At 40.0% G+C, this 72089-nt stretch overlaps 2 protein-coding genes and 1 pseudogene across 3 annotated transcripts in view; all 3 read right to left on the bottom strand.

Moving 5' to 3' along the window:
- LOC118002227 (cytochrome c oxidase assembly protein COX16 homolog, mitochondrial) overlaps positions 1 to 10877 on the bottom strand; it is an 87841-nt gene extending 76964 nt beyond the window's left edge. The window contains exons 1-2 of the mRNA XM_034992555.1: positions 10591 to 10877; positions 1348 to 1419 (exon numbers count right to left, since the gene is read on the bottom strand). Of these exons, the coding sequence (XP_034848446.1) occupies positions 1348 to 1419; positions 10591 to 10659 (141 nt within the window). The 5' untranslated portion in view covers positions 10660 to 10877. The remainder of the gene's footprint in view (positions 1 to 1347; positions 1420 to 10590) is intronic.
- An 8163-nt stretch (positions 10878 to 19040) lies between these two features.
- Positions 19041 to 57116, bottom strand: SYNJ2BP (synaptojanin 2 binding protein). Of its 2 annotated transcripts, XM_034992556.1 has the most exons (5): positions 56913 to 57116; positions 50575 to 50631; positions 35209 to 35345; positions 24843 to 24938; positions 19041 to 21673 (listed from the first exon to the last, which is right to left on the bottom strand). In XM_034992556.1, the coding sequence occupies exons 1-5, from the start codon at positions 56974 to 56976 to the stop codon at positions 21533 to 21535; spliced, it is 495 nt and encodes a 164-aa protein (XP_034848447.1). In that variant the 5' UTR covers positions 56977 to 57116; the 3' UTR covers positions 19041 to 21532. The 2 variants fall into 2 exon arrangements, with proteins under 2 accessions (XP_034848447.1, XP_034848448.1); XM_034992557.1 differs by lacking the exon at positions 50575 to 50631 and having other exon boundaries at positions 56913 to 57115.
- An 878-nt stretch (positions 57117 to 57994) lies between these two features.
- LOC118002333 lies at positions 57995 to 58936 on the bottom strand (annotated as a pseudogene).
- Between the last annotated feature and the right edge of the window lie 13153 nt (positions 58937 to 72089).

Below are 72089 nucleotides of genomic sequence, written 5' to 3'. Positions count from 1 at the left end.
CTGCTCAGCGGGAAGCCTGCTTCTCCCTCTCCCACTCCCCCTGTTTGTGTTCCTTCTCTCGCTGTTGTCTCTCTCTGTTAAATAAATAAAATCTTAAAAAAAAAAAAAAACTGAATAGGTCCCTTTAATACTCTTTACTTTCCTACCAATAATTATTAATATAATATTATACTTCATTATATATATAATATATTTATAATTATATATATTTATATAATTCGTATATTATATATATTTAATATAACATGTATTTCATTATATAGTATATATTTCATTATATAATATATATTTCATTAACAGATCTCAATAATATTGGTAGAAAATTTATATGTATAAATATTATATATATGTATATAAGAAATTATATATACGGGGGCGCCTGGGTGGCTCAGTCGTTAAGCGTCTGCCTTTGGCTCAGGTCATGATCCCGGGGTCCTGAGATGGAGCCCCGCATCGGGGTCCTGAGATGGAGCCCCGCATCAGGCTCCTTGCTCAGCGGGAAGCCTGCTTCTCCTTCTCCCACTCCCCCTGCTTGTGTTCCCTCTCTCGCTGTGTCTCTCTCTGTCAAATAAATAAATAAAAAATCTTAAAAAAAAAAAAGAAATTATATATATGTATATATGTTTTATATATAAATAAAACTTGGGAAAAAACTCAAATATCAGTGTGGCCACAAACAAAAACTACATACTTCTGAATGAATTAATCAGTTACTTAACTAGAGTTCTTATGTAACACTTGGCCTAAATTTGTTAGTAACTATAATCAAAGAGAGTGAAAATCCTAGCACTACCTCTAAATAGCCATGTAACCACAGGTTAGTTACTGAAGCTATCTGAACCTCAGTTTCCTCACTTGTAAAATAAATTTTACATATATTTAGATATAGGTATATAGCTTTATATACAATATATAAATATATATTATATACCTAAAAAGATAAGTATCATTATTTGTAATGAAAAATAATTTTCCTTTCCTTCAGTATATCAGTAGACTTTATATATCAATATAATTTATAAAATTACTGGTATTAATATGAAATAGCTAATTTATAATTGGAGTAATATAATGGGAGTGAAATTGTCCAACATTCTTCTGAGAAATGCAGTATTGCATTTCTGAGAATGCAGTATTGCAAATTTTCTAGGAATAGGATAACTAAATTCTTTACATTTCATGATTCACTTCCATATGATCATTCATGTTGTCTTAAAGAATAAGAAAATCATACAACCCCTTGAAAAATTAGACAAAACTCAGACTGCTTAGTACATCAAGTATACATACCTAAACCGGAACAATCGTATACACAGACACATGTCAAACTCCAGTTATAGTCCTTACCTTAATTTTCACAGCATCATAGCGGATTTGTGAAAATTCACGAAGACCAAAAGAGCCTCCAACAATCAGCAACTGAAACAAAGAGAGGAAACAAACAACATAGACGGGCAGAATTCTGTCTACAGATTAATGCCAATAGTGGCAGCTTATATGAAATCCAATATATTATTTTCTTGGTGAGTTACCATTCATCTGTTCAGAGTGGATGCAGTATGTACTGTCACTAGGAAACATTTTATCCTATTACCAAATACCAAAGTCAGTACCCCATTAGTTTGTTTGTTCATTTTTAAAGATTTTATTTATTTATTTGGGGGGGGAGGAGCAGAAGGGGAGGGAGAGAGACAAGCGGACTCTGCTGAGTGCTGAGCACAGAGCCCAATGTGGGGCTTGATCACATGACCCCAAGATCATGACCTGATGAAACCAAGAGTTGGACACTTAACCAATTGAGCCACCCAGCTGCACCCCCATACTTGTATTCCACCTTATGGTTTAAATAACATCATCACAAGCATTATATTAGTTGATCTTACAAAAGAACTAAAGTTAAGGAAAAAATCCATTTAACAGATGAAATAAAAGCACAGGCAACTAAATGACTTGCCTATGATTATACTGAGTAAAGCTAGGAATTAAATTCTGGCCTCATTTCCTCAAGACCAGAATTCTTTCAATTTTATGTGTTTGCAAAATAAGCTACCTAGACAGCATTTTTCTCCATTTTCTTACCAACTAGTAAAAGAATCTCATAAAATACACCACACTTATTAATATATGCCAAACCTTAAAAGATTCCTCCAACTGGCATTGCTGCTTTATCACCTCCTCCAATAATCTAATGGGCTTTCACCCCTAATCCTAAAGCTGTAAAAGTCTAGCAATTTGGATAAAAATAAAGTTTGATCCCTACCTTCCTTTTTATGTCAATATATTAATATTACCAAATAAGGAAATATAAAGATATAAAACATTGTAAAATATAAAACTTTACGATTTTGAAGTTGAAATACTAACAAAACCTTGAGGCTATAAATTTTAAAACCCAGTAAGTCTGACCACATAAAATTTTTAATGTCTATACTGACAAATAAATGAAATAAAAACAACACAAAATCAAAAGACAACAAATCAGGAAAAACATGTTATATATAAGCAGCTAATATCTGGCAATGTCAATATGTAAGAATTATTTGTATAAGTAAAATAACTTTTGTCTTTGTGTTTCAATGAAAAGACACATCCCTGGCTTTCGTAACTCTGTTTCAGTCTCCTTTTATTCATTCTTCCTCATCTTCCCAACGGGGGGGTAGTATCCCAAAGGCTCAAATCTTCACATTTCTTCTAACTATTCACAACCAACACTGAGTCCATATCATAGCTGATGTCATCCAATTTCATGGCTTTAAATAGGCTCTATAACCTAACAACTTCCAAATGCACATTTTCAATGGGAAACATCCCATTGAACTGAAACATGCTTTCCTACCTGACATTTTCACTTGAAAGCCTAAGAGATATATGGGGCACCTGGGTGGTTCAGTTGGTTATGCACCTGACTTCAGCTCAGGTTATGATCTCCAGGTCCTGGGATCCGCCCACATTGGGCTGTCACCGGGGAGTCTGCTTCTCCCTCTCTCTCTGCCTCTCCCCGCCATGCTCTCAGATAAATAAAATCTTTAAAATAAAAAAAAGTCTAACAGATATATATAAATTAACATTTTGAAAAACCCTCTTGACTTTTACCCCAACACTCTTTCTGCCCCAATCTTTCACATCCCAGTAAATGTAAACTGCTTTCATCCAACGGCTCAAGCAAACTTCTTTGTAATCATCATAAGCTCCTCTCATTCATATCTCACATCTAATCCATCCCTGAGTTCTGTCACCTCTACTTTCAAAACATTTCTTGAATCTGACAATTTCTAACTATACCTTCTTCTAATACTCTAGTCAAGGCCACCATCACCTCTTTCTGGAACTACTACAATTACAGTTCCCACGTGTTACATAATGAAGAATTTGCCTGAACTTTGTCTAGGGTTCCTGAGAGGAAGGTACTAACTTGGACTTTCCTGAGTGACAGGAGTATCTTTGTTATTGATGGTGGGCCCCTAGGACCACACCTGAATCTATGCTAATGAGGTGACTCATGGTAGGCCCCTAGATAGTTGCAGTATACCGGTGGGCCATGCTGGAATGACCTACCATGTGACTAGAGGGGTGGGGCTTTAAGCCATATGATATCAACCTGACCTCCAAGGAGATGGGGCTGGACACGGAGGTCCCTCACACAGTTAATGATTCAATTAACCATACCTAGATAATGAAACCCAATTAAAAAAAACTCTGGACACTTGGCTCAGTTGCTTAAGCATCTGCCTTTGGCTCAGGTCATGATCCCAGGGTCCTGGGATCGAGTCCCGCATTGGGCTCCTTGCTTGGCAGAGAGCCTGCTTCTCCCTCTACCTGCTCTGCCTGCCACTACCCCTGCTTGTGCTCTCTCTCTCTGACAAAAAAATAAATAAAATCTTAAAAAAAAAAAAAAAACTCTGGACACTGAAGCTTGGTTGAGCTTCCTGGTTGGTGAACACATTAATGTGCTGGGAGGGTGGGATGCCCTGATTTCACAGGAGGAAAACATGGAAACTCTGCATTTGGGACCTTCCCAGACCTTACCCTGTGGGTCTCTTTTGGCTGTTCCTAATTCGTACCCTTTATAATAAAACAATAATTGTAAGTATAGTGCTTTCCTGAGTTCTGTGAGTCATTCTAGTGAATTATTAAACTTGAGGGGATTAATAGGAACCCCCAAATTTATAGCCAGTTGATCAGAAGCACAGGTGGGCCAAGAATCCCAGAGCTTTCAGTTGGTGTCTGAAATAAGCGGAGTTTCATGAAGGACTATTCCCTTACTCTGTGAAGTCTGTGCTAATTCTGATTAGGATCAGACTTGCATTACACCACCTACCACTCATTATCACAGTATCTACACTCCTAACTAAATATCTTCATTTGTGCAATAGATCCCATATCATCTTATTTACTGAAGGACCCTGATTCATCAATTCTCGTTTCCTTATCATGAAAATCTTGCTCACGGGCGCCTGAGTGGCTCAGATGGTTAAGCGTCTGCCTTTGGCTCAGGTCATGATCCCAGGGTCCTGGGATCCAGTCCCACATCGGGCTCCCTGCTCCGCAGGAAGCCTGCTTCTCCCTCTGCCTCTGCCTCTCTCTCTCTCTGACTCTTATGAATAAATAAATAAAACTTAAAAAAAAAAAAAAAGAAAATCTTGCTCACTACCACATGATTCATCATAAAAAAATGCTATTAGTTCTCCCACTTATTAACAAACTTCTCTAGACCTCACTTCCTCACGTTACTATCCTCTTTCCTTGTTCCTATCTGCAGTAAAATTTCTCAAAGGAGTTGTTGATGCTCACTGTCCCTCCCATTCTCTCTTAGACCCATTCCAGCCACCAAACACATCCATGTTACCAAATCCAATGGTTAACTCTCTGTTCTCATCTTACTTCATGAGCAAAATTTGACACAGTTGATCACTTTCCTCCTTTTCCCTTAAACCTGGTTTTTCTTCTACCTGAGAATACTTCTTAGTGTCCTTTATTGGTTCTTCCTGTACACTCAATCCCCTAATGCTGGAGTACCCCAGGGCACAATGACTGGTCTTCTCTATCTACATTAATTTCTTTTGTGAGCTCAATCAATCTTATAACTTTAAAAATATTCACACGTTGATTACTAACACTCCACCTTTAGAAGGGATCAAGCAGGCACTAGAGGAAAAAAGCAGCACCAGGTAAACAAAGCAGACCAGAATAGCACTGCAAGGGCTCTGGAACCTAAATTATCATTGGAAAGAAAGCCCAAAATAGTATGCTACTACCTACAGCTAAGTCTAAGCATGGTGACTGCTTGCTAAAGTAGAAGACTTAAATAGGATACAGAGTTTCCTAACATAATACTCAGAATGTCCATGATACAATAAAAACTCACTTGTCAGAGCAAGAATCAGGAAAACAGCAAGCTGAATTAGAAAAGACTATCAAGAGATATTAACATGGAGATAAACCAGATGTTGGAATGATCTGACAAAGATTTTTTTTTTTTAAGATTTACTTATTATTTGAGAGAGAGAGTACCGTGCCTGTACCTGTGGGGGAAGGGCAGAGGAAGAAGCAGACTCCCTGCTGAGCAGGGAGCCCCCATGCCCATGACAGCTGGATGTGGCTGGATCTCAGGACCCTGAGATCACGACTAGAGCCGAAACCAAGAGTTGGACACTTAACCAACTGAGCCACCCAGGCGTCCCATGATCTAGCAAAGATTTTAAAGGAATCATTATAAAAATGCTTGAGAGAGCAGTAACCGATGTTCTTAAAACAAATGAAAAATTAGAAAATCTCACCAAAGACATAGAAAAAAAGAACCAAAAGGTGACATCAGTGAAATGGCAGACTAGGAATCTCCAAAAATCTTCTCCATCACAGCAATGAGAAAACTGGCAAAAGTTCTCAAATCAACTTTTTCAGAAATTTGAAAATTAGGCAAAGACTTGCAATAATGTTGGAAACATTTTCCTAAGAAGACTGCCTTTCAGTAAGGACAGAAAGCTTGGTGGCATTTTTATTCCCACCTCTCCACCCCAGCTCCATGGTAACCATGAAAACAAATAGAATGCTCCTCTCTTATTATAGTCTTTGGTTTAAAATCTAATTTGTCTGATACAAGGATTGCCACCCGAGCTTTCTTTTGATGTCCATTAGCATGGTAAATGTTTTTCCACCCCCTCACTTTAAATCTGGAGGTGTCTTTGGGTCTAAAATGAGTCTCTTGCAGATAACATATCGATGGGTCTTATGTGTGGTGTTTTTTTTTTTTTTTAAGATTTTATTTATTTGACAGAGAGAGACACAGCGAGAGAGGGAACACAAGCAGGGGGAATGGGAGAGGGAGAAGCAGGCTTCCCGCGGAGCAGGGAGCCTGATGTGGGGCTCGATCCCAGGACCCCGGGATCATGACCTGAGCCGAAGGCAGACGCTTAACAACTGAGCCACCCAGGCACCCCATGGGTCTTGTTTTTTTATCCAATCTGATACCCTGTGTCTTTTGATTGTGGCATTTAGCCCATTTACATTCAGAGTAACTATTGAAAGATATGAATTTAGTGCCATTGTATTGCCTGTAAGGTGAGAGTTATGTGTATTGTCTGTGTTCCTTTCTGGTCTATGTTACTTTTAGACTCTCTTTGCTTAGAGTACCCCTTTCAATATTTCTTGTAGGGCTGGTTTGGTGTTTGCAAATTCTTTTATTGTTTGTTTGTCCTGGAAGCTTTTTATCTCTCCTTCAATGGCCAACAGACACATGAAAAAGTGCTTAACATCACTCGGCATCAGGGAAATACAAATCAAAACCTCAATGAGATACCACCTCACGCCAGTCAGAATGGCTAAAATTAACAAGTCAGGAAATGACAGATATTGGCGAGGATGTGGAGAAAGGGGAACTCTCCTACACTGTTGGTGGGAATGCAAGCTGGTGCAGCCACTCTGGAAAACAGGATGGAGGTTCCCCAAAAAGTTGAAAATAGAGCTACCATACGACCCAGCAACTGCACTACTGGGTATTTACTCCAAAGATACAAACATAGTGATCTGAAGGGGCACGTGTACCCCAATGTTTATAGCAGAAATGTCCACAATAGCCAAACTATGGAAAGAGTGTGGATGTCCATCAACAGATGAAGGGATAAAGAAAATGTGGTATATATACACAATGGAATATTATGCAGCCATCAAAAAATGAAATCTTGCCATTTGCAACGACGTGGATGGAACTAGAGGGTATTATGCTAAGCGAAATAAGTCAATCAGAGAAAGACAATTATCATATAATCTCACTGATATGAGGAATTTGAGAAACAAGACAGGGGATCATGGGGGAAGGGAGGGAAAAATGAGACAAGATGAAACCAGAGGGGGAGACAAACCATAAGAGACTTTTAATCTCAGGAAACAAACTGAGGGTTGCTAGAGTGGAGTGGGGGGAGGGATGGGTGGCTGGGTGATGGACATTGGGGAGGGTATGTGCTATGGTGAGTGCTGTGAATTGTGTAAGACTGATGAATCATAGGCCTGTACCCCTGAAACAAATAATATATTATGTTAATAATAAATAAATAAATGAAATAGAATGCAATCATGGGGCAGAATGGGGTTGGGGCTCCTTAAAACATTATTCTCTAAGAACTGTCACTGCTTGATCAAATCTGGTGGTTCAATGGAAACCTCAGTCACAAGGCTGTCTTCAGTTTTCCTGACTTTGAGCTCAACTAGTACTAACAGACTTCTCTCAGGAAGTGTTTGTTGAAAAAATTCAGAGGCAATTGGTTAACATCGTGACTGCCTGAGGTGGTAGGCAACAGGGCAAATAACAGTCTAACCAAAAAGCTTAAAAGGAAAATATGAGAAATAAGGTGTCCACAGAGGACTCTGAAAAGTTCAAACATATTCCTGAGAATCCAGAAGGAAATGTTCATGAACAGAATTGTGCCCATGCCCAGAGTGGTGTGTAAGCTCAGGAAAGATCTGAGAAGGCCTTAAACACTTGTCTATGGCTAACCTTGAGTCTCTGAGCAAGCAGGAAGTAAAAGCTCAAGGCAGAGTTGTAACCTGCCTGGCTGAGTGTTGAAGACACACCAAAACAAGCACACAGAGCCCCTCAACAAAGAATTACTGGTTCCAGGTGTTTAAGGAAACCTCTACCCAATAAAAAGAAAAATAGCCCAATTTAAAAACGGGCAAATGATTTGAATAAACATTTCTGCAAAAAAGAGATACAGATGACCAATAACCATATGAAAGGATGTTCCATATCATTAGTCATAAAGGAAATGCAAATCAAAACCACAATAGATACCTTCACATCCACTGGGAAGGGTATAATAAAAAAGATGGACAATAACAAGTGTTGACAAGAACGTGGAGGATTCATTGCTGGTGGGAATGTAAAATGATGTAGCCACTCTGGGAAATAGCTTGACAGTTCCTCAAAATGTTAAACATGGAGTTATCATATGGCCCAGCAATTCTACTACTAGGTATATACGAAGAGAAATGAAAATATACATCCATACAAAAATTGTACATGAATGTTTGTAGCAGCATTATTCACAATGGCCAAAAAATGTTAACAATCTAAATGTTCATCAATGGATAAATAAAATGATAAATAAATAGGATAGGATTAGGATAAAAAAATTGTCTATCCAAATGATGGAATATTATTTAGCCATAAAAATGAATGAAGTTTTGACACATGTTACAACATGAATGAATCTTGAAAACACTATGCTAATTGAAAGCAGTCACAAAAGACCACATGTTGTATTATGCTACTAAATCTATAAACAGAAGTAGATTAGTGGTTGCCTAGGTGGGGGGAGAGGGAGGAGAAAATAGGAAGTGACTACTAATGAGCATGGTGTCTCCTCTGGGATGATGAAATTATTCTAAAGTTAGACAGTGGTGATAGCTGCATTAACTCTGTGAATATACTAAAAACGCTGAACCGAACACTTTAAATGGGTTAATTTTTTGGTGTGTAGGAACCAGTAGGTCACTGGTCAGATTAGAAAGGTAAATTCTCAAGACTAAATGGGCAGTGTGGAAGCTGAAACAAGTATATTCTCTTTCTTCAAGCAGTTTGGACAAGAAAGGAAGGAGAGTAGTATTTGCATATACCTGGTATTCAAAGTCCTCTTCTATATGAAGAGGACTTTGAAGCATTAATATTTATCCAAGAGAGGAAATAATTTCAGCTTGAAGATAAATGTAGTATAGTAATTGTGGCATATGCAACTGATACATGATGAAGAGGATGTATCTTTTGAGTTCTTTCCAGTAGTGCTTGGTTTCAGCGTACTGAATTCAACATTTTCCGCTTCAATTTATTTATATGTTTAGGACTTGTATTTTGAAACATGGTCCTTTAGGTGCCGTATAGAGGTATAGATGTAGAGACCAGTACAGAGTAACACATTTAGGGAAAAGGCTACTGTGGTACTTTCCATTCCCTGAAATAAAACAAAAGAGGAAACCCCTAAGTACAGAGAAGGTACTTCAACATTAGTGGTTTTAATATCCCGGCTTTGGTGATTTTGAAAAATAAGGACAAAATCAAATTGGCTTTCACTAGGACATGCAGGTGACCACAATCATAATGCTTCTGAATGGATCTCCATTTGGGGGCAGAGGAATCTATAGAGAGGATAGTTTTTACACATGCCCTGTCATCTACACAAATATAATTACTACATAATCTTTTAAGACAGTTTTCTTTAAACTTTTTTAAGGTCACTTCTCTCCTTTAGTTCTGCTTAAATGCAAAAGCTCGTAACTTCACCTATACCAATATCCATACAAAGGATTAAACTGTTAAGTATTTAAAAGAAAGTGGCTTTTGTCCACAAGCTTTATTGAAATTGTCTCATTTACTATGACATCAAGGCTTTCTGAAGCAAAATAACTTGCCAAGGTCAAACAGCAAAAGAGGGGGAATGTCTGTCTGGATTCCAAGTCTGGCTGGAGTTACGTCAACCTCAACCTGTATCTTCTATACGAATGGGATCCTCAGGGAACTCAGTGTAGGACAGGACGCAAGAATATAAACACCAGAAGTACCCTCGAGGTGCTTCAAAATGATCAATTAAAAGTCAGCGACCTTTTGAAGGCTGCTGCAATGTGGCAGGCACCGCGCTAAACCCTCGATTTTCATTTAACTCCTACCAACAATCCGGGAAGAATTAAACCAGTTCACAAACAGAAGCTGAAACGTGGAGATGCCCGAAATTGTACAGTCAAATTAAGTAAATACATCTAGTTCCAACGATTCCCAGCACCGTCCAGGGGTAGCACGGGGTTAAAAAATGTCAGTTGGGTAATCACCCAGACCTGGTGTAAAATCTGGTCTGCCCTCGATCTCTGAAGCACAGCCTGGTAACTACTAGGGAGAGTAAAAGGGGGCCTCGGGATCCTGGTACCAGCGAAGGGAGAGGACTGAGACGGCCACCTCCCGCCAGCCCCTTCCCCGCCCGGGCTGCCGCTCCCCGCCTGTCGCTCCCCGCCCCCCGCCTCCCAGATCCCGGCAGCCGGGACCCAGCCGACCTAGACGCCCCACCCCTTCCGGAATCCTGCCCCCCATGTTCTCCTCCCTGCGCTCACCAGCATGGGGACTCCGTAGCGAAGCGTCTTGTTCTTGCGCAGGGCGCGCATCACCGCATGTACAGACATGACTGAACTCTCCCGCGCGTGGACGCCTAGTCCAACAGGCCCAGCGCGGCCTCCCGAATCCAAGCTCCCTCCCCAGGAGGAAGTCCTTGACTCGCCTCCTTTCCTTGGCCTCCCGGGGCTCGGTCCTCCCCCGATAGGCCTCCGCCAGACGAAAGCAATCGATGCGTCGCAACACACTCGCGCGCCCGCGTGGAAAGTCGAGCGTCGGCTCTTTGGTTCCGGCACACTGGTTTGCAGTCGGGATGTAGGGACTGAAGCCGTTTTGTCGTTCTCATCATATGATGTGGAAACCGGTACCTCCCACGTTCTGGGTCTTGGCCAGCGTCTTCTGACGTTTCCTAACACGTAGCTGTTCTGTAAAATCAGCTAAGAAAAAAAAGTTACTTTGGAGCTAGTATTGCAGCTTCTGGTACTCTGGCTATTTGTGGGGTGGGGAGTTTACCAGCTTAATAAAGATTTAGAAATAAATAAATCACCACGAAAGGGTAGGTTGAATGGCAGTGTAGTGCCTTGATATCACTGAACCCTTAATGCTAGTTGCTTTAACTACTAGATAGCCTGTAATCTTCAGTCATTTATGAATGTCTATTTTCCACTCACTGCATCCCTCCAGCACGCATTTTTGCAGGTCATTAGAAGGTTCGAGGAAAACAGAGATGAAAAGATACAATCCCTACCTTAAAGAAGCTGGCAGTTTAATGGGCAAACAAATGAACATGTGCCTTAAGTACAACAGTTGCTTAGGAAACAGCCCCCACGTGCCATTTGCCAGGGTGAGTCCAAGAAAGCCTCACCTACCAAGTACTATTTGAGATGACATAAGAGTATAAAATACAGGTGACATGGAGTAACATTTCCCATGTTATCCCTGAGATCTTCCCATCGGTCCCTGCCTCTATTGCCGCTGAAATGTTCCTGGTTTAATCCCTTGTCATCTTTCCACATATTGAAGTCACCCCTAAGTGGTCTTCAGAAGAGAAACTCCAGCTCCACCTTTCACCTGCTCTAATCTATAGATTAGACCATATCTATAGTCCCACCGGGTCAAATATGAAAAACAAACAAACAAACAAACAGACATAACCTTAATTGTGATTCTCAAGTCTGTCTTCCACACTGCTGAAAAGTTATCTAAAAAGCAGAAATGATGAGATTCTCCTGGTTGGTTTTATTTGTTCATTTGTTTGCCTACACAAGTCACTCTCACACTGTATTATCAGTTTTAGTGTATAAAGTTATTGTTGCTCCAAATAGCATATAAGCAGGATGAAAACAGGAAAGAGAGAAGGATATTTCAGAGTTTGAATTTGAATGTTGGGGTTTAATTTTTGGTTCTGAGGTTGAGGAAATGAGTCAAACCTCCCAACCCACCCCCATTCCCCAAAGAAGCATCACCTGAGCTGAGCCAAGGGAGATTTTGGACTGATGAGGACAAGCTTTATTAAAGTGAGACTGAAAATTCCTTACCGCTATTTCTCCAATCTTCTGTCACCCCAATCTCTCCAAGGAAGAGACACCTTGCAAACCAGAGGACTGAAACAATAAGGTGGGAGCACTTAGCCTTAGAGGTTAAGTCAAGCTGCACCGTGGGGAGTGCTGGGTAAAAATTATGTAAATTCATGGGAAAGAGTCTGGAGCAGTTATAGAATGCAAGAGAATTTAGGATTGGAGGGATGGGCATATAAACAGTGTTGCTATGGGTCTCCTTTAATGTGATTTTTTTGTACTTTATTTTGAATTATATGACTTTTGTTTTTTGTTGTATGTTTGTTTAAACAAGCTCTGCATTAACCTACTTAAAAAAGGGGGGGAGCACTTGTTTCCTGTACCCCCATCCCCGTGCAAAATTTTATCCCTCGTCTATTAAGTTCTTCTTGGGGACTATTATATAGGTGGTTTTACTGGTACCTTAAAGGAATTTACTGGTACCTTAAAGGAATTCATTTCATGAATCCAAGAGCCTTTTCCTTCTGACTGTATGATCCTAGGGCTTATATATCAACTTCCTTTGCAAGTTGTTTGAAGGTTTCTGGAAGCATTTGATTTCTTAAAGCCTGTCCTTCATGGGGACAGGGTGCAAAGCTTTTTACTGTCTGCATATATTGGTGTCCATCAAAAAATTATCATTTTCTGTGTAACCCCAGAATTGATGCCCAGGGAAAAATTAGAAGTCCAAGAAGAATGATTGGAGACTAGAGCACTGAGGAGAAAAAGAAAATCTGAAAACAAAACATAAATGCATTAGAAGTTTGTATTAGGATGGTCTGAGGGATGGAGAAACTGGATGGTAAAGGGCCAATTTGTGGAGGCTTCTGTGGTGAGGCAGAGGGGGCTGTGGGGGGCAGGTGCCTGAAGCTCATTGTGATGGGAAGGGGGTGTGCAGGCTGTAGCTAGGGAACCAAGCCCAGGGTGCCCTTGGGGCTAGACAAGCTTGAAATCAGAAGGCTTCGGGCGTCTGGGTGGCTTGGTCAGTTAAGACTCTTGATTTCAACTCAGGTCATGATCTCAGGGTCGAGAGATCGAGCCCCGTGGTGGGCTCCATGCTCAGTGGGGAGTCTGCTTGAGGAGTCTCTCTCCCCCTCCCCTTCTGTCCCTCCCCCCTCATTCACATACACCCCCCCCCTAAAATAAATAAATAAATCTTTTAAAAAAAGGAAAGAAAACAGAAGCCTTCTGAGGAAATGACATGAAATTGAGAATTTCACTAGGAAATCAGTGGAGGAGCAAACACATAAACTTTAAAGTTTGTATGAAGAGCCTGAGGGGAAGAGTCTGGCATTTCTCAGTAACCAAAAGGCCAGGGAGGGGAGGGATCAGAGAGAAAGGGTGAAATGTTGGGTAAAATGAGTTTGGAGAGCCGGCAGGAACTAGATCGTACAGTGCCTTGGAGTATTTTGGACTGAATCTGAAGGGCAATGGGAAACTTCTAGGGGCTTTTTAAGTAGAGGAAAGACATGATTGAATCTGTTTTAACCAGGATCTCTAGTCTAAGGCAAGCAAATTGGAGGGCAACACAATGGCTAGTGAAGAGGGCAGTTAGAAAGCTAATGCAGTAGTCCACGTGAAATTGGATGGTGGTTTGGACTAAGATTCAAGGAACAATGTGACAGGTGGGGAATAGTAAGAGACAGAATAAAATGCTGAAAGTGACATGCCACCAAACAGAATGGGCCCAAATGACCCAGGGTCATTTGACATGGTCCTTTGCTTTAGATAGTGGTTGCTGTCCAGAAAAGCTAACTCAAAACCTCTTCTCTATACAGTGGTTCCTAATTAACCATTGGCCTCAGGTACAAAGTTTGAAATGCAATTGCAGTGTGGTTGAGGATGGATGAAAGTTTTGAGATGGAAGAATCACTCCCCATTAACTGCTCAGGGGCCCTGCAGGCTACATATTGCCAGACCCTAGCAGGCAGTGGAACCAGCCATAATTTTAACTAATAATTGATTATGGATTAGGAAACCGGCTAACCAAGCTTGTTAGAAAATTATATCAAATAAAACTGAGGACTTTTTGCTCCTGGGTTTGGTGATATTTGATTGCTCAGGTTTTAAAAAAAATTGTTGTCATTGCTTCCTTTCTTGTTCTTGGCTATTTTCTAGAGAGTTCAGATTACCTTTGGGTATGTATCTCAGTCATTTCTATAGGTTTGGGAGAAACAGTAGAAATTAGAGGGACAGAGAACCCACGACAGTAGTGGAAGTGCATTCACTAGGTTTTTTATTTTTTGTATTTTAATGTTTTGACATCTGGGGCCTTGCTGACCCTACAGGGACTGCTCCTCCCAGGGTCAACGGATTTTTACAGATAGTGAACAACTCTCTCATGAGTGTACTTCTCCAATACGAACCAAACAATCTGGAGCCCACACTCCTTTATGGAGCTCTCACGCTCAGGGTCATTATTCACATGCCCTAATCACCCCAAGGCCAGATACCAGACAACTAGGTATGCCACAAAGACCACTACAATTATTCAAACCAGACAATCCTAACCCTATTTACCTGGCGTTGCCTGCTCTTTCCGATGCAACCACAGTAACGGCTCTTGTCCACACCTCCTCCCTTTCCCTCTGCCTTACGACCAATGCTAGTGCTTTCCTCCGTGGTCCCCATGGCAGGATGTGTCCCCTTCTCTTGGGAACCTTGTGTAACAGGCTGTCTTTTCAATGTCAGTTGTCTCCTGATCTTTTGGCCTTACTATACCTCAATTATTCTATTAATACCCAATATCTAAAACAGGTCGGAAAAACTACCAACTTTTTCTTATTCCCTATCTTCTATCTGCACCTGAAGAGTCCCTACTCTTTGTGACTTCTGGCAAATAAATTTTCCATGAATAAATTATTCTTCTACATGCATTATTTTCTTCTTAGACACACAAGCAAGGGCAATGTGGTGGAGTATAAAGAGCACAGAACAAGTTCTGGTCTGGCTTCAAATCTTGATCAGATATGGTCTCCCCCCATGCTGTGAAGAGCTCAGTCTAGCCTATTGGAAGATGAGAGGCCATGTGGTGAAGAATCAAAGCACCCTAGCCAATAGCCAGGACTAAGTGCCAAAGTGAGGCCATTCTGGACTGCCCAGCCCTCACCCCTGTTCTGCCATCAGATGGATGCAGCTGCATGTGACTCCAGGTGGTATCAGCAGAAGAAACACTCAGAAACCCACAGAATCTTTTAAAAATTATTAAAATATTGTTTTAACTCATGAGGTTTTGCAGTGGTTTGTTATATAATTGATAACTAACATATCTTCTTTGCCCATCAAGGGAGAAAAGGGCCATTCTGTACACACTACAATGATAGGCTAGCCCTTGGACTTCATTCAGGTCTGAACTTTGCTTAAGTCATGTGACAGAGCAATGATGACCAAGGTAAACTGCCTTTTCTCTTCATCCAAGTCAACTATATGCAAAGCAACTTAGACAAAAGGTCAATATTCAGTTCTGACAAGTCCTTTTTCATTCGGTGGCACAAACCCATTTCTGCCTTCTATATGTCTTGTCAGGCATTTGGGGCACAGAGGGGATACAAATAAGATAGTGAATGTTGGCGACTGTGTGTACCCTTATCCTTATCTCCTACATCAAAGCCAAACCCCAAACTGGTCATTCAGACTTCTTCCTTTCCTCTTCCCACTGTTCTGTGAGATGCAGAAAAATAAGGACATATTTATTCAATAATCTCCAAGATAAGGTGGATAAAAGATGTAAAGGTTCCTTGACAAATGCAAAAAGTTTTCATTGAATGCCGATATGAGCGAGGCACAGTCAGATACACTGTTACCTTGTTTGCTATCTCTGGTATCAAAGAGCAAAGTTTAGGAGAGATTATCAGCTATTTTAATGGCCTCTTTTACAATTTAATCTGCGGTGATATTCCCTAGAAGATACGGTTTTATGTCCCTGTGTCTTCCAAGTTACATCAAGGCATCTATTTGACCTGAGAAACTGATTGCTGTTTAGATCTAGGCATGCAATGTGAATTAGGATCAAAGTAGAAAGGAATTGGGCGCCTGGGTGGCTCAGATGGTTAAGCGTCTGCCTTCGGCTCAGGTCATGATCCCAGGGTCCTGGGATCGAGTCCCACATCGGGCTCCCTGCTCCTTGGGAGCCTGCTTCTCTCTCTCTCTCTCTCATGAATAAATAAATAAAATCTTTAAAAAAAAAAAAGTAGAAAGGAAGCAAAATAAGGTTCATAAGGAAAATAATCGTATGAGAAGTAACATGGCCCGGGGGTAAAAATGCACATATGTCCAGGAATAAGAAACTCATATTCAAATCAGCATTGCAAATGCAGAATTAAATTGGGATTCAATTCGGAAATCTGTAAACTAGGAAGAGGGATCGTCCCATTTGCCTGTGATTGGTTAATAAATTTAGTGAAGTTCTTTTGTCAATGACTCTATTAATGACTGACTTGCATTTGAAAACATACTTCAGCGCTCTCCCCTACTCTTTTCCCCCTGCAAAAAGAAAAAGAACATGAACAGTATGGAAAATGTTTAGGAACCTAGCATTTGTAGAACTCCTTTAGACACAGCAATACTTTTTTATGATATAGGTTGTTACAGTAGCAAAGGCATCAGGTAAGCACATCAAGTGTTTTATAGTGTGTGTGTGTATAAATATCAACATCAGGCAAGAGTCTATGGCAATTAAGAACCTGGTTCCGATCAGAACAGAATTCCTTAAAATTCTGTCTTCTTTTTTATCACAATTGCCCTTTTGGATGTGAGTGCTGGTCTCAAAAAAATTTGCTTAACAGAACAAAGAGAAAGAGCAAAGGGGGCTTATTCCAGGATAGTAACCAACTCTAAACCTATTATAGGTAAGAGGTTGAGAGCTCCATAACTTAATCTTCTACTTCTAGATGATGTTAGCAAAATACTTTAAGATCACCAACAAATACTCCCCCATGTTCAGATAATGAGCTATTTCAGCTTAGAGTGACTAGATCTTATGCATCTGTGTATTGTCAACTAGTATATAGTAAGGCACTCATGTGTTGAAAGAAAAAAGCTTCATCTGTCCAAAGATAAATTCTGACTAAAATGGACTAGAATAAAATCTTCATTGGCTCCACATGAAATTACACAAATGTCACTCCCCACCCCTTGCCCATACTTGACAGCCTAATGTTTATGTTGTTCCGTTTCTTTAAATATAGTTTAAATTGCGGGGCGCCTGGGTGGCTCAGATGGTTAAGCGTCTGCCTTCGGCTCAGGTCATGATCTCAGGGTCCTGGGATCGAGTCCCGCATCGGGCTCCCTGCTCCTTGGGAGCCTGCTTCTCCCTCTGCCTCTCTCTCTCTCTCTCTCTCTGTCTCTCATGAATAAATAAATAAAATTAAAAAAAATAGTTTAAATTGCTATTTACACAAGAAAAACAATGTTCAACATCAAAAAACACCCTCTCTAGTTTAGAACTACTGGAACTAGTCACAGAAGAACTCATGTGATGGAACTTTATATTAGGGCTTTCACACATTATTCCGTGGAATCTCCCAGTTCTGCATGATGGCTTGCAGTCCCCGGTCTCTATTCAAGGCCCAGAGAGAAGATAGAAGTGGATTGAGATAAAAAGGATAGTTTCATCTATGTTCATATAGTGCATACATTCCAGACATAAATATGAGACAGAAAGGGCACCTCTGCAACAGATTAAGTCTTTGATCGGAGTTGTTTGTTTACCTCTCTGGGCTTTGATTTTCTCATCTCTTTCTTAGATTCATCCTAGAATCTTTCTTGCTCCCTTTTAGCTCCAATGTTCTTTGACTGGGTTCTAATTTATTTAACAGATGCACAAACTGAAACACTAATGCATTTTGCTGGTCAGTCCTCAGCAAATAAGAAGCCGTAGAATGCTCTATTTCTTATTCTACATCTATACTTGGGAAGAAGCTCACAGAGAGCTGGGCTCTAAAAAGGCCCAAGTGAAATTCTCATTTTATACTGGAGCAAATGCCTGTGTGTGATTTGATAATTCCTTTAAGTTTTTATTTAATAATTTAAATGCCACGGACCATTGTTTACTGACACCGCAGAGTGGATCCACCTAATGAACTTTATTTTACTGCTGCCTAAGTCTCACCCCCCCACCCAGGAGATTTTATTTAATTGGTCTACGTGCAGCCTGGGCACAAGAATTTTACAAGCTCTTCAGATGATTCTAACCTGAGAAAAAGGGGAGAACTATTGGTAGAGAGCAGTGATTTTCAAACTTTACTGTGAACCAGTCACCTGGAGGGATTGTTAAAACACAGATTGCTGGGTGCTGTACGCAGTTTGATTCAGTAGGTCTGGGGTGAAGCCCAAGAATTTACTTTTCTAACAAGTTTCCCAGTGATACCGATGCTTTTATCCAGAGACCACACTTTGAGAGCTGCGGCCAGTGAGAAATATCATTGACAGTGGCACCTGAAGTCCTAAGTTATATCCTGATTCTATCATTACCACCTATGTAATCTTAGGAAAAGTAATTTATTCTCTTTTCCTTAGTGTCTTTTTAACAATACTTAGATCTCAGAATTGTGAGTCATGAACAAATAGTGTACCCACCCAGGTTTAGTACACTACGTGGCACAAAATGCAGTAACAAATATTAATTTCCTTTTTCCATTATACATGGCTAGATGGTGTGAATAATTAAGTGAAATCAATAGCACAGATTTCTCTTGGCAGGAAAAGAGAGACAACAGAAGCAAACAATGTCTTACTAAATTCTGTGTGCAATATAAGATGATAAATACAGAGAAGTGTTTTAAGTATGTTGTCTTAAAATACTTGCACTCAATTTTCAAAACTTTAAACACAGTAATTTAGGTAGCAGGAATATTAGATACAATCTATAACGTGAAAGAAATATTAGATTCCATCTATAAAGATCATGAATTTTTTTAATGACTTACAATAAAATCCGATACCTCATCTAGGATAATAATTTAGTTTTCTAGAGAATCAGAAATAAAAACTGAATAGTATACTTGTCTAAAACTTTAATCATGGATCTTTAAATGCTCTTTAATTCCAGGGAAAATCTAAATTATTAAAGTGCATAAGAATCCCTATCATTAAACAAAGCAAAACTTCTACCGACGAGGTGATAGGGGTCCTTTTTATTTACATCTACCAACAAACAAAAAAACACTAGATAGCTTTCCCTCCTGCTTGCCATTTGCTTCATTGTGAACGTCTCAAGGTCCTCTCAGGAGTTGATGTCCAAACCCTGAGATGAACCCTGGGAGGGAAGCAGGCCCACGGCAGAAGCTGTCGCACAAGCCTCCAGACGCAGGGAGGGCAGCATGGCTTGGGCCCGCACAGTGGGGCTGGTCGAGGGGAGAACTGGAATACTGTCAGTGCGTCTTTGCTCACCCACAGGGGCAGCCGTCCAAGTGAGGCTCAAAGGTACTGGACACTTCAGGTCTAAAGGCCCAAGTCCTATCAGGATTGTTTAAAGCAAGTTTCTCCCTATACCAATGGTTGGCCCAGAGGCAAGGTCTTACGAGGGTTTTTATTTTTAAAAGCCTCCCCTTCCCACTCTGGCCTGATGCCATTATGTGACAGCTTTCCTTTTTGGAATTCCTGGGGGAAAAAATGTGATGGCTGCCTGCACATGTCTGTTGCTACTTTTAACTGCTCATCTATTTATGTATTCTCTTAACTAGACTGTGAGCTCCTCAAGGGTCCTTAATTCATCCCCTTCCTCCATGGAACTTCCTCAAGTGTCTTCTCAGTAACTGTTCCCTGTTGCCGTCTGCAATATAAATGTGACATTCTTTGTGAAAGTGTCTTAACTAAGGTGGTGTCCAATCAACAAATGCTTACTGGATTATCCATGCTAAAAACTGGACACAACTGGTTACCTCAGGGAAAGTCTTCATACTCATGCTGTCAGGATTATGTAAGGCCTATAGTCTAGATAATATATTTGGAGGACGGAAATGATTTTTTTTTTAAGCCAGAGAATTAGTCTTGGTTCAGCTCTCCTTAGTGTTTTAAAACCAACGTTCGATATCACACGAACAGAATGGTTTGCACCTCATTAATGTCTTTGGTATTCCTGAGCATCCATTCATCCATAGCCTTCTCTCAAGGTTTCCCCATGAAACATCCACCAAACTTCCCTACCCACTAAAACAAAACAAAACCCCTTTCCTTCCCATTCCCTGCAAAAGGGTTTATTAGAAGCCATAGCCAGTGTTTAGAGCCTTTCAAAAAAACCTGCAATCCAAACCCTCTCAACTGAATCAGGAGCAGAGCTGATTTCATGCCTATCCTGCCAGAGAGCAGGTCCTTCTCTTAGAATTTGCCTATCACTAGAAACCAAAAAAATCTGTTAGATGGCCTGAGAGGGTTCAGGTGTCACCTTGGGGTCATTATCCTTTTGTATTTTAGAGTTCTTTCACTGGGTTGGTCTGGCCTCATCACCAAAGCTCTGACCACAGTCATTCCAGCTGATCCTTTAACAGGACTATGAGGTACCAAAAAAATCACTGGGGCAGCCCAGAGAACGAGTAAGATTTATCTTTACATCTCAAAGGGTGTGGAACAGATCGACTTGCACAAAGCTGGATTATGGCATTTTACCTCCACTTCAGCATAGCTATTATGAGAAGAAATATTGTTCTAAGATTTTTAATTAGTTGCTTTTTTTTTTTTTTTAAATGACTCAGATTGGGCATCCTCTTTCAAGGCTCATTCTCTCACTCCTGCTATGTATCAAATTCTTCCATTAAGAACTTCCCTTTTATCAGAAACCTGAAACCACAGAGCAGCTTTCCACTTCTTTAATTCTCCGTAAGGCATCACTATTATACTGTCATGTATGGATATGTGTGTGTGTGTGCACGCGCACGTGAGCACGCATTTGTTTTATAAAAGTAAAAAGGCTCTCATTATCCTGTGTTTGATATAGGCACCCAAGTATGTAGATAGAAATTAAATAAAGGCCACAAAAACTTCCCAAGGAAGATCATTAAGAAGAAAAATCCTCTCTTCTCTTGCATCACACAGCTGGCCTTTGAGGCATGCCAGCTCAGAAAAAGGTATCACCGTGCTGACGGAAAGACCGGACCTTTCCCTCTTTGGGTGGTAGCTGAACTTCTGTTGGTGATCCGAGCAAAATACCTAACTCCCCATTTGTTCTAAGCATGTCTTTTCTTCAGCTTTCTTTCAAACAATGCCTTCACTCTCCCATTAGATATGAGGATGTGGACATTTGGACAGTGAGGTCCTGCTTGGGTAGCAGTCTCTTTCAAGGACGTGTTGGCTATGCAGAGAGAGGGAAGGATATGGGAGAATGGCAGGGGACGAGGGTGAGAGGGAAAGAAAACGTGTCTTCTAGTGGGAGCACTGGAAGAGAGCAAGCTTTTCATAGTTGCTGCCGGTATCTCATGAAGGCCCAGGCTGCCACCATGGTGAGGGCAAACGCTGGCACCAGCACCAGAGCTATGGGGATGCCACTTGGCTCTCCTTCACTTCGATGTCCTAGAGGCCCATTCTGCACCTGTAACTGGAAGGGAGAGAAAAACATTAACTCTAATGAGCAATGTGTGTTTATCCCAACTGAAGTGTCCAGGTTGACACATTACCTGGGTCACGCCCACCCAAAGCTGTAACCTCCAAGCACTATCTAGCAGAAGGAGTCCTCCCTGTTTGTTCCAAATTGATCCATCAGCGCCATCAACTTTTTGGAAAGAAGTCTGATGGGGAGGCATTTAACCTTGCTATGCTACTGACCTAAAGGGACCCGAGGGTGAGCAGATAACCTCTTCCTGTTTCTCTACTGCCTCCACCACGTTCTGTGTGTATCACACTAGGAAAATGAAGATAGGAGATGAAACCTATTGATCCTGTAGGGAACCTCAAAATTACTGGGCAGGGGCAGAGGGTGCCCACCTTCCTAGAAATGTTTACTTAGAAAGATTGCCAGTTCTGAGCAATGTTAACACAGGTACAGTGTCATTTTTGGAAATACTTCCCAATTCCCAAAAGGCACCAACTCCCTCCTGATATGGTGTCATGGCCTTCATCTCTACTTTGTAACACTAGACATAGACAAAGACAAAGAGGAAACTTATATGGAACAGAGGTAAAAGATTGAGAGGTAAACAAGTAAAAAGAAATCATATCCTAGGGGCGCCTGGGTGGCTCAGTCATTAAGCATCTGCCTTCAGCTCAGGTCATGATCTCAGGGTCCTGGGATCGAGCCCCACATCGGGCTCCCTGCTCGGCGAGAAGCCTGCTTCTCCCTCTCCCACTCCCCCTGCTTGTGTTCCTGCTCTCGCTATCTCCCTCTCTCTGTCAAATAAATAAATAAAATCTTCAAAAAAAAACCCAAAAGAAATCATATCCTAGTGGTAATAATTTTCCACTGCCTAATAAGCATTACCTTTTGAGGCTGGGTGGCATTTCTTCAACTTTTTTTTTTTTTTCTTAGCAAGCCAGTGAATGGGGGACAGGGAGGTGTGGGGGGTGGGGGCAGGGGCAGAGGGAGAGAGAGAATCCTAAGCAGAGTCCATGCCCAGTGTGGAGCCTGGGCTCGATTAACTGACTGAGCCACCCAGGTGCCCCTCTTCATATTAATTTTTTTTTAAGATTTTATTTATTTATTTGACAGAGAGAGATGGTGAGAGCAGGAACACAAGCAGGGGAGAGGGAGAAGCAGGCTTCCCGCTGAGCAGGGAGCCCAATGTGGGGCTTGATCCCAGGACCCTGGGATCATGACCTGAGCCGAAGGCAGACACTTAACGATTGAGCCACCCAGGCGCCCCTCATATTAACTTTTAATAGCTAACTTGTAAGAGTTATGATACCATTTTGTTTCAGTTCAATTTAACCTCCTCATTATAACCCGTGAAAAGTCTGACCCTTCCATCTTGAAAGGCAGCGCTGCATAAACTACCTTTTCTATCCTCTAGCCCACCTCTACATCTTTTTTTTTTAAGGTTTTATTTATTTGAGACAGAGAGAATGAGAGAGAGAGAGAGCACATGAGAGGGGAGAGGGTCAGAGGGAGAAGCAGGCTCCCTGCTGAGCAGGGAGCCCAATGCGGGACTCGATCCAGGGACTCCAGGATCATGACCTGAGCCGAAGGCAGTTGCTTAACCAACTGAGCCACCCAGGCACCCCCACCTCTACATCTTTCACTCATTTCCTGTTCAGATGTCCCGAGAGGGCATGCCCAATAATAAGATATGGTTTTTAGGGCTAGGCCAATTCTCTGACCAGACAGAGTTTTATTAGGGGTTACTATGTTTTATTAGGAATTATTTATGGATGTTTCCCAAAACGTGAACTTCAGAAATCATTTCCCACATGCCTTCAAAAAGAACTCTAATCATACCTGAAGTGTATAACCACATTCATTGCTTGCCTTTACTATTGCATAAAGTCCTCCATGCTTTAGAAACAGAAGAGCCAAGGCAGAAACAGCTAATTACCAATACTGTCTCCTATTGACCTGTTTTCTAATCCATCACACAGATTCTGCTTGCAACCCTGGTATCTCTCATGCCTCGCCCCTTCTGCTTTGTACCATCTCCTATCAAGCTCTTCTTCAGCCTCTGAAGCCTCACTCAAAAGAGCGGAGTGAGGCAATGACAGCATCATTTAAGAGGGCACACTGAACCTGTGTTGTAAATGCACCCCGAAGTCCTTGGTGCTAAGGGAGGAATTAGGTCTACCCGGCTTCTCTACCCATTATCCAAATTATAAAACACTAGGAACTAAGAAGTGGATGCAGGGAGAGGTGCTGCTTTGACTCAATTCTTTTAAAAAAATTATTTATTTATTTGAGAGAGAGAGATAGAGAGAGAGCGCATGAGGGCAGAGGGGTGGCGGGGGGCAGAGGGAAAAGCAGATTCCCCAATGAGCAGGGAGCCCGATGCTGGGCTCAATCTTGGGACTCCAGGATCATGACTTGAGCCAAAGGCAGACACTTAACCAACTAAGCCACCCAGGCATCCCTTGACTAAATTCTGAATTCCATGTCCTTTTTCCTGGAGATCCCCTTTGAGCATTAGAGCTTTGGTCAAGAGAGTCACCAAGTTGATAAGAAAAGGGTTCATGTGGTGATTGGGAAAAGTACACAGTGGGTATCAGAAAGCCCACCACCTCTACACTTCAAGTTTCATTAATAAATATGTTCAAGGGCAGACATAGGTTTCCTTCCCTACTAAAAAATAAAATTGATTCTGGTTGAATTTTCTCCCCATTTATTTTATTTTATTAAGATTTTATTTATTTATTTGACAGAGAGAGAGAGCACAACCAGGGGGAGCAGCAGAGGGAGAAGCAGGCTCCCTGCTGAGCAGGGAGCCCGATGTGGGACTCGATCCCAGGACCCCGGGATCATGACCTGAGCCGAAGGCAGATGCTTAACTGACTGAGCCACCCAGGCGCCCCTCCCCATTTATTTTAATTTGGTTGTCAAGCTTTACATTTAAGGTACATCGCCTGGAAGCTAGGACCTAGGCTGCAAGCAGACTGTCTGAATTTCCTTTCACGATAAGCAGAACTCCCTGAAGACCCCTGCCTGTGCCAGACAAGCTTTTCAAAAGAGTGAGAATGAAAGAAAAAAAAAAAAAAGCCAAATGCACTACCGAAGATTACGCTATATCCTCTATTCCCAAGAATGATACAAAAGCGGTGCCAGCTTGCTGGCTGCAAATAACACCTACCCTGTGCTGCACTCTTAGGGACACAGCATAGCCTGCATTACGAAAAAGGTCTACAGCATCTTGGTGCAGCAAGTTCCTTAGGTCTTGGCCATTTACCTGTCAAAAACAGCAAGAAAAGTAGTAAGAGAGGTAGAATCATAAGTCAAAGATTTATATTCATGTGACTAAACATTTAAAAACTACAGAGCAAATTCCAAGGACTAGGAGAATGGGGCAAGTACCATAGAACTCAGAGTCACTTTTTCCTAGAACTGAGGTTCCAAGGTTTAAAAAAAAAAAAGTAGTCTTTCCACCTCAGGTCCTGCTGCCTGTTTCATTTTGAAACTTGGGTTTCTGTTACTGTACCTGTGTGTCTTCCTTGAGCATCGGCCTGCTTCCCTCCAGCTAACATGGTCTTCTGGGTTACCACCCTATCCTTTCCATTGCTAATCCCTGGCACTGCTTGCTTCAACTCTGGAAATATAACTCTATGAAACAAATTTATTCTGATGTGGTGCAAACCTACTAGCCCATTCTATTGTGGACAATTTCCCTTGATTCCATGGATACGCCCATCCTCCACAAATTTACTAATTTTACAGTATTTCTTTGATGATACAAATTCCCAAAAAATGCTTCAGTGTAGGTCAGTCCTACCATTTAGAGGTGAGGGATGACCAGCGGTATTAATACTTCTTAGTGTCAGGAATGACACTCTCCACAAGTGATATCTACCCTACGTCATACTCAGTGACACCGCATAGCCCACTTTATGCAAGATCCACACACCTTTTGTACACATCAACGTCATCAACAGCAACAGTGGCAAGAACACCTCATGTATTTATCTGCTAGGTTCTGTGCTGTATGCTTTCCATACGCTGTCTAATGTTGTTGTCACGATAATCCTATGAGGTAGACACCATTTTTATCTTGTTTTCATAGATGATGAAACTGGAGCTTAGCAAGGTAGATAATTTACCCAAAGTCATAGTAAGTGTAGGAGCTAGGGGTAGTGTTTTTAAATATCGGGAGTTAAGTTACAGTGCCCTTGCAATTGACTGTTCCTTCTGCACTACTGTTCTTCCACCTGGACTCACGAACTATTCTTAGCTGAAGAGCAAGTCATTGATTTATTCAAGCCTCTCATCTTCCTTGTTACTGTCTTCCTTCTCCAAGAGGTTCCTATCATTCCTCCACACAATCTCCTGCTAGGTGAATTACTCTAACAACACTTTGGTGTTATAGACTGTCTACCTTACTCTTAGAAAACTGACCACGATCTCTACTCCCTTCACACTTCCTATTCCTCTACTGAATCTGCTCATTATGCTCATCAAAACCTTCAATAACCTTTTTAGATTTTACCTGCATCCTTACCCATCTAGGAGTTCTTGCTGTTATTTCAACAAAGCACTTCATAAACTATTAGAATCCCTTGTCCCCATGATCTTCTGCCATCTTTCCAGTCCTGCACAACACACTGCATTTACTTTCCTTGTCATCACTGATTTAATGTACCTGGGGAAAAATACACACTCATACTTTCCAGCACAGATCCATGCTGGCTGACACTTGCTGTATCCTTATGACCATTCTACTCACCTGGTCAACTCCCTAATGAATGCTCAGCAGCAGCTGTTCCAGACCTTTCCTATCATCAAACCCCAGCTCTGATCCTATCTCCTCTCTCCAGATTCCTTTGCCTTATCTTTTTTGAGAATACTGATAACTCCTCACACTCCATGTTCTTTCTCTCCCTTTCAAAGTTTCGGGATAGCCTCTCACTGCTGCTTTGCCCTTCTTTCTGCATTAGATCCATTTCCTTTACCAAGGCTAAACCACCCACTGGTGCTCTCGGTCACATTCCTTCTAGCCTTCTTAGGGAACTTAAGTGATCACTTGCTCCTCTTGATTCCTTCATTATTATTGCTCTCTGCTCTTTCTCAACTAAAATTATCCTCCTCTATAAAGAAAAAAATATAAATATTTCTTGGAACCCATTAGCAGCCTCTTCCCATCTTCTGTCCTCTTCCTTTCATTGCAAAACTTGTTGAAAGAGCTGCTTGAGAGCTCTGCCTCCACTTCTTCTGCAGCCATGCACTCTATTCCCTGAAACTGCCAGAATATACAAGGTAGCAGGCAAGAATATTCTGTCCTGCGGGGCAGCAGTGACTTCCAATCATCAAATCCTATAGCCCTTTCCTAGTCACCAGACCTCCTCCCTTTTGCAGTTCTCTCTGGTCTCAGCTTCTGAAGACTTAGCTCCCTTAGTTCTTGAAGGATTCCTTTCCCAATTCCTCTTCTTCTCCTTCCTTCTTAAGGGAAGTAAGCATTCCTCAATGTCTGTAGTCCTCTGTCCCCATATTTTTTCTCCCATGGTGATCTTTCACAATTTCAACTGTACTCTGCAAGACAACTCCCAAATTTTTTATCCTTATTTCTACTTCTGGACTTGCCAGTTTCCTGCTGGGTGCCTGTACTGGAATATTCTGCTACACCCCAATTCAACATATCCAAAGCCTCCTTTTGACTTCCTACAAAACCAGACTATCCCACATTCCCTCTTATTGCCACAACCATTCCTTCAGACTAAAATTCTGTATTTTTAAACTCCGCTCCCTGTCGATGTTCACAAACAAAACCTTATCAAATCCCATAGCCCTAACATACTGCCATTCCTCACATGCTATTTTCCTTCAGTTGCCTCTCTCTTTAGGTGGTGGATACTTTTAGATGAACTATTGTGTTCACCTTCTCACTGATTCACTTTCCTCTAGGCCCTCCCCCACTCTACCCTATTCAAACACTGTCTCCAGATCAAGCCTCCTAAAGGACCATTCTGTTTCTACAAAACTGGGAGCAGGGGAGAAGAGAGTGCATGCCTGATTTCTCGTTCTGGTGTGCAAAGTCCTCCAGGAAGTGGCTCCAACCCACTTCCTCAATTTAATCTCGCATTATTCCCTTTCATAAAGGGAATTACGAGAAAGGTCTACAGCATCTACATCACGTAATTCGCTGTCCCTAGGACATAAAACATATATCCTTACGTTCATGTCTGTGCTCTATTTCCACCATCTGAATACACTTCCCTTTTTAAAAATTCTATGTATCTTCCAAGATTAACCTTAAACAGGATCAGCCCTGCTACCTATAGTGTAGAAGTGAATATAGTTTTCTAATTGATAGACTTTGATTTCATGCTACCAAGCCACCTTCTGATTATGCCTTTTGTTTGTTTTGGTAAACATGCCACAGGGAAAGAACTTCAGGAGTCCTAGAACCATCACAATGAATTTTCAACATCTCAACTTTCTAGTTAATCCCTGAGGGAGAGAATAGGTGTGAGATTGCTGACGATAGTGGGAAGGCTCATGTAACTCATCTAGCCCATGTGATAACTGTATTTCTCATTGTAAGGAAATAGGAATTTTCCCTTAGAGACAGACAAGTTAGGTTAATGATGCGGTCATGTCAACAAATGCCAAATATATCAGAGCTCGGTATCAGAGCCAAGTTTCATAGCGATAAGAATACAAGTGGGCGAACCGAGTCATTACATGACCTTCAATGGCAGGAGTACTGAGTTCAAAATCATCTTTGCAATCACAGTCAACAATAATTGACAGGAATCACTGCATATTTATTACCATGTCTGGAGCTGTCTCTTCATTTTACATGTACTAACTTATTTAGTTTTTGCAATAATCCTATGACTTAGGAACTCCCATTTTATAGATGATAAAACCTGGAAGGTTATTCAACTTGCCCATGGGCATATAGAATGGAAGTAGCAAAGCCAGGATTCAAATAGCCTGGCTGTAAAACCTTCACTTTAAAACACCAAGCCATCGAAATTTACATTGTAAGCAAGGATTTTACTTCAGCAACATATCACTATCCATCATGTTAGTAATGTAAATTGAATTTTTACTGGTTTTGCAGTTTCATTTCTATCTAGTATGTTATACACTTTCAAGAGTTTAGAGATTTGTATAACAATATACGGTGTTTATAGTGTTTTTATTCATGTGCATATATTGAAGCAGCATTAAAATTTAGATAAAATTGAGTCAAGCGCCAAGTCCTTGACAAGACCTTTCTAGATAACTCTGCTAGATGTGACGGATTTAGTTCTTTGAATCTCCATATTATGTAACTATCGTAAAGCTCAAAGTGAACTCTACCCTGTATTATATCACTTTACATTCTACTGTAAATAACTTGGAAAGGCGGTATCACAAAACTCATTATAACCCCTATAATATCTGAAGAGTACTTAGAACAACACTTGAGTGTAATAAATGTCACATGATTTCCTGAGGTTTGCTTGCAGACTGCACCCTGGAAAAGCCTGATTGACATATTCTCAACATTATACCAAGCTGAAAGGCCTGGACTCCACCAGCAGCTTTGCCTGCCCAATGACTCAATGTGTAACCTTGGTCCTCACCTGAGCCTCCTTCTGCTCATGGGGAAGAAGGACATTGGTGGTATCAGGCAAAAGAAGGTACCATACAGGGCGTAAGCCAATTACCAATCGTGCCTTTCAACCCTCCTAGTTAGCCTAAAGGTATTCTAGTATAAAAGGACTGTAACTCTAATTACTTAAAAAAATATAAGACCCCAGACAAGAGGCCCTTGAGACAGTCAAGGGGAATTTCTTTTTTAAAGAACCATTTCTTATCCTTTGCCCAAGTTAAAAACAGCCCCATAAAACAAATTATGATTCTTTGTCTCTTGATAAGGTCACCTCTAATCCAAAGCCAAATTAGCTTTCCAATGTTTGCCTCCTCTAAGCATTTTTAGATTCTACCTCATACTGACTAGCCACCAAGTTCCATAGATTTTACCCTTAAATATATGTGGAATTCACTCTTTCACCTTCCATACTAATATAGAACAGGGGTTCTCAAAGTGTGACCCAGAACCAGCAGCATTAGCATTCACCGGGGAACTTAAAAGTTAAAAGCAATCCATGCTTTCACAAGCCCTCCAAGTGACTCCACGTGAGTCAATTCTAACCTAAACTGCCTGAACCAATCTTTAACTGGTCTCTACACCCAGCCTACTTACCCTATTTAATACAAATTCTGTGCATACACAGAATTTTCCATTTACCAAAGTAGTGATTTTTCAAATATGAGTCTATGAACCCACCACAGGATACAGTGAAGTTAATACAGTGGGTCAAGACCAGTATTTAATTTTAAAACAGTGAAATTAAAAGAAAACATAACATAGAATGTATCACATATAGAAGGGATAAATACTGTTTTCTTGAGCTTTGCTTCAATTACATGTGTGTATGTATGTGCGTGCATGCATGTGTGTGTGTGTATTACCTATTATAGGTCATAATTTAAAATGTCTGAATAACACTTGCCTATAGCAGTGCCTCTCACAATTTATTCAGACTTTATTCACACCCAGGGATCTTGCTATAATGCAGATTTTGAATCCAGTAAGTCTGGGAGGGTTCCTGAGACTCTGCATTTCTAATAAGCTGGCCAGATAATAATAATAATTCTAATAATATGGCCAGATAGTCCTTGGACCTCACTTTTAGTCCCGAGAGCTACTCAACGGAGAAATCTTAGAACGCTGCTAAACTTGCTACTTCAGCTTTCTTAACTCATGGCACGGTTTCACTGAACCTGAGATATGGCAGATTTGCAACATGCTAGAAAATCCTGCTGACTGAATGTACAGAGAACTGAAATGGTGGTGTTCTGCTTACCAGATGGGGAAATGTACAATTTTTTTGCCTTAACTATGGTTGTGAGCAATCTTTAAAAATTAGTCTATTTTCTGCCTTAGGAAATGAGTAAATTGAGTTAAAATTAGTTTTCTTTTTTTTAAAGTTTAACTTTTCACCTGTGTGACTTTTATTTACTCATTTATTTTTTTTTTCTTTCTTTTTTTTTTTTTAACTTTTTTTCTTTAAGATTTAATTTATTTGACAGAGACACAGCGAGAGAGGGAACACAAGCAGGGGGAGTGGGAGAGGGAGAAGCAGGCTTCCCGCTGAGCAGGGAGCCCAATGCGGGGCTCGATGCCAGGACCCTGGGACCATGACCTGAGCCGAAGGCAGATGCTTAACAACTGAGCCACCCAGGTGCCCCTATTTATTTATTTTAGAGAGTCAGAGAAACAGAGACAGAGAGACGTAGAGGGCAACGGAGAAATCTCAAGCAGGCTCCATGCCCAGCATGGAGCCCGATGCAGGGCTTGATCTCACAACTCTGAGATCAGGACCCGAGCCAAAATCAAGCGTCGGACACTTAACTGACAGAGCCACCCAGATACCCCCAAATTAGTTATCTTTGATGATTAATAGTTTTGAATTGCCTCAAGAACTCTAACTATAAAATAATATCAATATAAATGTAGACAATGTAGAGAAGGAATGGACTCAGTTTAATAAGCACTGACCACAGATTATACTCTGGATATTTTGATTTTTTTTTTTTGCCAAGATCCTGAAATGAATCACAGGTGGGGGGGGGGGCGGTTCTTTTTTTTTCAGAGTTGAAGAAGGAAAAAAAAAAACCAGATTATCTAGTTCTAATTAATCAGACCAAACCAAAAAAGTCCTTTATGGTATGATGCATTCAGAGAGCAGCTAACTTACTGCATGCTTACTCCATGTCAGCTACAAGCCTATCTGCTGAAGATACTGAGGTAGGAGGACAAAGTGCCTCGAGGCATCCTTTGTCTAAAGGATTCTGCATATTTCAATGTCCTGGCAGCCTATGTTTTGGGTTTGGATGAGGGTTTCTGGTGGGTCTTCCCCATTGATTTCTAAGCTATGGGCACAGACAAGTCTTTCATTTTTCCAATCCGTCCATAGCACCTGGCATGGTGCTCTACAGGCTGTCAGGCACAGTAGTTGTAAATGTTGAGGACTACTCAGCTCTTTCATTCACCAAGTTAAGAATTCTATTCGACAAGAACATGAAACACAGCTGACTAGTGGCCTGATTGGTGCCATTTTGTTATATAAGGGGTGTGGTCAAAAGGGAATATTCAGGGGGGTGGGAGGATGGGTTAGCCTGGTGATGGGTATTAAAGAGGGCACGTTCTGCATGGAGCACTGGGTATGTTATGCACAAACAATGAATCATGGAACACTACATCTAAAACGAATGATGTAATGTATGGTGATTAACATAAAAATAAAAATTTTAAAAAAAGGGAATATTCATGGGGCGCCTGGGTGGCTCAGTCATTGGGCATCTGTCTTCGGCTCAGGTCATGGTCCCAGGGTCCTGGGATCGAGCCCCGCATGGGGCTCCCTGCTCAGCGGGAAGCCTGCTTCTCCCTCTCCCACTCCCCCTGATTGTGTTCCCTCTCTCTGTCAAATAAATAAATAAAATCTTAAAAAAAAGAGAGAGAATATTCATCTATTCAGTGTAGTAATCAGCTTACACCACCCTGAGCTTCATAAAAATGTAGACCTCACTGAGGACGGACTACTCTTGCCTATCCAGCTGCCTTCATTTAGGCAGACACACAAGGGAAATGACAAACCTAGTTTACACTTTTTTTCCACAAAAATAAAATTTCTCCAGGTTCCCTGGTAACCTATACAAGTATTAAATCGTCCTCACCATCACACACACAAAATAAAACTCTGGGTGAGGAATCTCCATCGCCAGCCCTCATCTCAACTTCAGGTTCATTCTATTGGTAATATCTGTTTTTGTTTCATGGTTGTCAGATGCAATAGGGCCTTAAAAATAATTTACATTAGTTAAAAAAATTTTTCTTCCTCCCTCCCCCCGCCCATTCTTTTAAGTTTAAACATTAAACAGAGATCACAGAGATCACCCTTAACTTTTGGTAAGAGGAAACTGCTTAAGTCATGCAATTATTTCATTTTACCTGAAATTAAGACAAAACATGGGCATTATTTTGAGAGAAATGGAAAGATTAAATTAATAGTCAATAATAACTCAGAGGAAATCTAGATCACTTAATGAGACTTGTATTAATTATCCAGATTGGATGTGCTAAGGAAGTGACATATTCTTAATCTGATTACCAAAAGTTAAAAAGAGAGAGTTGGGGCATATTTTACAACATGGAAAAATAACCTATGTGAAGAGAGTAGAAAAACCCATAAAGAATCAATGAGAATATAGGCTAATAAATAGTTCAGCATCACCATTTTACAGACTCCAAAGCCAGTAATAGAGCACTTAAGAACATCAGAGGGAGAGAGTGAGCTACAAAGGAGACATAACCATTTAACGGTTAATGCCCAACAAGTTCACTTAAGGAGAGAGCGGAGAAGATGGTGAGAGAGGCAACAGAGGCAGTATTTCTTAGGAACGGGGTCTAGAAACAAGAATTTTGAAGCAAACTCTTGGAAGGGAAACTGGAGTCAAATAAGATAGCCCTAGAAAGAATGAAGAGAATATGCTGGCCTTCTCCTCTTGTATATATGCTCCATTTTCTCTTTCTCAGTCTTCTTTATTTCTCTCCATATCTGTCTTATATTTTTGCCTTTTCTTCGCCAGGCATTTCCTCCCTCTCTTCTTTCCCATGTCTTAATTGGCCAAAACATAAACTTGAATCATTCTTTATGTCTTATATATTTGTAATATTTAATATTTTGTATAGATCTTTGTAATATTTCTCATGTAATAAATCTCGTATTTCTTTTACTTTGAAAAGTAAAATCCTCCTTGCTATAAATTTTAAAGTGAAGTGAGCTGAGTTTTTTTGACATTTACTTTTCTCTGCATGGACACCTATCTCTTACCATACCCTTTAAAAAAAATACTTGAGTGGCCTTCCAATAATTTCTTTTCTCTATGAGGCAATGGTTCACTAAGAAAGGCTGCTCATCTTAGCTTATGTCTAATAATTCTCTCATACTAAGCTATATGACCTTTTCCCCCTAATTCTATCCTTTATAGAGAGACTGATTTCAGTTTTTATATAAAGCCATACATAAAATCTATTAATTCACCATGAAACTCTCTGTTTGGGATACCTAGTCCTAGCTCCTCATTTACCTCTTAGGAGGCAGTACATCATACTAATTAAGAGTACAGGCTCCAAATTCAGACAGACCGGTTTTAGTCCTCTGCCACCTACTAGTTGTGTGACCTTGGGCAAGCTGCTTGACCTCACCAAGACTCAACTTCCTTAGCTGCAAAACAATCATAATAAATGTACTCACCTCATAGGCTTATCACAATATTAAATAAATGTAAAGTTCTCAGCATACTACTCGGCATACGGTGCTCAAAAACTTCTAACCATTCTTATTTTTCAACAGTCTACCTTTTACCAAACCTTTTTGAATAATATGGCTGTCCTCTTAACCTCTGTACTTTCCAAAATGTAACCCAGGTCCCAGTGTTCTGAAGAGAATGTGGTATATATCACTTTAAACTGCATAGTTTCTACCTACATGCTATACTTTTAACAACCCACTCTTAAATTTTCCTTAATGTACCACTCAAGTTGATTTCATGTTTTGAGGATGTCTTTCTCCAGGGAGCTATAAGAAATAATCTACGTGTAAACTTCTCAGTATTGTTTGAGATAAAAGATATCTGTATCTCTCAAATTAAAAAACAGGATCTAAGAGAAGCTTAATGGTCTGAAAAGAGGCAAAATAGTTGGTGAGAAGGACAAAAATAGGATATTACCAGCCATGATACTATTTTTATGTTCTGGATCAGCCAACCTTTCTGGGCTTGCCTGAATTTCTCAACTTGTTCATTTGTTAAATATATAATGAACATTGTGCAAGGATACAAAAGGTTAAAAAAAGATCTAGTCCCTGCCCTTGAGGAACTTCTAGAAAAGAATCAAATTAAAGCTCACCATATAGTGTCTTATTACAAACAGCAGAGTGAAATGGGAGCCCAGTGGACAGATAGCCAAATGAGAATGCATACCAATTTTTCATCTTCATGATGAGTGAGAAGGGCTCTGAGTCTAAAAAGGACACCTAATTCCTACCTTCCTTTTGTGTCTCTTTGGTGTAAAGGAAGACACACATTAGTCTTTCAATTAACAAAAGGGAGGTGATAAAGTATGACTGAAGGACAACAATTGTGGGTTTTAAGTCCCTTTCCCCCACATCAGACCCTCATCCCTCCCTGTTCCCTGTCTTTTGAACTTGGCTAAGTAGCTTCACATTCTGGCCTGAATATGCCTTGTCTATCAAATGAGGAATTATCCTCTTTGCTCTATGTTCAGGTTGGAAAAGGTGACTAATCAAGGTCCCTCCCACCAAATTCTACAATCCAGGTATTTCCAGACCCAAAAAGGCAGGGAGAAATCTTCCCAAGGAAGGGGCCAAGGGTAAGAACTGGGGTCTAGGGAGCAAGGAACAGCAAAGGAGGCCGAAGCCAGTTCTCACCGAGAGGATCTTATCACCCTCCTGGAGCCGCCCATCCAGGGCCGCAGCCCCATCCTCTTTGATGCGGCTGACGTAGATGCCACTGTCGTTGGAGACATACTGCTGATCTGTGCCACCGACGATGTTGAAGCCCAGCCCTGAGAAAATCATGGAGGAGTCGTAAAGGAGATAGTGGTGAAGAAGAAAGGGATTAGAGGAGAAGAAGAGAGAAAGAGGAAAGTTCTAGTGGGGAGGGGAGGCTGACGAGTCAACTGTGATGTAACTGGTCAATAGACTTGGGCAAAGCCAGTGAAGAGTGTCATCAACAGAGGTCAAGAGTACCCAGAGTTGGGCACTTAGACCAGGCAAGACTAAAAACATAAACGCAGTCATCAACATAGCTTGTTGAATATAAAAAGATCTCTACTGAACTCAGTGAAAGAATAATGGTGATTCTTATAAGATGTGCTTCTGGTCACATTCAATTTTGATTCTGCTGGTGGCATTTAAAGGACCCAAATCTTGACTTTCCTGCTATTAATGTAACAGGGTGAGTTGTGTTCATGAGAAGCCATGCTTTTAACTAATTAGCAAATTAACTATCTTTAATTCAGTGGAGAAGAGATTCCTAACCAAAGCTTCCCCTTCATACTTCCCTTCTCCCAATGTTCAGGACAGTTTGTGTATGGAGGTGTTTTGGAAGAAATGGTCTTAGGAGTTTCATTTATTTTTCTATTTTGAGTGTAGGCGTTGGCAGGAATCCTGGGAACCAGAAAGGTAACTGAAGCTTCAATAATAGGACTAAATCACCAAATTCATTGTTTCCTTTTCTAGCTCTAGTACAAACAACCGTGAATTTGGGTAGTTTGCCAAATTTTATTCACTGTAGGAAACTGACTACCCATGGATTAACAACTCTTCCATTCTCCCCCTCGCCCAAACCCCTGGCGATCACCCTTCTATTCTTTGCTTCTCTAAGTGACTAATTTAAATGGGTATAAAATTTCAGTTATGAAGATGAGTAAGTTCTGGAGATCTGATGTACAACTTGGTGCCTACAGATAACAATAATGTTACAGTACACTTAAATATCTATTAAGAGTAGGTCTCATTTAAGTGTTCTAACCATAATAAAATAAAATATTAAAAAGAAAGAAGACTAGTAAAGTGTCATTTCCGTGGACAAACCACTAAGTTGTGGAAAGAATTTCATGATACAAAAACCATTGTTATAAAGCGATTTTATCTATGCATTAAAAAGGAAAAAAAAAAAAACCTCCCTGGGGTTTTCTTTCTGTCGGATACTGTAGAATTCATAGCCATAGTGCCAAGAGAAAAGAAATACTTTGAAAACAATTAAAAAACAAAAATTCGGTGGCACGATTAGAAGGAATAGGCATAATCACCAGCTTACTATTGGTTTCGGTAGAAAACAGATACTTAAGGAGACATATGTGGGCTTCCTAAAAAATTCTCCCCATTAGTGGGATGAAAGCTTATGTGTGAAGTTCGCAGTATTAACGTAAGTACTAGCAAATCAATCTATGATTTAAGGAAATACATGGCCAAAGGGAGAGAAGCACCAGGCAACATCATTTAGATAGCATACCTTGTGGACAGACTATGTCAGCTAGAGAATGAAAAGGGTTTAAGATACAGGATAGCAACAGCTCTTTCTGAAAGATGACTATTTCAACTTCCTTGAAGAGAAGGGTATGAAACTTTTAAGTTACTAAATGGTTTCTCTTAGAACACTCTTAATTTGTATCATAGTGGGTGGAAAGGGGTTGGTAGGTAGTGATGAGATAAGACAGAAAGGTAGGTGAAACCTGATTAATAAAGGCTTTGAAATTACTTCAAAACTGTGATAGGTTTGAGCAGGGTGGCTGAGGACAATCAGCCTCTCACAATACTAGCACAAACTACTTGGAGAAAATCTTTCCGATCTAACATCTTCACCAAATGCTACAGATGAGTCTGGGGACTTGGGGTACAGGGAGCATGTGTTAAGTAGCTAAATGCAATACAGTAGTTAGAAGAGGGACTTTGCTACTGGTTACTGAAAGCTACAGAACAGTGCCTAAAAAAGGAGAGTGGAGGAAATCTTACTGAAATTTTCTATAAACATACAAGTGCTTACTCTTACCCAGAAACCACATCATATAGGCATGTTTATAAGTGACTGCTACGTTAGTTGTAAATGAACTACACCACTTAACATGAAAACTCTGAGACTGCCATGAAGTCTCTGTTCAGCCAGAACATTTATAGAACAGAACTTACCTATAACGTGAAGCATTGCTGAAATAAATGGGAGTCACCAAAGCACTGAGCATTTGTACTACCAATTCAAATCTGATCATTTACTATGTGCCAGGTACTGTGTTATGTTCTGAGGAAGACATAAAGCTAAACGGGACAGTCCCTGCTTTAACCACAAACAGAAATTTATCCTTTTCCCTGTCCCTTTTAGATTTTGCAGAAACAAATTAAGGTCAGAAGACCTGGTCACAAATTCAACTCTGTTAACTTACCAGATATGTGGACTAAAATAAGTCAGTGTACCTCACTGATCCTTAGTTTCCTTTTCTGTAACATAAGGATTACAAATCCTGCCCTCTCTACCTCAGAAGGTAATTGGTAGGGTCCAATAACATAAAATCTGAAAAATTCCTTATGACCTACAAAGTAATTACGACAAGTGTAGTTGTCAACAGTGGTGCCTACTACCACCCCAAATCGGATAGTTTGACGGAGAAAAGATTAACAAATACACAGTACCAGTGTGAAATATAAGACAGATAAAAAGTCCATCCATCTATTAATAGGACAAGACTGGTTTGGAACTCAAACTTATTGAAATTAAGTATGTCTATAACTTGTGACCCAGACAGCCCGGTCATGAAGAGTTTCTAGCCAGAGTGGTATTTAAAATATGCAACAGTCAGTCCACCACATGCACCAACCAATTGCAACAGATGTCAGCTGGAAATACGCAGAAGGAGAAGGGCTATCCCAGTATGTATCTGCTGATTATCAACTGTGTCCCAGAAAAATCTTCCATAAATAGGGTAGATCACATATCCTGGTTTGTCTGGGAGTTTTTTTAATTTTATTTTAATATTTATTCATTTGAGACACAGAGATACAGGGAGAGAGAGAATGAGCAGGGGGAGAGGCAGAGGGAGAAGCAGGCTCCCCACTGAGCCAGGAGCCCGATGCGGGGCTCAATCCCAGGACCCCGGGATCACAACCTGAGCCGAAGGCAGACGCTTAACCATCTGAGCCACCCAGGCGCCCCATGGGAGTCTTGATATATACCTGCTGTCCCAGTATAATTAAAATAGTCCTCTTCAATTTAAAATCTCATCGTGGACCAATGTGACCATCCCACCTATAAAGGGTAATGTAAGAAAAAAAAAAGGGTGATGTAAGAATGTTAATTGCAGCATGCTTTGTGGTAGGGTGGAACTGATGGTAATTTAGGTGTCTATCCTTTAGGGAATAGATAACTAGAATTTGGTTAAGAGTTAGAAGATCTGAATAATCATATATAAGTTAACAGAGCTTTAAAATGTAATGTTGACATTAATAGCACAATACCTTCTTATAAATTAGAAACCCAGCACACAAAACAGTATTACCTACTTACAAAAGTGCATGTATATTTAAAGACATGCAAAGACACATTAGAATGGGTGCCTCTGGGGGAAAGATACAGGATGAGCTTTAGGGATGAAGGGTAAAAATAAAACCAGGGAGGGACCTTGCATGTACTGATGATGACAATGTGTGACGTAGCTAAAGGATATAATTCAGCTCTCAGCATCTATAATCCAGAAGGGGATGAAGGGAGAGGTAAAAAGAAAAAGACTGGGACTCAACAGACTTTTTAAAAAGTGAGGGAATGAAGTATTGCGTAGTGAACTCTGGTTATAATGTGCCAATAAATTTTTTTAAATGTGGTAAGATTAAAATGGGTGCTTGGAAGAGAAGTCTAAATGCAAAAAAGTATAAAGACAGCATAAGAATGACGCCACCATAGGACTGGGAGAGAAAGGAAGTATGTCTTTGTATAAGAGTTTTGTAAAGTTAAACAAGAAATGCCTTCTTGTGGATACCCCCCACCCATCTCCAGGTCTGGACCTTGAGCTTATTTATGCAGAAGAGCAGTAATAGCAGAAGCAACAGTTAATATTTATTGAGCATTTAATATGTACCAGGTACTATGCTATGCACTTTACATACGTCATCTCATTTAATCTTCTCAACAAACATGTGAAGTGATTATTACTCACATTTTACAGATGAATTTCAAGATGAGGCATGAAGAGATTAAATAATTTTACAAAAGGTCACACAGCTCTTCACAAAGCCAAGACAGTAAGTCAGGATATTTGATTCCCAAGTGTGAGTTTTAAACCATTTTGCCATACTGTATCTTTGTAGGAAATAGAAACAACTGCTTTAGGGAAACAAAGTCTGCTAAGCAAGGCTGCCTATCTTGGGAGTCAACCTGTCTGTGTTGGAATAATGGTTGTAGAACAGTTTCCAAAAATAATATGTTACAGAGGAAGAACTGGTCATTCTAGAGTTCTGTCACCTTAGTCAGAGTCCCTATTGTTTACTTTCAGGTAAGAGAAGGAAAAACCCTTCACTTATTTTAGATTCTTCTCTATAAAATCTAAAAGTTATAAAGTAAAAGAAAAAAACAATGTTTAACCATATTATATATTATTCTGGAAATAATAATTCTGGACATAACTAAAACGAAACAAAACAGTCCATTAACACCAACGATGGTAGCCACTTGTTGAATATGAACACCAGACTGACAAACACCCTATTTCCCCCCTATCAACCTGCAGGTTTTTTCTATCCCAAGATAATCTCACAAATTCTCCCTAGATGTCAATCAAACTTGCTGTTTGTTTAGTGGTAAAATATATGTAACATAAAATTTAACTTTTTAGCCATTTTTAAATGTTTAATTCAGTGGCATCAAGGACATGAACAATGTCGTACAACCATCACCACTATCCAGATCTACACCTCTTCCATCATCCCAAACATAAATTCTGTACCCATTAAACAGTAACTCCTCCCTCTTCTTCACCCCCGTGGAACCTCTATTGTACTTTATATCTCTAGTTTGCCTATTCTATATACCTCATATAAATAGAATCATACAATGTTTGTTCTTTTGTGACTTGCTTTTTTTCATTTAGCATAGTATTATCCAGGTTCATCCACGTTGTAACATGTATCAGAATTTCATTCCTTTTACAAGCTGAATAATATTCCATTTTATCTACATACTACGTATTGTGTATCCAGTCATCTGTCAATGGACATTTGGCTGTTTCCACATTTTGGCTACTGTGAATAATGCTAAGAACACTGGTGTACAAGTATCTGTTTGAGTCCCTGCTTTCAATTCTTTTGGGCAATTATCTAGGAACTGAATTGCTGGATCACATGGCAATTTTTTTTGACAATTTGAGGAAGTGCTCAACTGTTTCCCACAACAGCTGCATCATTTTACATTCCAACAAGCAACGCCCAAGGTTCCAATTTCCCCATATCCTCGCCAATACTATTTATTTTCACTTGTATTTTGGAGAATAGTTATTCTAGTGGATATGAAGTGGATGTGATATGTCATCGTGGTTTTGATTTGCACTTTCCTAAGGCCAGTGATGTTGAATATCTTTTCTTGAGTTTATTGGCCACTTGCAGATCTTCTCTGGAGAAATGTCCTTCAAGTCCTTTGCTTCTTTTGAATTGGTCTTGTTGTTGAGTGTTAAGAGTTCTTTATATATTCTGGATATTAATCCATTAACAGATATATGACTTGTGAATATCTTCTCTCATTCTGTGTGTTATCTTTAACTCTCTTTAGTTTCTTTTGATGCACAAAATTTTAATTTTGGTAAAACCCAATTTATTTTTTTCTTTTGTTGCCTGTGCTTTTGATGTTATATCCAAAAAATCACCAAGCCCAAAACTGTAAATATTTCCCCTATCTTTTCTTCTAAGAGTTTTATAGTGTTAGATCTTTTTTGGGGGGGCCGGGGCAGATATCCTGTTTATTAAGTTTTTATTTAAATTCCAGTTAGTTAACATAGAGTGTAGTATTAGTTTCAGGTGTGCAACATAGTTATTCAACACTTCCATACAACACCCAGTGCTTGTACCAAGTACATTCCTTAATCCCCACCACCTATTTAATCCATCCCCCCCCCCCACCTCCCCTCTGGTAACCACCAGTTTATCTCTATGGTTAAGAGCCTGTTTCTTGGTTTTCCTCTTTTTTCCTTGGCTCGTTTATTTCTTAAATTCGACATATGAGTGAAATCAAAATTTGTCTTTCTTATTTCACTTAGCATAATACTGTCTAGCTCCATCCATGTCATTGCAAATGGCAAGATTTCATTCTTTTTTATGGCCGAATAATATTCCATTGTATACATATACCACCTCTTCTTTATCCACTCATCAATCAATGGACATATCATAGTGTTATCTCTTACATCAATCAATGGACATAACATAGTGTTATCTCTTACATTTAGGTATTTGATGCATTTTTAGTTAACTTTTGTATGTGATGTAGGGCAAGAATCCAACTTCAGTGTTTTGCATTTGGAGACTGTTCCTAACATCATTTTTGGAAACTGTCCTTCAATGCAATGAATGGTCTTGGCACCCTTTCAAAAATCATTTGACAATATAGGAGAGGGTTTATTTCTGGGCCACCTATTCTATTCCATTGCTCTATACATCTGTCCTTATGTCCTTACACACCTGTCCTACCGCACTATTTGGAACACTGTAGCTTTGTAGCAAGCTTTGAAATCAGGAAGTTGTGAGTCCCCCAATTTTGTTCTTTCAAGATTGCACTGGCTACTGGGGGGGGGGTCCCTTGACATTTCATATGAATTGCAGAATGTGGTTTTCTATTTCTGCAAAAAGGCTGATTAGATTTTGACAAAGACTGCACTGAGTCTGCAGAATGCTTTGGATAGTATTGTCTGTCATCTTAACAATATTAAGTCTTTCAATCCATGAATGTGGAATATACTTCCACTTATTCATGTCTTTAATTTCTTTCAGTCAAATTTTGTAGTTTTCAATGTACAAGTTATTGCCTCCCTAAACTTATTTACAAGTATTTTATTGTTTTTGATGCTACTATAAATGGAATTACTTAATTTCCTTTCCAGATTGTTCATTGTTAATGTATAGAAACTAAACTGATCTTGTGTGTTGAGATTGTAACCTGCAACTTCGCTGAATTTGTTATAAATCCTAACAGGTTTTGTTTGTTTGTAGAACCTTTAGAGTTTACTACATGTAAGATCATGTCATCCATCTGTAAATAGAGACAATTTTACTTCTTCCTCTTCATTTGTATACCTTTTCTTTCTCTTTCTTGCCTAATCTTTCTGGTTAGAACTTTTATTTATTTTTTTAAAGATTTTATTTATTTATTTGAGAGAGAGGGAGAGAGAGCACATGAGTGGGGGGGGGGGAGGAGCAGAGGTAGAGGGAGAAGCAGACTCCCCACAGAGCAGGGAGCCCAATGCAGGACTCAACCCCAGGACCCTGGGATCATGACCTGAACTGAAGGCAGACACTTAACCAACTGTGCCACCCAGGCGCCCTGGTTAGAACTTTTAATACCATGTTGAACAGAAGTGGTGAAAGCAGACATCCTTATCTTGTTCCTGATCTTAGCTTTCATCCTTACGTAAGTATGATGTTAGCTGTGGATTCTTTGTGCATGGCCTTTATCATGTTGAGGAAATTTCCTCCTATTCCTACTTTGTTTTTAACATGGAAAGATGTTGAATATCCTTAAATGCTTTTTCTGTATCTGCTGAGATGATCATGTTGGTTTTTCCCCTCATTCTATTAATATGTCATATTACTTTGAATGATTTTCTTTTGTTGAATCATCTTTGCATTCATGGAATAAATCCCATTTTGTCATGGCATATATTCCTTTTAACATGTTGCTGAATTGAAACTGTAGCTTGATGATCACCCTAGCATTCCATGTGGAGGCAATTTCTGATCACAACCACAAGGAGCAGGACCCAAGCAGAACCTAGTAGCTTCACTGAGTTGATGAAATGGAGATTAGACTTTGGAGAGGGTGAGGTTGCTGGAAGTTGCAGGGCAAAGTTCTGGAAAGGAAGAACATAGGCAGAAAAAAAGAGATCCAAGTATCTGCACGAGTCTTAACCAAGTACTGGCCCATGCATATGTTGAGCCAAACTCCACAAAGCTGGAAAAACAAAAACTAGGAAGTTGCATGCTGAATAATTATCAGAGTTCACAAAATGCAAGAAGACTTTCAAGTTCTGACCAGCCAGATTGGAAATCCTCAACAATTCACTTGAAAATTCTGTGGACACTCACTTAGAGCACACCTCATTTGTAGAGCTGAACTATACCTGAAGTAAATGTTACTTTAGAACCTAGAAAAGGTTACAAACAGGCCTTCAGGAGGTCAAACCGATCTACAAATTACTTAACTGCCTGCTAAAACAAAGTTCAACATTGTAACATTAACAATGTTAATGTAATAAAACAAAATGCAGACATGCAACAATGTAATATTCACAAAATCCAGAATCTAACTAAAAATTAACATGCTAAGAAACAAGAAAACATGACCCATAATCAAGAGAAAAATCAGTCATTAGAAACAGAGCCAGAAATAATAAAGGATGAAATGGGCAGACAAGGATGTTTAAAAGGCTATTTTAACTATGTGGAAATAAAGTCAAACATAATGACAAAATGGAAGATTTTTTTTTTTTTAAGATTTTATTTATTTATCTGAGCGAGAGAATGGGAGACAGAGAGCATGAGAGGGGGAGGATCAGAGGGAGAAGCAGACTCCCCGCTGAGCAGGCAGCCCGATGTGGGACTCGATCCCGGGACTCCAGGATCATGACCTGAGCTGAAGGCAGTCGCTTAACCAACTGAGCCACCCAGGCGTCCCAAAATGGAAGATTTTTTTCAAGCCTTTAATCCATTTTGAGTTGATTTTTATATATGGTATAAGATAGTGGTTCAGTTTCATTTTGTTCATGTTTAGATGTCTTTTGCATTCTGTCTAGTTTTCCCAACACCATTTTTGGAGAGACTATCCTTTCCCTACTGTATATTCTTAGCCCCTTTGTCATTAATTAATTGACCATACATGCATGGGTTTATTTCTGGACTCTCTATTCTGTTCCATTGATGTACATATGAAAAGGGAAGATTTTTTTAAAAATGAAACTTACAGATTTGAAAATTACAATGTCTGAAAGGAAAAAATATACCAGATGTCATTAACAGCAGATTTGATACCATAAGAGAAAAGATCAATGAACCCGAAGACTTAGAAGGGAAACCACAGTAACATATAGGATAATAGCAATATATAACTGGAGTTCCAGAAAAAGAGGAAAAAGGGAAACAAAAAATATTTGAAGAAACAAATGGCTTGGGGTGCCTGGATGCCTCAGTCAGTTAAGTGTCTGCCTTCAGCTCAGGTCATGATCCCAGGGTCCTGGAATTGAGCCTCACATCGGGCTCCCTGCTCAGCGGGGAGCCTGCTTCTCCCTCTTCCCCTGCCCCTCCCCCCACTCATGTTATCTCTTGCTCTGCTCTCTCAAATAAATTTTTAAAAATTAAAAAAAAATTGGCTCAAATTTATGAAAAATTTACACAAACAGATCTAAGCTCAACAAACTCCAATCAGAATAAACAGAAAAGAAAAAAACAGCAAAGTATATCATAACCACATTCCTCAAAAACAGATATAAAGAGAATCTTAAAAGTAGTCACAGGAAAAAAGGACACATATGTACTAAGGCACAAAGATGAGAATGACAATAGTCTTTTCCTCAGAAACTATACATGCCTTAAGTCAACGAAACATCATCTTTAAAATGCTAAAAGAAAAACAAAAGTCAACTTAGAATTTTATATCCAGTGAATATAGCATTCAAAAAGAACGGTAAGGGGCGCCTGGGTGGCTCAGATGGTTAAGCGTCTGCCTTCAGCTCAGGTCATGATCCCAGGGTCCTGGGATCGAGTCCCGCATCGGGCTCCCTGCTAGGCAGGGAGCCTGCTTCTCCCTCTGCCTCTCTCTCTCTCTCTCTGACTCTCATGAATAAATAAAACTGAAAAAAAAAAAAAAAAAGAATGGCAAAATAAATATTTTTTCAGAAAATCAAAAGTTGCGAGAATTTGTCACAAGCAGATCTAAACTATGATAAATGTTAAAGGAAATCCTTCAGGCAAAAGAAAAATAACATTGAACAGAAACTGGATCTATATAAAGGAATAAAAGCACCAGAGATCATAAATACATGGGTAAACACAAGTTAAAATGGAAGGGATGGACATAGATATATTAAACAGCTGGACTGGCCCTTTTAACATCATAAAAAGTAGACTTCAGAATAAGGAGTATTACAGAGGACAAAAAAGGACACTTCCTAATGAAAAAGGAGTCAATTCACCAAGATGACAGTAAAACACTAAATATGAACATACCAAATAGCAGAACTTAAATATTTATGGAGCAAAAACTGAAATGAGAAAAAGCCAAATAAAAAATGACAGTTGTAGATTTCAACATTTCCCTCACAGTTAACTGACAGAACAAGTTGACAGAAAAATCAGTAAAAATACAGAACACTTGAGCAACACTAAGTACCAACTTAACCGAATTTATCTTTACAGAACAACACACTCAGCAACTATGGAATAACATTCCTTTCTAATAAACAGGTAATGTTCACGAAGATAGACCATAGGTTGCTCCTTAAGTCTGTCTTGCTCAATTTCAAAAGATAGACATAAATTAGAAATCAGCAAAAATAACTGTTTTAGTTTTCTTGGGCTGCCATAATAAAATACCATAGACCACACAGCTGAAATTTCTGTTCTGGAGGCTTGGGAAGTCCATAATCAAAGTACAGCTAAGAAAATTTCATGCTGAGGCCTCCTCTTGATTTGTAGGTAGCCACCATCTCACTATGTGCTTCTTGTGCATGTGCAGAGAGAGAGAAGAGTTCTCTGGGTCTCTACAAGGACACTAATTCTATAGGATTGGAGCCCCACCCTTAACTTCATATAACTTTAATTACTTCTGTAAAGGCCTAATCTCCAAATCTCCAAATACTGTCACACTGAGGGTTAAGGCTTCAACATATGAATGGGGGGTAGGGGCCACAAACATTCAGTCGATAACAAAAAGATATTGAAAAAATTCCCTCAATGTTTGGAAAACAAATAACCAATGAGTAAAAGATAAAACCATAAGGGAAAATAGAAAACATTGTAGTTGAATGACAATGAAAATGAAATCACAATATATTAAAAATTGTGGGATGTAGCCAAAGCAACATTTAGAGGGAAATTTACAGCTTTACATGCTCACAGAAGAAATAAATAGGTATAAAATCAATGACTTCAATTTCTATCTTAAGAAGCTAGAAAAAGGGGTACCTGGGTGGCTCAGTCATTAAGCGTCTACCTTCGGCTCAGGTCATGATCCCAGGGTCCTGGGATCAAGTCCCGCATCAGGCTCCCTGATCAGCAGGAGTTGGCTTCTCCCTCTCCCACTCCCCCTGCTTGTGTTCCTTCTCTTGGTGTCTCTCTCTCTGTCAAATAAAAAAAAATCTTAAAAAAAAAAAAAAAAAAAAAGAAGCTAGAAAAGGAAGACTAAGTTAAACCTAAAGGAAGTAAAAGAAGAAAATAATAAAAGAGAAAAAAATTTAACAAAGCCAAAAGATGGTTCTTTGAGAGGATTAAAAAGGTTGATGAACTGCTAGCAAGACTAATCCAGAAAATGTAATTTACAGATTACCAATTTCAGGAATACAAAATGGATTATCACTATATATCCTAAAGATATTAAAAGGATAAGGGAATATTATGAATAATTATGGTATTATCAATAAAACAGGAGAATTCTTTCAAAAAAACCCCACAACTTATCAAAATTGACTCAAGAAGAAACAGAATATCTGAATATCCCCATATCTATTAAAAATATCTCCAAGTGGGGCGCCTGGGTGGCTCAGTTGGTTAAGCGACTGCCTTTGGCTCAGGTCATGATCCTGGAGTCCCTGGATCGAGTCCCGCATCGGGCTCCCTGCTCGGCGGGGAGCCTGCTTCTGCCTCTGACCCTCTCCCCTCTCATGTGCTCTCTCTCTCTCATTCTCTCTGTCTCAAATAAATAAATAAAATCTTTAAAAATATATATATATATCTCCAAGTGTATTAAAGATATTGAATTCATAATAAAAAAATATTCCCACAACTTCAGGCCTAGAATATTATACTGGTGTATTATAGCAAACATTTGAGGAAGGAATCATTCCCTTATGCAAAAAAATCCACAATATATTCAGTAATTTCACAAAATGTTTCTCAACCCATTTTATGCAAACAAGATAATCTTGATACCAAAATATGAAATATATATTAGAACAAAACTACAGAAAAATATTACTCATGTACATAGACTCAAAAATCCTCAAGAAAACATTAACTAATTGAATCCAGCAATATATAGAAAGCATGAATGTGGGGTTTACCTAAGGAATATAAGGTGGTTTTAACACTGGTCAATCAAGTGAACAAATTTAGCAGTTAGTAAAGGAAAAATCATGATTATCTCAGTATATGCAGAAACAGCAGGTGGCAAAAGTCAGCACCTTTTCATGATAAGAATTCTCAGCAAACTAACAATATAAGTAACATTAAGTCTGATTAAAAGCATCTACAAACAACTAACATCCCTAAAACTAGGTACAAGGAAAGGATGTCCACTCTTTCCACTAGTATTTAGCACTGTACTGGAGGTCCTAGTCAGTACAGTAAGAAATAAAAGACAAAGATTAGAAAGAAATAAAACTGTCACTGTTGATGGGTATGTATATGTGGGAATGGGGGGCATATGGGAAATCTCTATACCTTCCTGAATTCTGCTGTGAAACCAACAGTGCTCTAAATAAATAGTCTTAATTTTAATAAATTAATATTTGCCTGTTGGTGGGAATGCAAAGTGGAGCAGTCACTGTGGAAAACAGTATGGAGGTTCCTCAAAAAGTTAAAAATAGGGGCGCCTGGGTGGCTCAGTTAGTTGAGCATCCGACTCTTGATCTTGGCTCAGGTCTTGATCTCAGGGTCAGGAGATGAAGCCCCGAGATGGGTTATCACACTGGGCGTGGAGCCTACTTAAAAAAAAAAAAGAAAAGTTAAAAATAGAACTACCTTATGATCCAGTAATCACACTACTGGGTATTTACCCCAAAATACAAAAACACTAATTCAAAGAGATATATGCATCCCTATGTTTAGAGCAGCATTATTTACAATAGCCAAACTATGGAAACAGCCCAAGTATCCACAGACTGATAAAGGATAATGGATAAAGTGGTATATACATACAATGCACTACTACTCAGCTACAAGAAAGAATAACATCTTGCCATTTGCAACAACATGGATATAGCTAGACAGTATTATGCTATGTGAAATAAGTCAAAGACAAATACCATATGATTTCACTCATATGTGCAATTTAAGAAACAAAACAAATGATCATAGGAGAAAAAAAGAGAGAGTCAAACCAAGAAACATACTCTTAATTCTAGAGAACAAACTGATGGTTAGCAGAGGGGAGGTGGGTGGGGGGATGGGTGAAATATGTGATGGGGAATTAAGGAGTACATTTGCCCCGATGAGCACTGAGTGTTGTACGGAAGTGCTGAATCACCATACTGTATACCTGAAACTAATATTACACTGTATTTTAACTATACTGGAATTAAATTAAAAAAAAATTAGTAACTACTACTTCCCTGTTTTTCACCCTTTTACACACACAGCTGTTCCATATCTCCATGACTTTGTCCTCTTCCCTTTGCCTGGAAACATACTTCACTGTAATTACTTGTTTAATTATCTCTTTACCCGACTGCAGTAATTAGTTTCAATTATGAATAAGCTGCCATAAACATCCGTGCCCAGGTAACCGGCTTTTGTTCATTTTTATATCTCCTGTGCCCATACAGCACCTTATAAGTATACACACCTCAGTTGGTGTGAAGTGACTGTTAATGCCATTGGAAATAACACCCAGGCCAGGAACTCCTAACATTTCCAGTTCTGAGGAAATCTAGCAAGGTTTAAAAATGTTTCTGTGAGACTCTAGCAAGCCTTTTCATAACCCAAAAAGGGAACACAAAAGAAAAAGAAAAATATAGAAGGAAAAGGTCAATGACCTTAAAATTCCTATGACACAGGTTACCCTGCCTTTCCTGGATGACTCACCTCTTATCGGGCTGAAGTCTATTTTCCACATAGCAGTGGTAATGGCAGGCACCATTTAAGCACTTTAAATAAATTGAGTTATATTTTGGTAAAATACTTAGAACAGTGCCCGGCACAGAGTCTACAATATAAAAGTATTTGTAAAACAAACAAATCCATTTAAGTCTCACAACTCCATGAGTAGGTTTGATTAATACTCTCATCCAAGGAAAATGAGGCATTTAGAAGTTTGGTAACTTGCCCAAGGTCTCACAGCTAAGTTACTCAGCATTCTGGCTCTTAGTCACTATGCTCTGCTGCTCACTGCAATTACATTAAAATTCAATTCTCTTCCGTAGCCACAGTATCTAGCAAAAAATAAATATATGTGGATTGAAAGAATGAATGAATGATTCAAATGAGTGACTCAAGAGGTGAAACGAGGAGGCATCTTTTCATTCTATTATTATGCTATCATGCTCTGCAGAAATCCTCTGCTGCAAAGATGAAATACATCCCTTGCTTTTTGTTACGTCTTCCAAAAGACATGAACAAGTAAATACGCATTGACAAAGAGAGAAAGAGGGAAAATCTTTAACACTGATGGAACAAAAAGATGGTGCCACAATCCAAAAATGTGTTATGCCCATGGCCAGTCCCTCTCTATCACAGTGCTCCATCTAACAGGGGCAACAAAGAACATGGCCTCCCAAAGATGGTTCAGGCAGTACCTGCCAGGATGTATACCTGGGCCTCTTTTTATTGTTCTGTAAAAGAAGATTCAAAATGAAGGAAGCACTGCTAAGAGTCACTCAAAATAGAGTGCAAAGGACATTGAGGAAGTAGGCCCTATGCACTCTCCTGTTTCAATTCTCAGAACACCATGAACTTTTGATTTTTGCCAATTGGACACATCCTTTTACTTTGGGCAAAAGAGAGATAATGTAACACCTGTTAATTAAATAGCAAATCCTGCACTAGATAATCAGTTTAAACTCTGCCAGCACCATTATAATTTTTTCAAAACAAGTTATGCGACTTTGTGGTTTTTACCTTTATAAGGCTGTACTCCCGGCTCACAATTCAGGGCACTTTCAATTTCGGTTGACCCTGTCTCCCAGTGAAACCCAAAAAAAACATTCTGGTTACTTTACAGCCTCTTCTTCTCATTGACAGCTCCTCTAAACTACTTCTGAAATATCTATGTAGGTATCTTTAATCTCTCATTTCAGGATAAGCCTTTGTTCAAACAGTGAATGTATATGCCAGGTCTCAACTAGATCATGTCTCCATTTGCTCCCTTGCTTTCAAAATGTTTCAATCTCTTCATTTTTACCTCACATTACAGTCTGTACCCACCCCCCACTGCCCTCTTTTCAACTTTCTCTTACTCTACTGCTTCTTGCCCAAAATATGGTAATCTGTACATTGTAGTAGGCATGGATACACCATAGTTTTGTACAAGGGGAGGATATTATCTAATTTGTTTCCAAAACATTTCCTAAAGACATTTAATACGGTCTTGAGTCTTTTGTCTGACTCTATAAGGAACAGAACATATCTTATGAAGGTCCATAGCTATTTTGGTTATTCTACCTCTTGAAGGTACTTGCCATATGCCTACCATAATTAATAATTATTCTATTGAATTGCAAAATTCTTAAAACTAGGGATCTTTTATTCTTTATTTTAGTATCTATGATTCCTAATCATAGTGTAGGCACATAGTAAACACTAAATGAATGTTTTTAAGAACAGTTTCCCAGGGGCGCCTGGGTGGCTCAGTTGGTTAAGCGACTGCCTTCGGCTCGGGTCATGATCCTGGAGTCCCGGGATCAAGTCCCATATCGGGCTCCTTGCTTAGCAGGGGGTCTGCTTCTCCCTCTGACCCTCCCCCCTCTCATGTGCTCTCTCTCTCTCACTCTCTCTCTCAAATAAATAGATAAAATCTTAAAAAAAAAAAAAAAGAACAGTTTCCCTTTATTTCTGACTCTCCTGAAACCAACAGTTTGTTCCTATTCTATCATCTTAGATCTTTTTCCTCAAGAATTTTGCACTTATTCAAATACAGTCATTGATGACTTTTCTGCCTAGTCATGTGGCTTTAAAAAAATGTTTCTATAGCTCAGCATCTACCAGCTTGCCTACTTCTCCAAAGTAATTCCTAGATGTTTTACTTTACAGTTATTCTTAAGGATTGTCTTGAAAAAATATTAACAAAAATGATCCTTGAAGCAATCTTTAGAGACTTGTATAATACACACTTCTCACTCTATGTGATTTTCTAGCTATTCCATCTCCTTGTTTCTTGAATCTTAAGTTTCTTATGCATTAGAACGCATTACGTTCAAATTCATTCTTAAGGTTAGTGGAGAACCCTGTTTGATGTTTTGAAAGCTGAAAGAGAACATGTTACTGGTTCTCTTTACTTAACATTCTATTTTTCTGACATTTATCAGTTTTCCTAGTCATTTCATGAACACTTACCCACCACTTTGTGTCATACCCAGCAAGGCATTAGGAAAACAAAAGATGAAGTATATACCTTTGAATCAGAAGAGCTCAGGGTGAAGTAGAGGGAGGAGACACAAGTAAAGAAGCAAATGTAGAAATAAACACTAAGACAGGGATATGCACAGAGTCCAGTTGGAGCCTAAAGAGAACAAAAACTTTGTATGAAGGTTCAGAGCCTAGGTTTTTAAGTCACATGGACTTGACCCTGATTCTTAACTCTACTTCTTAAAGAATTGCGTGACATAGGAGTCAAGGTTTTCTCATTTGTAAATGGGATAATAATAATTTCAACTGTTCCTTGTTGGGAGTACATGAAACAAAGTGCTTAGTTTAGCAATACATGACAAGCATTCAATAAATGGTGTATGATATTCATAACAAGGAGGCAGCTAGACTATATAAGGCTTCCTGGAGGAGGTGACTCTTGAATTCGGTCTTAATCAATGAATAGGAAGGGGAAGGAATCAAGATGGAACCTTAGAGAAAGGTTAAATTTCCACACTAGCATTAAGAACTTTTCATAATCCAGTCTACCTCAGCAACTTCATCTCCCTTCACTCTCCTAAATGAACCCTCCCTTCAATCCAGACTGGTATACTCACTGACCTCAGAATATGCTTTACTAATTTTCTCTTTTCTATTACTGGTTAGGCCATACCCTTCCCTGTGCCTGGCACTGGTCTGTCTATAAGACCAACATAAATTCTACCTTGTAATTGATGAGTCTGGCCCCTATCAATGGCTCCATTCTTTGAACCTTTCCAGCACAAGGTCAGATTAACACACTCCCTGCCACACTTCCTCTGCCCTCTGACAACATACATGCTCATCATAGTCCTTAACCATCCTTTGCACTGAGATTTCACTTTTCACATGTGAATGTAATGTCTCCATTGGAATGTAAATTCCATGAGGGTAAGACTTCATGCAAGCAAGACATATAGCATCTTAGTCTCAGATCTATTTGGTACATGAATGAACAGTTCAGAAAATGTAACAACAGTCTCAAGGTCAAATGCAAAGCACAAGACCAATCTGTAGAGACTTAAATGCTTGGACTTAATGGGGTTTCTTGTTTTTAGGTTCTTACCTTGGTATGCCCTCAACTCTATCAACAGCAAACTATAAAAACTTTCCACTGTGGACTGCGCAAGTCATTTAAGATGGGTCAAATCCTTAAGGCATGATATAATCAAACAAAGGCCAGGAGAAAGGTTGGCAGTCAACTCCTTAGACATGGCTACTATATTGGAAGGTAATATATAGAATAGTAGAATCAATAGATCTAGGTTAAACTTACTGGCTTTAGAACTTGGACAAATCCCTAACCTCTCTGAGAGATCATTTCCTCATCTAATAATGTGGATGAATCACTTAGCACTCAGTTGCTGTGAAGATTAAATGAGTTAATATACAAAGTAACTAGCACAGTGCCAGAAATATAATACCCCCCAATTATTCATTACTAAAACATCATACCAACCCAGTATCCTCTGCAAAAAAAGTAGAAAAATAGAGATTCTCTTCCTTCTTTAAAGATAATATATCAGGAGCAACCTGCTGAAACTCACTGAGGCCTCAGTGCTGAACAAGGAATCCTAATGTCAACACCCAGTGGGTCACAAGGTTGTCTTTATGGCCAATCTCTACCTGTTACAGTGGGGCGGGGAGGTGGGAGGAGCTAGATTAGATTCTTGTGATACTTCTTAGAGCAACTGGGTCTTTTCAAAATTAAGAACTCTTAATTTGATAAAGGACAATGTGGGAGGCTTAGAGACTGTAATCAAGCTGAACTCCCACAGAAAGAAAAAAGATCAACAGTATTCCATAAAGGATAAAAGGTGAACTCTTCAAGCCTTTGAAGCCATTTAAAATTGTGACCGCTGCCTCTGACAATTCTTCAGATCACCCACTGTTAGTGCAAAATGGCAGGAATCATAAAATAACATGTGGAATGGGCCAAAAAAATCATCATCTCTTGGAAGTGGAAGACACCTCCAAAGTCATCCAGCCTAAGTGTCGCCTTAAACAGCTGAGGAGGTAGGAATAGGAGAGATGCCATGCTACATGCCAAGCTTCTTTCTGCCTCCCCAGATAGTCACTTCTTTGTCATAACTTCCCCAAGATTTCATCCTTGCAGTAAGCATGATCAGACAGAATAAGCTCATTTACCTTACAAAATGGGCCCAAACACTGAAAATATCCCAAGACTCTTGCCCTTGGCAGAACACAGGTACAAAAGTGCAAAAGAATACACATTTTTTTGTTGCTGTTAGCTGATTAAACTATCAGGTCTCTGCATAGGAAGTTGTACATAGAGAGTGACAATGTTGCCTACAAACAGAAATGCATACTTAGAACTAGAGGCTTTTCATATTTCTTCCACAGAACAAAAGATGTCTATGAGCCTACCGAAGTTACTGGAAGTTTCTGGTGGTGATAAATGACTTCTTCCCTCAAGATGACACAGGGAAGAAAAGCTGAATCAGAATGTGAGACTTCTTAGAAGTACAACATACCAGGTAACTAGTTTTGAGAGGTGATAAACAGAAACATGAAATATTCTCTTGTTAACTGAAGCAAGCAAACGTCAAATGACTGTTTTTATCCCTGTTCAATCCTAAATTTGTGGCTCTATTCTCCCAAACTCTTAAGTTTATCAACCTATATGAGTAAGACATGAAAATACTCAGGAAAATTCAAGAAGTCACCTGATGAATAAATATTCATTGTGAATAAACACACATGTACTATAGAAACTAAACTACTTTGGGGGGAAATATATTAGCTCGATACAATTATTCTTCTTAATTAGTACCATGAAGTTTGTTCTAACTCTAATGATTCAGAAAAATGTCAACACCAGGAATTTTAGGTCTGCAAGATCAAGAGGATCAGAAATTTTCGCAAATGGTGAGCTGACCATTAGTCAACCCTGCTATGCAAACACCAAAAAATGTGAAGTGATATTACACTGAACTTTAACTTTCAGTGACTTGAACACACAAGATAGTATCAGAGTTCTGCTCTGCTGTAGTCAGGAGATCCTGGAAGTACTGTGGATGCCACAGCAAAAGAACCATGTCAAAGTACGTGAAATTCTTAAGAGACAAGAATTAAATCCCAAATCACATGAAGGCAGCTAATATTATAATCAGGGATACCTAGGCTATAGAGCAAACAGACAACACAGGAGAACAACTTTAAATACTTGCAGGACAATCAGAAAAGGAACTAGCATTGTTTTAACTGGCCCTAGAGTGCCTATGGATGAAAAGTACAGGAAAGCAGATTTTTGGGTTAACAATACTTTTCCATATTAGCCTCAAAAGTCAATAAACATTAAGAGTGAGAGAATGAGAAATTTACATAAAATAGGAAAAATGAATCTAAAAGAACTGGCATACTGAATGAGCATTCAACAAACGTTTAGGAGCTCCTATGAAGCATGACACTAAATCATGCAGGTTAGAATGAATTACATGTCCATACGTAAAGCTGACTTCCAGTCTTGTGTAACAAGAAAAAAAGACAACGTATGGATGATTCTGAAAGCTATATTTTATGAAGAATAGTCTATAAGTGGTGGTCAAGATACTGCAAAATTCCACATGAGCAAAGATGATGGACTGTTCTAGGTAGTGGAGATGTGAGCAGAAAGGAGCAGATTTACAGAAACATTTCAGAACTAGAGCTCACAGTACTTGATGAGTTACTGAAGACTCTTGGAAAAACAGTATTTAGCAGGATTTACTGTGCTAATCTAGCTATTCATCTATCAACAATAACAATAGTAGCAAACAAACAGTGCTTTCCAGGTGTCAGGCCATGTTCTGAACGTTTTACACAGATTAACTCATTTCATTCTCATAACCCTATGAAGTATAGTCTATTAACATGCACATTTTATGGATGAGAAACTAAGGCATAGCTTCTATCAGTAAAGTCAGTCAGACAACCAATGTCAAAGTTCTAGTAAGAGGTTAGATACCAGATGGATCTACATAATCCCAAAGCTAAAACTCTTAATCCATACACTAGACAGCTGTAAAGGGAAGGCAACAAAACCCAAGGCAGGCTGCACGGAAGTAGCATTAAGAGCCCAGTGGAGAGGGTTGGTAGAAACGGGGGGGTTCGAGGGGAAGGCTGAGGATTTAGCGGTATCAGAATCACAGGACGTGCTTTAAAAAAAAAAAAAGAAAGAAAACCTAAACAAACAAAACCTGCATTGAATCCAAATTCCTAGAGATGGGACCTAGGAATCAACATTTTTTTTAAAGATTTTATTTGGAATTAACATTTTTTTTTTTTAAAGCAAAACCGAGAAACCCTGGGTAATTTTGAGGCACAACCAGGTTTGAAAGGTGCTGTAGCAAATCTCTAAGGTTTCTTTCCGTTTTAGCATTCCAGTTGACACTCTAAATTAATTTCCCAAAAACGGAAAGAAGGCGGGGGGGGGGGGATTTCTAGCACCAAGAAAACGGCTCTGCATTTACTCAACACCGTTTACGCTCCCATTTTTACTAAACAGTCTCTCACAGGAAAAGGGATAAAGTAGGCAACGGAAGGAGGGGTGTGGTGTTAAAAAGCAGGCTTTGGGGCAGAACTTTCTAGGCCTATTAGCACGCGAAAGAAAACCTTCCTGACTATAAATACATGCGATGATCCGACTGAAAAATGAGGTGGAGTCCTCAGATCCGGGTCGGGCTAACGATGGATGCCAATATAGTCTTCTACGTGCTCAGAGCGTTGCAGGTAACCTCTAGGCCGGGCCCTGCCGGCTCCAAGGCCAAAGGAATCGCGCTCAGGAGAGGTGTCCGCTCTGCAATTACAACCTCAAGCACCCTGCTCCCGGAGACGACCTGTGCCGCACATACCCGAGGGTCCTCTGGTAAGATTGATTTCCTCCTCAGTGACCAAATAATCCACTCTTCCGTTCATGTCTCACTGCTCTTTTGGCTTCCCACCCGGGTCGGTGGGGGCTCGCGCAGGTGAAGGTGAACCAGTCTCCGCCGAGCGCCCAGAGCCCAGCACTTTCAGTTCAGCAGCCCGCAGACCGGAAGAGGAAGCCGCGAGCGCTGGGAGCGCAGGGCATGCTGGGAGTCGTGGTTCTCCCGGCTTCTTTCGTCCCGCCCGCGCCACGCACTGCGAGCCGAGCGACGAGTCGGTTACCCTCCTACCTTACCGTTGGGGGTGGGGATCGTAAAGATTGGAGACACAAATTAATTGATACTGGCGAGGAGAAATTAAACATAAAATCTCCTGACATCTCAGAAAACCGCTACAAACATGGGGGAAAAAATAAGTTCTGTTATTCAGATTAGGAGGGGCGTCGCAGGCAATCCGCTAATGCGACTCCAGAGGAGATCTCACCCTTTTATAGAGCCAGGCAAATACAGTCCATTCCATGCACGTTCTCGTGTAAAAGGACTTAACACAGTTTCCTGTATACATTCTTCGGCATGTCACCCCTGTAGTGGCCACCTGTGTCAGTTAATTGCCACGATCCAAAGGAAAAATAAAACTATGACAAGCAGGTACTTAAAGCTTTGACTCATGCCACCCTCACTTCCAAGCCGCCTCAACATGTTGATTGAATGAGTGGATAAAATGATCATAATAAAAAGCGGAATATCGTAAGTGAAAAAAGTAAAGTATAAGTGAGAATGGAATATCAAGAGAGGAGAGGAAATAGAAATGGGAAATGCAAATCATCAATGAAGAAATATGAAACAAATGAATAAACAAAACAGAGAAATAGACTCATAGATAAAGGAAAAAAAACTGTTGGTTAACAGAGTGGGAGGGATTGGGGGGTGGGCAAAATAGGTGAAGGGGATAAAGAGGTACAAAATTCCAGTTATAAAATAAGTAAGTCATGGAGATGTAATGAATATAGGGAATATAGCCAATAATATTGTAGGAACAAACCATAGTGAGGTGCATGTGAGCACCGAGTCAAGGGAGAGGGAGACAGGAGTGAGGCCAAGAGAAGGTAGGAAGGGGGCCCCATAGGCCCCCTAGGGATCACCCCCACAGTGGTACCTCCATTTTTCCAGTGACTGTGAAGACCTACTAGGCCCTAACCTTTTGACCCCCACCCCATCCCTGGCCAGGGCTTTGAACACCAGTCCCAAATCATTCTACCCTCCCTTGCTCCATCTTCATTTGCTCAGGCTTCCAGCCTCACCCTTCTCCTCTTCCACACTCTTCTCTGTGATTAGTATTATGTTAGGGTACTGTGTGAGCCGCAGAGAGGCTGGGAACCAGGAGGCAGGATGGAGATGGGGCAAAGAGAGGAGAAGAAGAGCTTGTTCAAGGATCCTTCTCCTCACGGGATCCCAAACTGTACAACCAGCTCCTCTTCTGCATCCACTTGGATCTGAGAAAGTGCATTGTAGGCATAAACAGCTATCATGGAAACCTGCTGCAAGTCGGAGAAGGGGATGGGCTCGCTGGGCAGCACTTGGTGGGGCTGGCTGGTGAGAGATGGCAGCCACGGCAGCTTCTTCCAGTGGGTCAGGCTGAGGCTCAGCACAGCCAAGCGGGTGCTGTACTGCTCCATGCCCTGGGAGTCCGCAGCAAACACGTCAATGATGTTGCTGGCTGTCTTAGCAAGGATGGAGGAGAGCGAGTGGGAGGCAGGCTGTGGTAGTTGTGTTCAGCTCCTTTGAGGGCTTTGGCAGGGGGGCTGCTAGGATCCAGCAGCAGCTTCTGCTCCTCTTGGTCCTGGTCCAAGTACTCGTTCTCGCTGCTGTAGCAGCACCCCATAGCTGGGGTCCGGTTGGGCGCTCAGGCCAGGGGAGGAAGGCCGGCATCCCTTAGGATCCCTTCAGTCACATGACCTGTGGCTGCATCCAGCAAGCAACCACCCGCCTCCCCACCTAGCCCTTCCCAGAGCCGCGCAGTTGCCCTTGTTCCTCTATGTTTTAAAGTCTATTTTGTGGTAAGTGAAATAAGTCAATCAGAGAAAAATGATTATCATATGATCTCACTGATATGTGGAATTTAAGAAACATAACAGAGGATCATAAGGGAAGAGAAGAAAAAATAAAACAAGATGCAATCAGAGAGGGAGACAAACCGAAAGAGACTCTTAATCATAGAAACAAACTGAGGGTTGCTGGAGGGGAGAGGAGTGGAGGGATGGGGTGACTGGGTGATAGACATTGAGGAGGGCACGTGATGTCATGAGCACTGGGTGTTATATAACACTGACGAATCACTGACCTCTACCTCTGAAACTAATAATACATTATAAGTTAATTAATTGAATTTAAATTTAAAAATAAGTAAACAAAGTCTATTTTGTCTGATATGAGTATTGCTACCTCAGCTTTTTTATTTTCACTTTCATTTGCATGGAATATCTTTTTCCATAAGTTTCAGTCTATGTGTGTCTTTAAGTCTGAAGTGAGTCTCTTGTAGACAACATATAGATGGGTCTTTTTTTTTAAATGTATTCAGTCACCTTATGTCTGTCTTTTGATTGGAGCATTAGACCATTTACATTTAAAGTAATTAATTGACAGGCATGTACTTTGTTGCCATTTTGTTGTTTTCTGTAGTTGTCTGCTCCTTTTTCTTACTCTCTTCCCTTGTGATAGATGACTTTAGTGTTACGCTTGGATTCCTTTTTATTTTTTGTATATCTATCATAGGTTCTCAGTTTGTTACCATGAAGTTCATATATAAAATTCTAAGTGTATAACAGTCCATACTAAGCTGATGGTCGCTTAAGTTTGAACACATTCTAAAAGCACATTTATACGTCTCCCTCCATGTTTTATATATATATATATATATTATACCTTATATCTCTTTATGAATCCCTTTACTCATTTTTTGATATAATTGATTTTACTTTTGTCTTTCAACCTTCATACTAGTTTTTTTTTTTTAAGATTTTATTTATTAATTTGACAGAGAGAGACACAGTGAGAGAGGGAACACAAGCAGGGGGAGTGGGAGAGAGAGAGAGAGAGAAGCAGGCTTCCCGCTGAGCAGGGAGCCTGATGCGGGACTCGATCCCAGGACACTGGGATCATGACCTGAGCCGAAGGCAGACGCTTAACGACTGAGCCACCCAGGCGCCCCATCAACCTTCATACTAGTTTTATAAGTGATTGATCTACTACCTTTATTATATGTTTGCTTTTACCAATGAAATGTTTTTATTTCATAATTTTCTTACTTCTAGTTATGGTCTTCTCTTCTCCACTTAAAGAAGTCTCTTTAACATTTCTTGTAAGACCAGTTTAGTGGTGATGGACTCATTTAACTTGTTTGTCTGGAAAATTCTTTATCTCTTCTTCAATTAATGATTAATTTTTCATTTCAGTTATTGTTTGCTTCAGCTCTGGTTCTTTTTTTATATTTTCTATCTCTTTATTGAAGTTCTCATCGAATTCATTCAGTCTTCTCTCATGTGGTGAGCATCTTTATGAACATCACTTTGAATTCTTTATCAGGTAGATTGTTTATTACATTAGTTCTTTTTCTGAAATTTCATCTTATTCTTTCATTTTGAGTATATTCCTCTATCTCTTCATTTTGTCTGAACTTCTGTATTTGTTTCTGGGGGTCAGGCGAAACATACCTCTGCCAGTCTTGAGGGAGTGGGTTTGTGTGGGAATATCCACTGTGTAGACTACATGTGCCTTTTGACTTTGACTGGCTGGTTGAAGCTGTGGTGGGCTTGGGCTGGGTGATTCCAGGGCACTCCACACTAGGGCTACCCTGGAGGGGCAGCTGGAGCTGAAGTGGGCATGAGCCAATGGATCCCAGAGTGCTTTGCGCAAGGGCTGCCCTGGTAGGACAGCTGGGGCTGGAACAAGTGTGGCACTCCATGCAGGAGGCACTTTGGGGAATGGCTGAAGCTGAAGCAGGCATGGGCTTGGGGTGTCCTGGGATGTTGTGTGCCTGGGCTGCCTTAGTGAGTCAGCTGAGCTGGAGTGGGCAGAGGCCAGGGGTGTCCTGGTGTGTTCCATGCCAGGGCAGCCTTGGTGGGAAGGCTGGAGCTATAGGAGGCATAATTAGGGAGCCACTTTTGTGGAACAGCTGAAGCTGATATGGGCTAATGGCCCAGGGCCCACTGAGGGAGCAGACTAGCTAGAGCGCCCAGTCGCTGCTCCCATCTGCACTATCAAAGTGGAGGGACAATGTAAACAATGGTGCTCACCAGCAGCTCCAACCTCAGAGAGAGTTCCAATACTCCCCAACTGTTTGTTGTACACTCAAGGATTCATAAATGGGTTTCCTTCACTTATAGTCTAATTGCCCTTTAAACCACTGTTTTTTGTTTTTGGTTTTTGGTTTTGGTTTTTTTGCTGTGTTCCGGGTTAGGTGAATCTGTGCACGGGCCACTCAATGATATCCCACCCCTTACCCTGCCCTGCAGGTGTGGGGTTTTGGTCATCATTGTGTCTCTGTCTCTTCTCTGTGTGGTGTCCCTATTCTTTGTTGTGCAGAGCTGTTTCATCAGCCCTCAGTTCTTTCTCAGGAGGCATGACTCTGTATGTAGGTGTAGATTCTGTGTGTCTGTGGGAAAAGGTGAGTTCAGAGTCTTCCTATACCACCATCTTCAACCCTTCCTACATTACATTTTAGATGTACAAATTGTGTCTTCCTATTCATATCCCCTGTACAGTGACAGTGGTTGTAATAATCAAACATAGTGATTATTCAATAAATACTTGTTGAATGAATAAATAAGTTAATCGTCCTGGAACTGGACCAGAGATCATGTGACAGGATCAGTTTCTCACAGACCACTATGAACTGTTATCTTTGACTAGACTATAAGATCCCTTCTCAGAATACCTTATTCCTTCTAAACCAGCTCTCCCCTCATGCCTACTCCCTGATGATAGTGCAGACTTTATCATCTTTTGGTTTCTGAAACTTAATTCTAGTGTCAGTCTTAGAGTGCACTCTATCATTTAACTAATGGTGGGGACAAGGTGGATTTGTTTCAGTGTATTATTTGATTTAGCCTTCATACTAACCTTCAGAGTAAGTACAGGTAAGTCTATTTTGTAGATGAGGAAGCTAAGGATCAAAGAAAAATTTAACTTGCTTAAGAGTGCATGGCTAGAAAGAAGCATTATCAGAATTTGAATTTAGGACTTAGGTGTTGATGATCTTTCTAATACACCTCCCTTTCCCAAAGAACCCGGAGACTGATGCAATTAGGATTCCTGGTAGCTTGCTGTAATTATACAGACTTCATAAGATAAGTATGTAGATAGGTCCCTGATTGACTGACTACATTAAAAAACATTTTCTGAATTTCACATTCATTTTTCATAGGAAATGTGAAATTAACAAATTCGTAGTAATAATAGTAATAGAGTAAAATAGTAGTAATAGTATGGTTCTTGTGATGAGTTGTGCTGTGTCAACTTAATTAAGCTAGAAACTGAGTTTCTCAAACTAAGTTTCACTACATAGCTCTAATTTAGACTTTAACCAAAGAAAAAACATTTGGTTTGGAAGGCAGACGTGGATTAGTAGATTTTGAAGTACTTTTTGCAGTTGTGTATGATGATGAACAGATGCAGAGGTGCCTGGTGGGTTCTAGCATATCCTTGTTTTCCTCTGTTCCATCTCTAACTCTTCTTCCTAAAACTTGTCCAAGATGATCAAGAGCAGACCCAGGCTTATCCCTAGAAACTTGCGTGTGGACACACAGAGGAGGTAGGAACACAGAGGCAACAACTTCCTTTTACATTCCTACTTCAGAAGCTGGATGTGGGTGGCTTTTCAGATTGGCTGGTTGGCGATCCCTTCTCTGATGCAGCAGGATGCCCTTCTGGACCTTTACTTTCCACTTACTCCACAGTTGTGTAAAGTCTAATTTTTAAAGTGGATCACTTATCCTAAAACACTGAGAGTGATTCTGAATACCTGACTGAGTCCTGAATGATAGAGTTATTGGTAAAGAATAGAGGAATAGAACATAAGGTGGGAATGTGGAATTGATTTTCTGTAGCATTCATTCAAAATGGTTATTTAAATTATCATCAGTGGTCCCCTGAAGTCATATGTCTGCTGCCATGGAACATTTTAGTCAAAGCATTTAAGGAATGTGGGACTGGTTAGTTGCTTTATGTGTACTAGAGATCTTGGAGAAAGAAAATGATGAGATCAGACTTTTAAATGTTTAGCTGAAGGTCCTGGTACAAATATATGTCTACGTATCTATCTACCTATGTCTATCTAGATATTTTTTTGACAAAAAAGTGGAATTCTACTATACATCATACTTTATGACTTTTTTTTAATTAATTAATTTATTTATTTGAGAGAGAGAAACAGCATGAGAGGGGATAGGGTCAGAGGGAGAAGCAAGCTTCCCGCTGAGCCGGGAGCCCAATGTGGGACTCGATCCCAGGACTCCAGGATCATGACCTGAGCTGAAGGCAGTCGCTTAACCAACTGAGCCACCCAGGCGCCCTATGACTTTTTTTTTTTTTTGCTTGTTTGTTTGGTTTGGTCCTGATAATAATACAACCCAAAGACATTTATTCATGCAAAAAAGTTTTTCTATAAATAACTAAAAATGAAAAAAATAGTAAAAATCATATGAAAAGATATCAGATTCACATATTAAAATAAGGAAATAATCAATTTTTGACCATGACTTTGTCAAAAGTTCAAAAAATTTTCAAGTCATTCCTCATTCAGTAGAACAACAAAAACCTATATCTAAAATCCACTAAGCTAATTAAGCAAACCTCTAGTATTGATTAGAGTAAAAATAGCTAAAAGGCTGGTAGTAATCATTTCTGGAGGAGAGGCTTTTGATTCAGTCCTAGGCAGTATTCACTGAAGTTGGTACTTCTGATTAAAGCAACTAAGTATATATTCTATTGTGCTATTGTGAAATAGGTTACAGAGAGCATAACAAAGTTTATAGTAGGAATAAAACAGTTTGAGGCAGATATAAAACAGAATTCAGAAGGAATAAAACGAAAAGTAAAAGTTCTTCTTTCCTCAGCTTTATCAGTTGCACTCTTTAAAGGGAACCATGGTTAAATAATTTTTATGCAAGTGTCTAGACGTTCTCAGCACATATAAATATCTTTCAAGGTCTGGTCATGAAAACAGAAATCATGGTAATATTTCAGACTAAGTGGATTTACTTCATACAGGCATACTTTGTTTTATTGCAATTCACTTTTTGCACTTTGCAGATACTGTGCTTTTTACAAGTTGAAAGTTTATGGCAACTGTGCATTGAGCAACTCTATCGGTGCCATTTTTCCAACAGCATTTGCTCATTTCATGTCTCTGTGTCACATTTTGATAAGCTTGCAATATTTAAAACTTTTTCATTATTATTATATTTGTTACTGTTATCTGTAATCAGTGATCTTTGATGTTACTATTGTAATCGTTTTGGGGTACTACAAACTGCACCCATACAAGGCGGCAAAACCAATAGATAAACGTTGTGGGTGTTCTGATTGCTCCACCGACCAGCCATTCCGCCATCTCTTTCCTTCTCCTCAGGCCTCCCCATTCCCTGAGATACAACAATATTGAAATTCGGCTAACTGATAACCCTATAATGGCCTCTAAGTGTTCAAGTGATAGGAAGAGTCACATGTCTCTCACTTTAAAAAAGCTAGAAATGATTAAGCTTAGCAAGGAGGGCACATAGAAAGCTGAGACTGGCCAAAAGCTAGGCCTGTTGTGTCAAACTGTTAGCCAAGTTGTGACTGCAAAGGAAAAGTTCTTGAAGGAAATTAAAAGTGCTACTTTGGTGAACACAGGAATGATAAGAAAGTGAAACAATATTATTGCTGATATGGAGAAAGGTTAGTGGTCTGGATAGAGGATCAAACCAGCCACAACATTCCCTTAAGCTAAAGCCTAATCCAGAGCAAAGCCCTAACCCTTTTAATTCTGTGAGGGCTGAGACAGGTGAAGAAAAGTCTGAAGCTAGCAGAGGTTGAGTCATGAGGTTTAAGAAAGGAAGCCGTCTCCATAACATCAAAGTGCAAGGCGAAGCAGCAAGTGCTGATGGAGAAGCTGCAGCAAGTTATCTGGAAGATCCAGCTAAGATCATTCATGAAGGTGGCTGCACTAAACAAGAGGTTTTCAATGTGGATTATTGTTCTGAAGAAAAGATTCAGAGCAGCTGTACTCTCAGTTCAAAAGGGAAAAAACCACTTTATTGATTTTATAAAAATCTAATAGAAACAGAAGAAAAGAGATATCTACACATAGATGAGGGCAATAGTAAGCAGCAAAGGAGAATAAGACAAAGTTACATCAAATCTGGTACTTACAACATCCAACCTCATTAGCCGGGGAAGCCCTGTGGAGACGGCCAGGCTGATTGAGAGGCCTGGGCAGAGCATCCTCCCCTCAGGGAGACTTCCAACTCACCATCCCCATAAAGACCACATTTATAGGGCAAATGACAGGGTCTAAAGTTAAACATTTGTTTGCCTACCTGCAGTTTGGAGTGACCTGCATTATCATGTCTTTACATATTCAAGGAGCCTGGGCTAGGTGTGTTCACCTCCCCTCCTGGATTCCATTCTGGGGGCTAGAGAGGATGCAAAGCAAAATTTATAGTTCGAGGCATCCAGACCAGAAGGGCCAGGTCTGACCTGGAGGCCAGCTAATGTCAACTAACGAAGCTCCCAAGGTCACTTGTGCAGCACAAGTCTCACAACATTCTTTAACATGCCTGCCTACCTGCAGATAGGGGTTGTCAGTTAGGCAGGACAAATCACAGAAACCTCCATCCATATAATACAATGATACAGCTTTTTATTGGAAGAAGATGCTATCTGGGACCTTCATAGCTAGAGAGGAGAAGTCATTGCCTGGTTTCAAAGCTTCAAAGGCCAGGCTGACTCCCTTGTTAGAGGCTAACACACCAGGTGACTTTAACTTGAAGCCAGTGCTCATTGACCATTCTGAGAATCCTAGGGCCCTTAAGAATTAGGCTAAATCTATTCTGCCTGTGCTTTATTATTTTTAAAAGATTTTATTTATTCATTTATTTGTTCATTTTTATTTATTCATTTTATTTATTTATTATTCATTTATTCATTTAATTTATTCATTCATTTATTCATTTGAGACAGAAAGAGAAAGAGCATGAGAAGAGGCAGAGGGAGAGGGAGAAGCAGACTCCTCGCTGAGCAGGGAGCTGGATGCGGATGCAGGGCTTGATCCCAGGGCCCAGGATCATGATCATGATCTGAGCCGAAGGAAGAAGCTTAACCAACTGAGCCACCCAGGTGCCCCCTGCGTGTGCTTTATAAATGAAACAACAAAGCCTGGTTGATGGCACATCCGTTTACAATGTGGTTTACTGAATATTTTAAGCCTACTGTTGAGACCAACTGCTCAAAAAAAGGTTCCTATCAAAATATTACTGCTCAATGATAACATATCCAAGTGTTCTGATGGAGATGTACAATGAGATTAATGTTGGTTTCATGCCTCCTAACACAACATCCACTCTATAGCCCATGGATTGAGAAGTAACTTCAACTTTCAAGTCTTATTATTTAAGAAATATATTTCAGAAGTCTATAGTTGCCATAGATAGCAATTCCTCTGATGGACCTGGGCAAAATAAATTGAAAAACTTTTGGAAAGAATTCGCCATTCTAGATGGCATTAAAAACATTTGAAATTCATGGGAAGAGGTCAAAATATCAACATTAACAGGGTGTTGGAAGTTGATTCCAGCCCTCATGGATGACTTTGAGGGGTTCGAGACTTCAGTAGAGGAAGTAACTGCAGATGTGGTGGAAACAGCAAGAGAACTGGAATTAGAAGTGGAGCCTGGAGATGGGACTGAATTGCTGTGATCTCGTGATAAGGCAAATGGATGAGGAGCTGCTGCTTATGGATGAGCAAAGAAAGGAGTTTCTTGACTGGGATTTACTCCTGGTGAAGACTGCTGAAATGACAACAAAGGATTTAGACTATTACATAAACTTAGTTGATAAAGCAGAGGCAGGCTTTGAGAGAACTCCAATTTTGAAAGAAGTTCTGTGGTATCTACTGTGATTCTACTGTGCTATCAGATGGCATCACATGTTACAGAGAAATTGTTTGGGAAAGGAAGAGTCAACAGATGCAGCAAACTTCATTGTTGTCTTCCCTGTTTGAGGAAAGCATCCTACGACCGCGTTTGGAAAATAAGGACTTTCAAAGAATGCGCTAACCACTCTGCCCCTATGGATTGTTTCCATCCTGCTGTTCCACTCTATTGAAGATCCGAACCTTGAGCTGCAGCCTCCAGTTAGGTTTCCAACTTCCAGACCAGCCATTCCTGCTCACTGCAGATAGGCCAACCCCCACAACCCAAATTGGTGTGAGCCAGTTCCTTCATCTATCATGTTGCTACTGTTTTTTCTGACTAATGGAGATTTTGTACAATTCAGTAGTTTTTGTATACTGACTCCTTAATTTGTCTAAAGTCTGAGATCAAGGGGAGATTCTTGTCAGCAACCAAGAACCTCTCCCTTTGGTCCTGAATAGGCTTTTCTTCCAATTGCAACCCAAAGTTTTACATGTCTTCTTGTCCCTATAGTTTATTTGTATTTGTGCCACTAAATGTGTAAATGTTGTATAGACAGAATTTACCATTCTGTAGATTCTCTAATTATTTAATGTATTATATATCCCAAGAGTTGTCCATTTTCTTTTTACATTTCAAAAATCTTGACATAAAGCCAGCATATATTTAGGCTCAGTATTAATGGTGAAATTTAAATGTGCACAATAAAACATGAAAGCTGTAAGACAAATTCATTGTTGTCTTATTTTAAGAAATTGCCACAGCCACCCAAACCTTCAGGAGCCATCAACATCAAGGTAAGACCCTCTGCCAGCAGAAAGATTGCAACTCGCTGAAACCTCAGATGATGGTTAATATTATTTAGCAATGAAGCACTTATTTATTTTTTGCAATAAAGTACTTTTAAGTTAAGGTACGTACATTGTTTCCTTTTAGACATAATGCATTGCACATTTAGACTACACTATAGTGTAAACAGTTATAACTGTTGTATGCACTGGGAAACCAAAGAATTCATTTGACTCCTTTTATGGCAGTATTCACTTTATGGTGGTGGTCTGGAACCAAACCCGCAGTATCTCTGAGGTGTGCCTGTAAAGGGAATTACCCACCCAGGGCTCACAGGTAGCTAATGGCAGTACATCTCAGATGGGACAGCACTGCTGGCAATGAAGTCCCCAAAACAAGGTGGAGATTGGAGCCAGAGCTGCATTTTGCTGCTAGAGAAATGCGGACAGAGGTTACAAACAGGAAGGAAATCCCTTTTCCCAACTTGCAAACTCTTGCCTATGTTTTGTTTCTTTTCTTTTCTTTTCTTTTCTCTTCCTTCCCCTCCCCTCCCCTCCCCTCCCCTCCCCTCCCCCGCTCTTCTCTTCTCTTCTCTTCTCTTTTCTTTCCAGAATGTTCTTAACTACTTTTTCATAACAGCTCCAAATTGGAAACAACTCAAATATCCATCAAGAGGAGAATGGGTAAGTGTATACATGTAGTCTATTTTTATGAAAGGATACTACTCAGCAATAAAAGAATAAAACATTCAGTGCAATAAAATTGATGAATCTCAAGAACACCATATTAGAAAAAATCAGATACAAAATAGTACATAACTTATAATCCCCCTCCTGCCATTGGATTATCTTTGTGTTTGGTCAGGAAACCAGTGGTGTGAAGTGTGGATCTATTTCTGGACTCTACTCTGTTCTTTGATGGGTGTATCAATTCTGAAGCCATTTACACCACACCATCTTTTTTTTTTTTTTTTTAAGATTTTACTTATTTGGGGCACCTGGGTGGCTCAGTCGTTAAGCATCTGCCTTCGGCTCAGGTCATGATCCCAGGGTCCTGGGATCGAGCCCCGCATCGGGCTCCCTGCTCGGCGGGAAGCCTGCTTCTCCCTCTCCCACTCCCCCTGCTTGTATTCCCTCTCTCACTGTTTCTCTCTCTGTCAAATAAATAAAATCTTTAAAAAAAAAAAGATTTTATTTATTTGAGAGTGAGAGAGCACAAGTGGCGGGGGGAGTGGCAGAGGCAGAGGGAGAAGCAGACTCCCTGCTGAGCAGGGAGCCTGACACAGGGCTCGATCCCAGGACCCTGGGATCATGACCTGAGCCGAAGGCAGACGCTTAACTGACTGAGTCTCCCAGGCGCCCCTACATCTTGATTACTATTGTTCTTGAAATAAAGTAGATCTTGAAATAAAGTAATGTGATTCTACAGTCTTGTTCTTTCAAAGAGTATTTGGACTTTTGTAGGTTTTGAGCAATGTGTTTTTAACTCCTCTAAGCTTTGGTCAGTTTTACAGTGGAAATGATAATCACTATTTTGTGATCAATATGTTATAGAGTGAATATTAGCACTTAGTAGGTACCGATTAAATGCTGCTTTCCACCAATTTTTCTCCTCAGTTTTCCTTTTCTCTCCAAAAACCTAATAGAGTTTCTATGAGAAAAAGAACCATTCATGATGTGAGTTTCAGTGAGTTACATTTAAATCCAAGAAAAGAACCTAACAGAACTAAAATAAGTAGAGGAGGGAAATTTTACTATAAATGCTTCCTATTTTCCCACTTGTTCTTTTTTTTTTTTTTAAAGATTTTATTTATTGGCAACGCCCTTGGGTCCCCACCCTCCTTGGGAGCTTTGTACTATCACTTTGCTATCGCTCAATAAACCTTGTTTTTGTTTTTAAAAAGATTTCATTTATTTATTTGAGAGAGAGAGAATGAGTCAGAGGCAGAGGCAGAGGGAGGGAGAAGCAGACTCCCTGATGAACAGGGAGTCTAATGCAGGGCTAAATCCCAGAACCCTGAGATCATGACCCCAGCCGAAGGCAGTCGCTTAACCGACTGAGCCACCCAGGCTGGTTCTTTAGAACATCTTTAGTACTGGAGGATTCCATGACTCCGATCAACAATTTCTTACATGACCGATTTGGTGGTCAAATCTAAAATGTTGTCAATGTTTCCAAGTTGGCAAAACCTGGCCAGAAGGCAAGTGTCAATGGAAAATGTAGTTTGTAGAGTCCCAGCTCCAGCATTAAGCAGTACTAGAGAAGAGTAGGCCTACTGCTGTGATACAAGTGAATAACTAGCAAAACATACAAACACACAACACACACCCAAACGCTTTCTTTGATGTGCCACATTATAAATGCTAGGTGACCTGGCAAGGGAAGCAAGGGCAAAAATGAACTATTGCGACTTCATCAAGATAAAAAGCTTTTGCACAGCAAAGGAAATGGTCAAGAAAACCAAAAGACAACCGACAGAATGGGAGAAGATACATATCCAAAATCTATAAAGAACTTATCTAACTCAACACCCAGAAAACAAATAATCCAATCAAGAAATGGGCAGAAGACATGAACAGACATTTCTGCAAAGAAGACATCCAAATGGCCAACAGACATGTGAAAAAGTGCTCAACATCACGCGGCATCAGGGAAATCCAAATCAAAAACTCAATGAGATACCACCTCACACCAGTCAGAATGGCTAAAATTAACAAGTCAGGAAATGACAGATGTTGGCAGGGATGCAGAGAAAGGGCAACCCTCCTACACAGTCGGTGGGAATGCAAGCTGGTGCAGCCACTCTGGAAAACAGGATGGAGATTCCTCAAAAAGTTAAAAATAGAGCTACCCTACAACCCAGCAATTGCACTATTGGGTATTTACCCCAAAGATACAAATGTAGTAATCTGAAGGGGTACGTGCACCCCAATGTTTATAGCAGCAACATCCACAATAGCCAAACTATGGAAAGAGCCCAGATGTCCATTGACAGATGAATGGATAAAGAAGATGTGGTTCATATATACAATGGAATATTATGCAGCCATCAAAAATGAAATCTTAATATTTGCAATGATGTGGATGGAACTAGAGGGTATCATGCTAAGTGAAATAAGTCAATCAGAGAAAGATAGTTATGATATGACCTCACTGATATGTGGAATTTGAGAAACAAGGCAGAGGATCATAGGGGAAGAGAGGGAAAAAATGAAATAAGAAGAAACAAGAGAGGAAGACAAACCATAAGAGACTCTTAATCTCAGGAAACAAACAGGGTTGCTGGAGTGGAGGGAGGTGGAAAGGATGGGGCGGCTGGGTGATGGACATTGGGGAGGGTATGTGTTGTGGTGAGTGCTGGGTGCTGTGTAAGACTGATGAGTCATAGACCTGTACCCCTGAAACAAATAATACATTATATGTTAATAATAAAAAATAAATAAATAAATAAATAAAAATAAATGCTAGGTGACCCAAATAATACTAGCACACCTCTTTCTCCCGGATTCTTTCTAATGGAGAAAACATAAAATGATCCCCAACTAGGTATATCACAAATTGGTACCAATTTTATTAATTTGAGCAAGTACCCCCAAGCCCCCAACATTAGTGCTTCCCATAAAACTGTGTCAGAAAATACAGCTTATATATGAGGCTGAAGATGAGAAATGTAAAATATACACTTGAGTAAGTACCCTGTGGGCTTTCCTGGAGAGGTATGGCTAACACTGTTGCTGCATGAATGGGGACTACAACCTGCCTCTGGGAGGATGGGCAGAGTGGGTCCAAGAACAGCTAGGGAGCCTTGGCTTGCAATGCCTTGGCCTATAAAGTTGGTTCTAAGAGGGTCAAACCCTGACCCATCAGATAAACAGTTACGTTTATTAAGCAGGTATTTGTGGGGTTGAGAGAGTTGGAGTTTCCTGTAGATTGAAAGGCATACATGGTGGGAAGTATCGGAATGTTACTTCCCACACTAGAATTATATGCAACTTGATTTGCTTATTTAGCAGTATATTTAGGCTGTCTACTTTGATCTATATACTATCCAGAGTATATAGTTCACATTATAGATGTTTCATTAGATTTTAGTTTCTACTGGGACATCTGGGTGGCTCAGTCGGTTAAGCGTCTGCCTTTGGCTCAGGTCATCATCCCAGGGTCCTGGAATGGAGCCCAACGTCGGGCTCCTTGCTCATCAGGGAGC

This window comes from Mirounga leonina, unplaced genomic scaffold, assembly GCF_011800145.1.
Source record: "Mirounga leonina isolate KUSES-001 unplaced genomic scaffold, KU_Mleo_1.0 Mir_82, whole genome shotgun sequence".
In the NCBI taxonomy this organism is placed as follows: Eukaryota; Metazoa; Chordata; class Mammalia; order Carnivora; family Phocidae; genus Mirounga; species Mirounga leonina.
The sequence above is the reverse complement of the archived record's forward strand: the minus strand, read 5'-3'. Positions and strand labels throughout refer to the sequence as shown.

Excerpts from the sequence above, each read along its gene's own strand:
- SYNJ2BP (XM_034992556.1), bottom strand. The coding sequence starts at position 56,976 with ATGAACGGAAGAGTGGATTATTTGGTCACTGAGGAGGAAATCAATCTT. Across the intron at positions 50,632-56,912 it reads TCTTACCAGAGGACCCTCGG|GGTCAACCGAAATTGAAAGT; the intron begins GTATGTGCGGCA and ends ACTGGGAGACAG. Across the intron at positions 21,674-24,842 it reads CCCTAAGAGTGCAGCACAGG|TTACAGGTGCAGAATGGGCC; the intron begins GTAGGTGTTATT and ends TCTCCCTTCCAG.